At 38.4% G+C, this 72089-nt stretch overlaps 3 protein-coding genes across 3 annotated transcripts in view; 1 reads left to right on the forward strand and 2 right to left on the reverse strand.

Annotated features, from left to right (window-relative positions):
- Positions 1-18702: 18702 nt before the first annotated feature.
- Positions 18703-23216, reverse strand: LOC110777567 (uncharacterized). Its single transcript, XM_056835335.1, has 3 exons — positions 22807-23216; positions 19401-22668; positions 18703-19305 (listed from the first exon to the last, which is right to left on the reverse strand). Exons 1-3 carry the CDS (start codon positions 23214-23216, stop codon positions 18703-18705), a joined length of 4281 nt encoding a protein of 1426 aa, XP_056691313.1.
- Positions 23215-27849, forward strand: LOC110777566 (protein FAR1-RELATED SEQUENCE 5-like). Its single transcript, XM_021982167.2, has 6 exons — positions 23215-23430; positions 23999-24144; positions 25087-25148; positions 25258-25371; positions 26222-27326; positions 27525-27849. The coding sequence occupies exons 1-6, from the start codon at positions 23215-23217 to the stop codon at positions 27847-27849; spliced, it is 1968 nt and encodes a 655-aa protein (XP_021837859.2).
- A 15615-nt stretch (positions 27850-43464) lies between these two features.
- Positions 43465-72089, reverse strand: part of LOC110779361 (uncharacterized) — a 59795-nt gene continuing 31170 nt past the window's right edge. Inside the window, exons 2-17 of the mRNA XM_056835336.1 lie at positions 50566-50625; positions 50194-50253; positions 49064-49141; positions 48912-48968; positions 48720-48812; positions 48564-48626; positions 47430-48307; positions 47225-47341; positions 47026-47133; positions 46380-46483; positions 46127-46184; positions 45916-46041; positions 45389-45830; positions 44420-44771; positions 44156-44329; positions 43465-43704 (exon numbers count right to left, since the gene is read on the reverse strand). Of these exons, the coding sequence (XP_056691314.1) occupies positions 43465-43704; positions 44156-44329; positions 44420-44771; positions 45389-45830; positions 45916-46041; positions 46127-46184; positions 46380-46483; positions 47026-47133; positions 47225-47341; positions 47430-48307; positions 48564-48626; positions 48720-48812; positions 48912-48968; positions 49064-49141; positions 50194-50253; positions 50566-50625 (3010 nt within the window). The remainder of the gene's footprint in view (positions 43705-44155; positions 44330-44419; positions 44772-45388; positions 45831-45915; positions 46042-46126; positions 46185-46379; positions 46484-47025; positions 47134-47224; positions 47342-47429; positions 48308-48563; positions 48627-48719; positions 48813-48911; positions 48969-49063; positions 49142-50193; positions 50254-50565; positions 50626-72089) is intronic.

The following is a 72089-nucleotide window of genomic DNA, read 5'->3' on the forward strand; positions in this document are numbered from 1 at the left end:
CCGTACGAGATATTGGAAAGGATAGGTGAAGTAGCGTATCGGCTAGCTTTACCAACCGACTTGGAAAAGGTGCATAATGTGTTCCACGTGTCAATGTTAAGAAAATATGTTCCTGACCCAAGTCATGTGATCACGCACGAACCCTTGTTATTGCGTAACGATCTTACATATGAGGAAAAACCAATTGAAATTCTTGAACGAAGAGAAAAGCGACTTAGAAGCAAAGTAATTCCAATGGTTAAAGTCTTGTGGGCCAATCACTTGACATCTGAAGCTACATGGGAAGTCGAAGCGCAAATGCGATCGAAATATCCCCAATTATTCGTCTAGAAATGATAAGACGTATGAATCTTTATTATGTTATATGAATGATTGTGTTATAATAATTGCATAACGTATAGAACGATTAAATATGACATGTATGATTTCTAAGAATGGCAAGTTCAACTGAGCTCCAGTTTCGAGGACGAAACTTTTTCTAAGAGGGTGAGGATGTAATGCCCCGGAATTTCAAAGCTCGATTAATTAAGTTCAATTATTTTTACTCTCTTAAAATCCGTTTTAAGTTGTAATTCCATATTTAATTTACAAAAGTTTTATTTATGACTTTTAATATTATTTCACAGATTATAAAATTTAATCTCGTATTTTCAAGAATAATTACGTTTTAAATATTTCGTAACTTATAAAAGATTTTAAAATAACATTTTCGTTAACGACTTATTCGGAAACTAAATTATTTGCACTTTATAAATATTATTTTCAGAAATTAATTTAGTCAAAATTGTTATTTTAATTTTGGTTAGTAGTAATTAAATTCTGAAAATTAGCCAAAATTACTAAATTACCCTTATTAGCACCCAAATGAAACAAAGTCAGTTTTCTTTCTTCTTCCTCACGTCACTTTGGCCATGGAAGTCAAAACCTTCACTTTCTACTTGTCACCACCACAAGGCAACTCAACCTACTTGTCACCACCATAATGCAACTCAAACCTTACTCATCAAACCTATTTGAATATCTGGAAATCTAAACTAGGATAGCTCATCTTAATCATCACTTTCATTGATTCAATTTCTTCCACTTGTCAATGCAATCAAGCTGAGTTGTTGCATTCATGGAGCCCCATGACAACTATAAATAGCTGCTCAATCATCCCAAATGAAACACAACTCAGATTATCAATCTCAATTTCAATTTCAACAATTGCAAATTCAATTTTAATTTCAAATTTGGCACTCACCACCACCACCTACTGTCGCCACCACCACCACCACCACTTGCTGCCACCACCACGACGACAACCCACCACCACCCAGACCTCCCAAAACCACCACGACCACCGCACACCCTTCGCCACCCGGCCTTTCCCCGTGCCCAACCTCCCTTCCCCTCCGCGCCCAGTCCCTGTCTTCCCTCCTCCGCGCCAACCGCGCAGCCTCCACAACCACCACCGTTCAGCCGCCCTTCTTACGCACCTAGCCACACCACTCTTCTTCGTCGCCGATCAAGCCGCCACCCCTTCCTCCTTCCTCTGTTTCGTCGTTCCTGCTCCCTGCTCTCCTCTCTGTTTTTTTTTTCTTGCGTGGGATTTAGGAACTTTGTTCCTACTTGGTTTTATTCCACAATTCAAGTAAGCCCAAACTCCTATCTTGGCCCAATTTTCTCTACTAAGTTATTTTACTTATTCTAATATTGTTAATATGTTTTACTTATTTATTCTAATTTGTTAATATATTTTACTTAATATATATATTATTCAAGTAAAATTAATATGTTTTACTTATACAAATAAATTTTGTTTCTTTTATTATAAATATACGCACTCACGTAAAACTTAAATTTAATTATAAGTTTTATTTAATTATTTCATATTTACTTGATTTATGAATTTATCAACTAAATATATTATTTGGAAAATATTAATCGTTTCAATATTAATTTTACAATATTTATCATTTTATATATTAATTCAATAGTGTGATCTTTTCAAAGAATTCGGACTCGGAGCTCAGAAAGAACGAACCAAGGACAAAGTTTAATGTATCGCGAAATTAAGGTAACGGCTATTGCTAGTACCCGCAATTCCCTTATAAATGTGTTTATGAAAATACAATGTTATGATTTATTTATGAATTGAATGCTTTGACATGTTTTATGAATTGCGGGAAATGGAATGTGATTTGATTGAATTATTTATTATAATATGATTGATTGAAATTCTTATAAAACGATCTTTATAAGAAACCATGAATGAAATGATGTCTCTATGATGCCAGGAAAGAAATGATATTTTATGGATCCCAGGATCTAAATGATGTTTTATCATGATCTCATGATCTAAAGGAATTATGTTACTTCTACTGAAGTAAAAAGGCTAAAATGTAAAATTAAACGAAACATGATAAATGAAAGTGAAATTCCTAGTCCGTTTGGCAGTATATGTTCACAGGTTACGATTCTCGGTCATGCATGTACCTATGGGGCATTCGCCCATTGAGCCAAGGCTCTCATGTTTTCGGGCCAAGGCCCCATGTTTATGGACAGCGGTCCATCGTGGAAGACGTTCCACCATGTCATACTTGCCACGACTAGCATGTACACCCTAAAGTTGAAAATGAATTAAATAAAGGACTTTATAAATTGTTTTACATTATTCTATTCTCCCTGTGTTATTAAATAAAATGAATTGAAATGAATTTACGTTGCTAGAATAGTTCGTTACTGAGTCTTCGGCTCACCGTTATTTTGTTTTCGGTTTTAGGTACCGTTGGGATCGATGGAGACGAGTAGTGGCGAGGAATTTCACCTGAATAATATTCACTTAGTCTATGCGTAATGTTTTAATAGTTTAATTAAAGACTCTTAGTAAGTTATGTATTTTTATAATATAAGGAATTATTATAATAACTTTTGAGATTTAATAGCTTATGATTGATGGCTGCCTTGTAATTCCCAAGAGGGAGTTACAGCGGTAATTTCCCGACCGAATTAGGTTAATTCCGCTGCTAATTATGCTTAATAATTGAATTAAAGGTCGGGGCGTTACAGAAATGCATGGCCGTGCTCGGATGAATCATAGGTTATGATTATCTGTTTATTTGATCAGTTGAACTCTGAAACCGAGAAACACCTCTGGACATAATAAGGATGACAACTCTTACCTTATGTTCAAGAGCAAGCATCGAGAGACAAAGGAATTAGGTAAATGCACACTTGTCTCTAAGGACAAGTGGGAGACTGAAGGAAATAGTGCCCTTGGTCCAAGTATGCATTCAATGTTAAGTCTAATAAATGCGGTTCAGTATTAATTAACAAGTTAATAATTCAGTGAGATCAAGTGAGCTGAATGCCTAGCTAGAGGCCGCTTCAGTTCAAGTGGAATTAATGATATTAATCCACAGCTTACTCTTGACTGAACCCGTAGGGTCACACAAATAGTACGTAAACGGATCAAGTATTTAATGGCATTAAATACTCCATCTATGGATATTCGAAATCGACGGATCTTGGTTTCAGTGGGAGCTGAGATCGTCACAAGCAAGAAATGAATACTCCGGAAACGATGATATTGCCGGAAACGGAAATATGTATCGTATCGGAAATATAAATATTATCCAAGTCGTAGATGTTGCCGGAAACGGAAACATGGTACGTATCGGAAAATATTAACGGAAATGGAAATATTGCCGGAATCGGAAATATTGCCGGAAACGGAAATATTGTCAGAATCGGAAATATTATCGGAATCGGAAAATAATTCCGGAAACGGAAATATTAAATATTTGTTCGAAACGGAAATTAATTCCGGAATCGGAAATATTAAATATTGTTCGTATCGGAAATGAATTTCGGAACCGGGAATTTAATCGGAAGCGTATCGTACGAATAAGCATCGGACGAGGCCTGCCGGACGAAGGCCCAGCACGAAGCCGGGCCATCGCCCAGCAAGCCAAACGCGCGCCACACGCCAAGCCAAGGCAGCGCCTAGGCCCACCGCAAGGCAGGCCCAGCGCGCGCCAAGGCCATGGCTGCGTTGCGGGCCTCGTGGCGTGGGCTGAGCGCGCGCGCGCATGGGCGCCCCTCGTGGGCTACCGTGCGTGTGTGTGTTTGTGTTCATGCACGATTCCTAAAGCTATTAGGATTTGGTATATGATTAAATTCCTAATCCTAAAAGGATAAATTAATTAATTAGATTTCTTATAGGATTCTAGTTTAATTAATTCGTATCCTAGTAGGATTCCAATTCTCTTTCCATACCTCTATAAATAAAAGCCTAGGGTTATAATTTATAGATACAATTGAAGTATTCAAAGGGTAAGTTTTTGAAAGAAAATTCAGCCATACACTTGCACTAACCTAGCCGAAAATCCTAGCACCTTAAGGGCGATTCTAGTTGGTCAATCTTGAGGCGGATCCGGACGTACTGTGGACTATCTACGGAGGGACGACACTTGGAGTCCTAAAGACTTGTTCTTGTTCGGTTCGGGCGCAGCTAGGGAGGGCACGCAACAAAGTGTATGCACCTAAACTATGCTAAATGATTATGTGTAAATAATATGCTTTCCTGGCTTTATGGTTTTTCCGCATGATTTATGTTTTGTCATATGAACCATAACCTAACAAGAAGTGTCTTGTTCTTTGAATACCTCTATTGCTAAGTTGCCTCATTCCAGTTCTAGAAATCTTTCAAATAATGCACTTGGCTTGAAAGGATTTGCAGGCGATGATGATCTTGGAGATGCAGTTGATGCTAGTCCAAAAGTTGGAACAAGAGGTTCGGTACTCGATGGCACCGGGTTTGGTGCCCCTGATTGGTGAAGTTGTAAGTTTTCTCTTCCCCTCAGTTTGGTTTTACTGTCGTGTTTTGTGCAATGGGGACACTGCATCATTCTAGCTTGGGGGAGGGAGATTCTATTCTTTATTGATTTCTTAGTGTAATTTTATCGCTTTTGTAGGTGTTGTACGCTTTGTACCATCCATTAGGGGTGGGAGTTTACGTGCAGCGAAAAAAAATGTATTGCTTTCCTAGTATTATTGATTAGTTTAGTTGTTTTTCTTTACTTGCATTGCATTCATATTTCCTTATACCCTGCATAGTGAATTTGACTTTCAAACCATGTTCGGACTTTATTTGACTCTCTGGAGCTTCTCTTGAACTTAGCTATGATTCTGAAATTCAGTCGGTTGTGCTATACATTGATAACTGCTTGGCATTGTGTGAACCAATTGAATGGTATGCGGTAAGATGTTGGTCTCGTGTCAAGAATAGCTAGCCAATTACCTTGTAGGTCACCTTACTATGTGTTTGTGTGATTGATGTGACTTGTTATCGTATGATTCTGGCTTGAGATTCATTAGTAGTTTAGTTGTAACTCACGCATGCCGCGTATGACAGAGGTCATTCTCTTAGGAAGCCTTCAGACGAATTTAGAAACATCAGTTCCTGCCTTTCATACCCATGTTGTAGCCTTGTCCGTTTATTGTTTTAACTCCGCAAAATTGAGCCCTATTAGCCCCGTTGGTTACTTGTCCCGAGTCTAGCTTGGGGGAGCTTCGGTGTTCGTAATGGCTTCATTAATGTTGATTGATTGGCACACTAAGCCAATAGATCGTGGTTCGAGGCTATGTTTGGATTTGTGGTTCGAAAATAGTGTATATTATTGTTGGCACCCAAGCTTGTAACAGTTAGCATTAGATTTATTTATATACTTTCGATTTGTTATTTTGTTTCATTTCAAAAAAAAAAAAAAAAAAAAAAAGAAAAAAAAGAGAAAAAAATTTAGAAAAAAAAATAGAAAAATCAAAAAAATATGTTTTTCGTTTTTGTATGTAGTTTGAAAGCTGGGAAAGGGGAATGAAGAGAGATCATTGACATTATATTATGTTTTCCCCCTTGGTTATAACTTGGTTGATTGTTCGGGTTTCATGGTTCGATGGAGTTGGATTTTCGGCATTATCACGCCAACACATATAGTTCACCTTTGCTCCCCAAGTTGGACCTTACTCTCACTTTTTCCCAAGTTATACCCTACCCTTTCTTTTTACCTAGCCCCATTACAAGCTTATTATAAAGACCTCTTGATCGGCATGTTTGTTTTGTGATTGAATGAAAAATTTTTCTTGCTATTGTCATCTTACCCCATGTTGCATCATATATTTATATTCTACAAGGTATGCGGCGACGACTAGCTTGATTGAGAATAGTTTGTGGCTAAGCTTGGTTATTTCAATTGTGGATCATGATGCTTTGTGGTTCTATTTGTATCCGAGCTCGATTTCTGTCTCAATAACTCTGTTTGATTGTTTGATCGAGAGTTGGGTTGTCCTACCATGGTTTTATGAAAGTCATGTGCGTCTCGTTTCTCTATCTTTAGTTTAGTGTTGCTTGGGGACAAGCAACAGTCTAGCTTGGGGGAATTTGATGAGTCATATTTTTATAGGGTGTTTTAGGCACATTTAGATTGCATTATTAGGCATTTATATCATTTTAGTTGCATTTAGGGTCACATTTGCATAAGTTATCGTTGTCGTACTCTATTACGCCTCGTTGATGTTTTCTTTGATGTTTCAGGTGCTTTTACGGTTATTTGGATGCTTTCGGAGTCTTATGAGTTGATTTGGATGATGAACGGATGGGATGTTGACTCGAGAATCATTACATGTCTCTAGGGATAATTTTGAGTCAACACCGAAGCTGAACGCTATTTTTCTAAGCATCAAAACGGACAAGCGTTCACGCTTTTGATGATATCTCAAGTTCTACATATCAGAATGAGACGATTTTGATTAGGCTAGAAAGTAGGCTTAAAGAGATTTCCAACGATAGGTCACACGTCCATACGGGCATTGTAGAACGAGAGTTATGACATAAACAAAACGCTCAAACATCCAGCGAGGGATGGTTCGACAGCCAGCGAGAGATCTCTCGCCATCCCTTGCACGCAAAGCTTCTGCCTCGCCCGCTGGCAATCCAGCGTAGGCGCTGGAGTTGCTTCCCACCATGCTTCGTGTTAGGTTATGATTCATATGACAAAACATAAATCATGCGGAAAAACCATAAAGCCAGGAAAGCATATTATTTACACATAATCATTTAGCATAGTTTAGATGCATACACTTTGTTGCGTGCCCTCCCTAGCTGCGCCCGAACCGAACAAGAACAAGTCTTTAGGACTCCAAGTGTCGTCCCTCCGTAGATAGTCCACAGTACGTCCGGATCCGCCTCAAGATTGACCAACTAGAATCGCCCTTAAGGTGCTAGGATTTTCGGCTAGGTTAGTGCAAGTGTATGGCTGAATTTTCTTTCAAAAACTTACCCTTTGAATACTTCAATTGTATCTATAAATTATGACCCTAGGCTTTTATTTATAGAGGTATGGAAAGGGAATTGGAATCCTACTAAGATACGAATTAATTAAACTAGAATCCTATAAGAACTCTAATTAATTAATTTATCCTTTTAGGATTAGGAATTTAATCATATACCAAATCCTAATAGCTTTAGGAATCGTGCATGAACACAAACACACACACGCACGGCAGCCCACGAGGAGCGCCCATGCGCGCGCGCTCAACCCACGCCACGAGGCCCGCAATGCAGCCATGGCCTTGGCGCGCGCTGGGCCTGGGCGCTGCCTTGGCTTGGCGTGTGGCGCGCGTTTGGCTTGCTGGGCGATGGCCCGGCTTCGTGCTGGGCCTTCGTCCGGCAGGCCTCGTCCGATGCTTATTCGTACGATACGCTTCCGATTAAATTCCCGGTTCCGGAATTCATTTCTGATACGAACAATATTTAATATTTCCGATTCCGGAATTAATTTCCGTTTCGAACAAATATTTAATATTTCTGTTTCCGGAATTATTTTCCGATTCCGATAATATTTCCGATTCTGACAATATTTCCGTTTCCGGCAATATTTCCGATTCCGGCAATATTTCCATTTCCGTTAATATTTTCCGATACGTACCATGTTTCCGTTTCCGGCAACATCTACGACTTGGATAATATTTATATTTCCGATACGATACATATTTCCGTTTCCGGCAATATCATCGTTTCCGGAGTATTCATTTCTTGCTTGTGACGATCTCAGCTCCCACTGAAACCAAGATCCGTCGATTTCGAATATCCATAGATGGAGTATTTAATGCCATTAAATACTTGATCCGTTTACGTAATATTTGTGTGACCCTAAGGGTTCAGTCAAAAGTAAGATGTGGATTAATATCATTAATTCCACTTGAACTGAAGCGGCCTCTAGCTAGGCATTCAGCTCACTTGATCTCACTGAATTATTAACTTGTTAATTAATACTGAACCGCATTTATTAGACTTAACATTGAATGCATACTTGGACCAAGGGCACTATTTCCTTCAGTCTCCCACTTGTCCTTAGGGACAAGTGTGCATTTACCTAATTCCTTTGTCTCTCGATGCTTGCTCTTGAACATACGGTAAGAGTTGTCATCCTTATTATGTCCAGAGGTGTTTCTCGGTTTCAGAGTTCAACTGATCAAATAAACAGATAATCATAACCTATGATTCATCCGAGCACGGCCATGCATTTCACAGTTTCTAGCTCTCCGAGTGGCCTTGTACAACTTTTAAGCATCTCATCCCGATTTATGGGAGGACAATCCCAATCTTGTGATCTTGAGATTAGACTTCGTTTGATAAGTGATTACCTGAGCGTTGCCTTTATAGCCTCCTTTTACGGTGCGACGGTTGGTCAACGTCAAAGTAACCAGTTCTCAAACAAGTAATCTCAAATCACTCAGGTATTGAGGATTTAGTGTCTAATAATTTTAATGAAATTTACTTATGACAGATTTTCATCTCTTACAGTAAAGTTTCATAGGTCTGTCCGATACTAGTCTTCCCAAAGTAAGTATCTATGCAAATGATTATGACATTGCCATGTCCACATAGTTCAAGAAACAGAACTACTAGTCATCTTGCATTCTAGTCGTCTAACGGTTTCTATGCGTCCAATTTTATAGAAAACTCCGACCAGGGACCATTTTCAACCTTTGACATTCAAGTTCACTTGATAGACATTTCTTAGTCACAGGACTGGTCCTGACAGTCTATCTTGAATATATCATCAAATTGAAGGGACTCATCATTTAATAAACCACAAATTAAATGGAAAAATGAATTCTATTCATTTATTGTGAATGATTAACCAATAATGTTTTACAAAGAATTAAACTCTAAAACATTAAATAAGGACATCAAAGCCATTCTCCAACATGCTTGATTCCCATAGCTGCAGTGTGCGAGTTGTGCTTCGCCTGCGGCAGAGGTTTAGTCAATGGATCTGATATGTTGTCATCAGTTCCAATCTTGCTTATCTCGACTTCTTTTCTTTCAACGAACTCTCGTAGAAGGTGAAATCTACGAAGTATATGCTTGACTCTTTGGTGATGTCTAGGCTCATTTGCCTGTGCAATAGCTCCGTTATTATCACAATACAGGGCTCTTGGTCCTTTAATGGAGAGGACTACACCAAGTTCACCTATGAACTTCCTTAGCCATATAGCTTCCTTTGCTGCTTCATGTGCAGCAATGTACTCCGCTTCAGTTGTAGAATCCGCAATGGTGCTTTGCTTAGCACTTTTCCAGCTTACTGCACCTCCGTTGAGGCAGAAGACAAACCCAAACTGTGATCTGAAATCATCTTTGTCGGTTTGGAAACTTGCGTCCGTATAGCCTTTAACAATTAATTCATCATCTCCACCATAGACCAGGAAGTCATCTTTGTGCCTGAAGTATGTTCTTGGCAGCAGTCCAATGTGCCTCTCCTGGGTTTGACTGGTATCTGCTCGTAGCACTGAGTGTGTACCTAACATCCAGGCGTGTACATATCATAGCGTACATAATTGAACCAATCAATGATGCATATGGAATCCCATTCATTCGTCTACACTCATCAAGTGTTTTTGGGCACTGAGTCTTGCTTAGAGTTATTCCATGAGACATGGGTAGGTAGCCTCGCTTGGAGTCTGCCATCTTGAACCTATCAAGCACCTTATTGATATAAGTGCTTTGACTAAGTCCAATCATCTTTTTAGATCTATCTCTGTAAATCTTGATGTCCAATATGTACTGTGCTTCTCCTAGATCCTTCATCGAAAAACATTTCCCAAGCCAAATCTTGACAGAGTTCAACATAGGAATGTCATTTCCGATAAGTAATATGTCATCGACATATAATACTAGGAAAGCAACTTTGCTCCCACTGACCTTCTTGTATGCACAAGATTCGTCTGCGTTCTTGATGAAACCAAAGTCACTGGCTGCTTCATCAAAACGTATATTCCAGCTCCTGGATGCCTGCTTCAATCTGTAGATTGATTTCTTTAGCTTGCATACCCTTTTAGCATTCTTTGGATCCTCAAAACCTTCAGGTTGTGTCATAAACACAGTTTCTGTTGAAACGCCGTTTAAGAAAGCGGTTTTGACATCCATCTGCCATATTTCGTAATCGTAATATGCAGCGATTGATAACATTATCCGAATAGACTTTAGCATTGCAACTGGTGAAAAGGTTTCATCGTAATCCACACCGTGGACTTGCCTGTAACCTTTTGCAACCAATCTAGCTTTGAAAACTTCAAGTTTCCCATCCTTGTCCTTTTTTCAGTTTGAAAACCCATTTGCTTCCAATGGCTTGGTAGCCATGTGGCAAATCGACCAAATCCCATACTTGGTTTTCTGACATGGAGTCTAATTCAGATTGCATGACTTCTTGCCATTGCTTGGAGCTAGGGCTCGTCATAGCTTGTTTGTTTGTAAGTCGCAGCTGTATTTAGTGCATGTCCCCAAAATTCTATTGGAAGTTCGGCCTGACCCATCATTGACCTAACCATGTCTAGCAAGGTTCTGTTCCTCCGTTCCGATACACCGTTCCATTGTGGTGTTCCAGGAGGAGTCAATTCTGATAGAATTCCATATTCTTTCAAATGGTCATCACATTCATAGCTCAGATATTCACCGCCTCTATCAGACCGTAGTGCCTTAATCTTCTTGCCTAATTGATTCTCTACTTCACTCTGAAATTCCTTGAATTTATCAAAGGATTCAGACTTATGCTTCATTAGGTAGACATAACCATATCTACTGAAGTCATTAGTGAAAGTGATAAAGTAGCTGAAACCACCTCTAGCATTTGTACTCATTGGTCCACATACATCTGTATGGATTAAACCCAATAGTTCAGTTGCTCTTTCTCCAACTTTAGAGAAAGGTTGCTTTGTCATTTTGCCAAGTAAACATGATTCGCACTTACCATAATCCTCTAAGTCAAATGGTTCTAGAATTCCTTCTTTTTGAAGTCTTTCCATGCGTTTCAAGTTAATATGGCCTAATCGACAATGCCACAGATAGGTGAGATCTGAATCATCCTTTTTGGCCTTTTTGGTATTTATGTTATAAACTTGTTTGTCGTGATCTAATAAATAAATTCCATTGACTAATCTAGCAGATCCATAAAACATCTCTTTAAAATAAAACGAACAACTATTGTCTTTTATTAAAAAGGAAAATCCCTTAGCATCTAAGCAAGAAACTGAAATGATGTTTTTAGTAACACTTAGAACATGGAAACACTCTTCCAGTTCCAAAACTAGCCCAGAGGGCAACGATAAATAATAAGTTCCTACAGCTAATGCAGCAATCCGTGCTCCATTTCCCACTCGTAGGTCGACTTCACCCTTGCTTAACTTTCTACTTCTTCTTAGTCCCTGAGAATTGGAACATAAGTGTGAGCCACAACCTGTATCTAATACCCAAGAAGTTGAATTAACAAGTGTACAGTCTATAACGAAAATACCTGAAGATGGAACGACTGTTCCGTTCTTCTGATCTTCCTTTAGCTTCAAGCAATCTCTCTTCCAATGCCCCTTCTTCTTGCAATAGAAGCATTCGGATTCAGAAGTGGGTTGACTGACCTTCCTCTTTACAGACTTGGCGCCAATTTGCTTAGTTGGGCTGGCCTTGTTGCCACCTTACTTAGCATTCCTCTTCTTTCCAGATTTCTTGAACTTGCTCCCACGCACCATAAGCACATCTTGCTTATCACTTTTGAGCGTCTTTTCAGCGGTCTTCAGCATACCATGAAGCTCGGTGAGCGTTTTGTCCAGACTATTCATACTGTAGTTCACAAACAATAACATACTCCCTCTGTATTTATTTAAGAGATACACTTGATTTTTCCAGCCGTATTTATTTAAGAGATACACTTGTTATTTTTAGTAACTTATCAACCCCACCATCTAATTAAATAATATATCTACACCCCACCCCCACCCCCCACTCCCTAAAATATTGATATGGTCCCCACTTATTTTTCTTATTAAAATATCTACTCAACCCCACTAGTTTTATTACTTTGTTTCATTCAATTCTTTTTCTTAATACGCGTGCCCGACCAAGTGTATCTCTTAAATAAATACGAAAGGAGTACTAGCTAACACATCAAATGATACTCGACTATTAACAAACTACTAAACCGAGTTTTATTATCAATTAATTACTTGGTACTCCACAAGTCATTCTAAGCACAAAACAATATAAGCCAGAAAATAGTAATCAATACTGGCAAATTTGCCAAATACAACCTAATAAAGTTTACTATTTGCCAATTACAACTTCAAATTTCTAATTTTGTCAATTATAACCTTAAACTTTTACATCTATTTGAAATTACAACCCGAAATCATTTTCCGGCAAAAATCATCGGAAGATGATGTCATAACGTTATTAAAAAAACTTACGAAGTACATAATATCTATATAAAAAAAAATCAATTATTTATTTTTTTGTTTTAATTCTTGTTTATCGATTTAATTTTTTTTATAGAAATTATGTAATTTTTTTTAATAACATTATGACATCATTTTTCAACGATTTTTTCCGGAAAATAAGTTCAAGTTGTAATTTAAAATGGATGTATAAGTTTAAGGTTGTAATTGACAAAATTACAAATTTAAGGTTGTAATTGATAAATAGAGAACTTTATGAGGTTGTATTTGGCAAATTTTCCCTATATTGTTGAAGCCACCTTATACACTAGTACACTTGCTGATACATAAGCACACTGCACACCTAAGCATACAACTGAGTCGCCAAAAGTGAGTCGATAGCGATTTGGGTGTTTCTGCCGGAGAAACTGTGAATGTAATAACTCGGGAATCAACTTAACCGATGACGTATTTGACCGTGATTTCCTTATATTCGACCACCTGTGTTACCGTTTTTTAGATAGTCCCTAAATGTATCCGAGGAACCTTCGTATTAAAATTAGATAAGTTGTCGTTAAGTGAGAAGAACTAGAGAGAGAGAGAGTGACTTTTTTGCTTTTTTAGGTAATGATCAGATTGCCTTTTTTAATGATTACAGTAGAGTATTTATATGATTACACGGGGGTAATTATGTAATTATGTCTACTTCTAATGAACAGCTGTCCTCCTTGATTCCCAAGACTTAAGGGCATTTTCGTCTTTTTTTACTGAGTTGGGCTGACCATGTATATGGGCCCAAACAATTAGCCCCACGCTTGACGTAGGAGATGGCATCATCGGCGTGTCGTATGTTGAGCGGAGTTCAATATCAGTCATTGTTTATCGTCATTCTTAGTTTGTTTGGTCGAGGAACTCAATGAACCCGGTCGAGGAGCGGCTCTTCTGTGGGTGGACCTCACGTTGCGTTGTCGAGGAGCATCCTGGGTTCACATAATAGTGCTCGGTCAAGGGCCTCATGTTTCGAGCCTTTCATTTGGTCGAGGAACTTACTTGCCTCCGAGCTTTCGTTGGACCTAAGCCCCAAAGGTTTTGACGCTTGCAGGACGTCGAGGAACCTCCCGTGTTTTGGGCGTTAATGGGGTTTGGTCGAGGGACGCATCATTCATATGGCTACCCCCGAACCGCGCCCTGTCGAGGGACTTTCTTTATGCTCATGTGGCACTGGTTCGGTCGAGGAGCTTCCATTTGTCGAGGAACTCCCTTGTATGCTCGCCCGAACCTCACATTATTTTGGGGGCTGGATGGGCTCGGTCGAGGAGCGTTCCGAGGGAGGGCATGATGTTGGGCTGCACTTTGTCGAGGAACGCACCCTTCGACATGGTCGTTGCCAAGCGTCGAGGAGCGCCACCCTCTTGTTTCTCATTTAACTCGACCGAAAGACTCTTCCGTTTGTCGAGGAACCCCCCTAAATTCTTGTTCGATGCCGTTTGGTTGAGGAGCATGCTCTCCATGATATCCTCGGGTGTTTGTTTGGTTGAGGAACCTATTGGGCCTTAGTTGATAGGTTTGATGTAATCCCACGTAACTTTCGGTCGAGGAACTGACTTGCCTCCAAGCTTTCGTCGGACTTAAGCCCCAAAGGTCCTTGGTCGAGGGACTTGTTGCGATCTCATGCATTAACGAAGGGTTCTTTGGTCGAGGAACCTCACACAATTTCGGGTGCTAGATGGGTTTGGTCGAGGAACTTGTTGAGGGGGGGGCCTGCTACTAGGTCGTGTCTTGTCGAGGAGCTTCTCCTTCGGCGTGGTTGTTGCCTTGGTCGGGGAGATCGTTATATCCCCTTTTGAATGTTACTGCAGATACCTCGATTTGGTCGAGGGATTGATGAGCCTTATGAGCTAGGTCTGAGGCGTGTGGTAAAGTCCGACCTCGATGGGAGAAGGGTGCCTTTGGATGAAGGTCTTTTAAATACTTTGAACGATATGCTCAAGTACACCTTTGTAGAAGGTCTTTATGCACTTAATTTAGTTTTAAGTGGTTCCCTTCTTGAGTTTAGGACCCCGAAGAGGGCTAATGAGCCCTGCCAATCTCGGGGTAGGCCCAAACATGAAGGGATAACATATGTGTCGATGAATTAACTGTCCGTGGGTACGTGACGTACCGTCGACCGATATGCGGCTCGCGGTTTTGAGTAGGGAGCGTATTGGGCTTTACATTGGGCTTTTCTTCACTTTGGCCCTTCCTCCCAGCAGCCGCCGCCCCCTTCCTTCTTGTTTGACCTAATTTTTGCGGTTTTAGTATAAAAAAGGGGGGTGACATGCTCTTTTTCACTCACTACTTTATTATTCCTCAACAAAGTGTCCCCAAAACTCCAATAGTGCCGTGGGGGTAAACATCCGGCTGTAGGCACGCACGGCCGAGGAACTGTTCGACGGTCCGCTGAGTGTTTGGTGGGTACAACAATCCGACGACCTTTTCCCACTTCGTCGTCGCCCCAGTTCCACTTCGTCCACGAACCGTTTCCCCTTCGTCGTCCGCTACAAACGCGCAAGGTGGAGTACCTCGGTTTTGGTTGGGCGACTGAACGTCGACGTCCCACTTGAAAGGTTGACGGTCTTCTAATTTTTCCGGTGACAAGAGTTGTTGGCGAAGTATCATTAAGGGGGTGCTCGGCGACGCTCTTTTTGTTCGTGGCTCTTTTGTTCTTTTGGTCAACGGAGGCACGCTTCAAGAGGTATGTCGTTGTGTTCCTCTTTAAGTGTAGTTTTATTTTTCTATGAATAGGGGTTGTTTCTCAGGCCGAATACCGTTGTACTATGAATTAACGAGGTATTCGGTCCGAGCCGATCACCCCACCTACCTCCCCCGAGAAATTTGACTTGTCTCGGGAAATAAGAGTGGAGGGGGTTGTAGTAGTCAATGTTGTATCATCATGCTTAGATCCCTCGGCGATACCCGATGCCATACCCCTTCCCACTTCATCAGATGAGTCGATTTCAGCGGGGGAGGAGGAACATTGTCCTTATCCGTGGGAGGTTTCAATTGCCTTTCCACCTGTACACAATAGTTACTTAGATATTTATTTGAACAGTGGTTCCGTCCAAATAATGTCCGAGGGAGAGGAACAAACGTCTTCTAGTTTCGATGATTATCCTGCGCCTGATCCGGCCGGGGGTCCGGCTAATTTTTATCTCAAGCCTAAGTGGAGGAAAACCTTGAAAGGACATGTCGATCACCTGAATAAGAAATATTCGCTCAAGGGTGAGTATATTTTGTATAGGCCGGGGGTGTTACACACTATCTTGACTCCGTCTCCGGGTTGTACGGCCGTGTATAAGTCGGGTCTTCAGCTAGGTCTTCGATTTCCCTTACATCCCTTTATTGTTGAATTGCTTAGTGCCTATAACTTGTCCATTTGCCAGTTGATGCCCAATTCATGGGCTTCTATAAATTCGGTGTTGGCCATTTGTGATCTTTTGAGGGTTCGATGCACTTTGACGTTGTGGCGATCGGTGATGAAGTTGGTGGAAGTATCAGCTTACGAGTATGGTCCCGGTTGGTGGTCATTTCAATGTCGAGGAGGTTTTAAGGTCATTGACACCGTCCCTTCAAATCATAGGGGGTTCCGTCATGAGTTTGTTTTCGTGTATTATGGTGGAGAATGGGATATCCCGTTGGTTCCCGGGTTCGAGGGTCCGAACTTTTCTCTCAATCGAAAAGTGCCGAAGATGACAGTAAAGGAGGCGGCAGTTGCTATATATCTCCAGAAAGTGGAGAAGTGGGTAAAGGGTCAGCGATTCATGGTTGCCCCATTTTGGTTGCCGAGTTCACGGGAGTTGAGTGACGAGCACTTCTTGTCATCATTTGGTTTGAGTCCGGCTTATCCTAAGGGTAGGCGCCGAGGGATCTTTACTTCGCTTTCCTAACTTTTTATTCTCCCTTGTGAATTTTGTTGATTGCTTGTTGGTTTACAGATATTGCCCGGTTGAAGTTGGACGAGGAAATGGCAGGGAGGATTAGTGCTAGCGCTCTCCTTGCTGCACAGATAAGGAAGGACCTGGCCGCTGGATCAATGAAGGCTCCTGAACCTCCGAAGGTATGTTGGGTTTTACTTTCTGATGAATAAGCATTATTCTTCGCTTTCGTGCTAATTCTTCCTTGGACAGGATCCCAAAAAACTGAAGAGGAAGAGGGCGCCTACTGATCCGGTTCCGACCGTTGCCGTGACTGGACCTGCGCCGAGGAAGGTTTCTCGCGCCGTGTCGACGACTGCTGCTTCGGGTTCCAAGGGAACCAAAGCCGCCAAGAGGGTGGTTCCTGCCCCTCTCTGTGTTTGTCCTGGCGAAGAGGAGAGGCACCATGCCCCATTGTCCGAGGATGGTCATGAACTGTCTTCTGAGTATCTCGCCGAGGAGGCTCCTTTGGCTCGGGGGTCGTTGATGTGTCTTTCGACCGACGATGGGAGTTTGAGGCCTTTTGCAGAGCTTCCCGCCAATCTGAAGAATCGGCGCGTGAGCAAGGCGATGGATGAGTTATATACTCCTGCCGATGATGCTCATTTGTCCTCCTCTTGGAAAGCATGAGATCGACGCCCTCCATGAGAGTTGGGCCGAGGTGAGTCTCTTGATATAGTTTCCTCTTTATTTCTGTTTTGTGTTTTATGATTTTCTTCTCTCTTTCTAACTAGGCTTTATTTTTCAGTTTTCCATCCGGATGACAGCTTACACACGCCGATGCTACAATGGAGCTTCGGATGAGGTAGAGAAGTTGAGGGATGAGATCGGGAAGCTCCATGAGAAAGAGAAGATGCACTTTTCGGAGGTTAGTCTGAGTTAGACCGTGCTAAGAGAAGCATTAAGAATGACGAGGGGGAGCTCCAACAGGCCAGGGTTGATCTTGCCAAAGCTAAGGAAGATTCGACGATTCTCACGAGCCAGCGTGATTCCGTTAACCGGATGTTGAAGGATGTGAAAGCTGAGTTAGAGGTTGTCAAGGGTCGGCTTAATACCTCCGATGCTAGGATTGGTGATCTTTTGAGTTCGCAGAACCGTCTAAAGGAGAAGATCGTCGAAGAGTGGAAGAATTCCGAGGAGGGTGAAGCTTATAATTTTGAGATAGGCCTTGAGGCGACTTCTGTTGTTACTTCAGATACATTGCGTCGAGTTCAGCTTGCTTTGGCTGAGTTTGCGCCTAGCATCGGTTGGGATGAGATACAGGGAAGGTATGATTCTATTTTGGCCAAGGAGCGGGAGGATCTCAGGGCTCAGCTAGTTGCTCAGGACAAGGTTGGGGGAGGCGAGGGTGATTCGTCTGGCTCTGATTCTGCTAGTACTTCGGGTTCTGATTCGAGCAGCAGTGGTGATGATGATGCTGGTAGCCATGTTGATGTCGTCGACCCTTAGGCGGATGGTTGTTATCTTCTTATGTTGCTTTTGTAGCTTTCTTTTCGTACTTAGTATGATGTAATCTTTGAAGATTTGATCTTTCGTAGAGGAACATTAATATTGAACTAAATTTGATCCTTCGTAGAGGAACTTAGTTAAGAAACTAAGTCTAAGTACTTACAATTGATTTTGGCTCAAAACTTTATTTCGTTTCATTCAATCATACCCTTACACTTTATTTATTACAATGATGAAATTACTTATCATTTGGCGACAGTGCCCCTATTATGCCCCTATTACATCATTGATACTTAAATACATACCGGACACTTTAGATGTAGAATTTCTTAAGGTTGTCGGCATTCCATGGTCGAGGGAGTTGCTTGCCCTTGGTATCGACGAGGTTGTAGGTGCCAGGTCGGATAACTTTTGCGATCTTGTAAGGACCCTCCCAGTTAGGTCCCATTTTTCCGAGGGTGCTTCTTCGGCCGGTTGCCTCAATTTTCCTCAGTACCCAATCTCCTTCGTGCAATGGCCGAGGACGAACTCTTTTGTTGAAGTACCGAGCAATCTTCTACTTATAGGCAATGGACTTGAGCAGAGTGTTTCCTCTTGTTTCGGGGAGCAAGTCGAGATTAACCCTTTTTTCGGCTTCATTTTTCTCGTAATCATAGTAAGTGACTCGGGGTGAGGGAATGCCAACTTCGACGGGAAGGACGGCGTCACTTCCATAGACAAGTGAGAAAGGAGTTTGCCCAGTAGATTCTTTGACAGTGGTTCGAGCCGACCATAAGACACCAGGTAGGTCATCGACCCAAGAACCACTAGATCCCTCGATCATAGTCTTGAGTCCATTCAAGATAATCTTGTTAGCAGATTCTGCCTGGCCGTTGCTTTGGGGCCTTGAAACCGACGTGAATCGAGTTTGTATGCCGAAGCGATCACAGTATCCCTTGGTGGCTTTACTGTCAAACTGTCGACCATTGTCTGATATGAGTGTCCGAGGGACTCCAAATCTTGTGATGATATTCCTCCAGATGAATTGTTGCACTTGCTTGTCACTTATCTTTGCCAGAGGTTCTGCCTCGATCCATTTAGTGAAGTAGTCGACAGCCACAATTAAGAATTTTCTCTGACCGGAGGCTACTGGGAATGGGCCGAGGATGTCATCCCCCACCTGTCGAAGGGTAGAACAGCTTGAACGGTTGTTAGGTCATTGGCTGGCATCCGAGTGAGATTAGCGAACTCCTGACATCGACCACATCTTTTTACCAAGTCTGTTGCATCCTTCCTTAAAGTTGGCCAATAGAAGCCCGACCGGAGTGCTTTTCCTGCAATGGTTCTTGCCCCTTGGTGGCTCCCGCACGCCCCTTGATGTATTTCCCGGAGTATGTAATTTCCTTCCTCTGGGGTAACACATTTGAGCAAGGGGTGGGTGTATGAAATCTTGTAGAGAGTCTCGTCGTGCCAGAGGAACCAATCTGCTTGTTTCTTAATCGATGCCGCCTCTTTTTCACTGTCAGGGAGCACATTATCTCTTTTGAACTTTATGATTTTCTCCATCCAATCTGGACCTCTGTCTAGGCTCATGAGTGCCTCGACATTTATGTTAGGCTCTTGGAGCACCTCCCAAATGATCGTCCTAGGCTCCATCCCCTCTGCGGAACTTGCTAGCCTTGAAAGGGCATCGGCTTGTTGGTTTTCTGATCGGGGAATATGTTGGATGGTGAAATCATGCAGTTGGTCGATGACTTTCCTTGCCTTTGTAAGGTACATTTTCATGCTGTCTTCCTTAGCCTCGAAATCTCCTTGAATTTGTCCGGCGATGAGTTGTGAGTCTGACTTGGCATGCACAGAGATGGCTCCCGCGGCCTGACACATTTGAATTCCGAGAATAAGTGCCTCATATTCTGATTCATTATTGGAGGCTAAGAATGAGAACTTAACCGCATATTCGAGCCGATCACCGTTGGGCGTTTTGATCAATATGCCTGCTCCACACCCTGTCCTCGTGGCCGACCCGTCAACATAAAGTTCCCACGACTTTTGGCTTGCCGTATCTTTTTCGGGTGGCCGATTAATGCATTCGACGATGAAGTCGGCGAGGGCTTGTGCCTTGATAGCCCTCCTCGGCTCGTATTCCAGGCCAAAATCCGAGAGCTGGTTTGCCCATTCGGTCATGCGATTTGAATGGTTTCGACTCTCAATCACCTTTCTCAGAGGTTGGCTTGTCAGGACCTTGATTGGATGTGCCTGGAAGTATGGTTTGAGTTTTCGACTGGCCATCACTAGAGCATATACCATTTTCTCAATGAGTGGATACTTGGCTCTTGCTCCTCGGAATGCGTGGCTGATGAAGTATATTGGGTGTTGCTGTTTCTCTCTTTCGGCGACAAGGACCGCGCTAATTGCGTACTCAGTGATGCCCAAGTAAAGGTATAAAGTTTCTCCTGCCAACGGCGAGACTAACTTGGGAATGGTCGAGAGATGTTCCTTCAGTTGTTGGAAAGCGGCCTCGGCTTCGGCATTCCAATTAAACCCTTTTCCATTCAGTACTTTGAAGAAAGCAAGACTTTTATCAGCTGATCGGGACAAGAACCTGCCTAGGGTTGCTATGCATCCAGTGAGTCTTTGGACTTCCTTGACTGACCGGGGGGATTTCATGTCGAGGAGCGCCTGTATTTTGTCAGGATTTGCTTCGATTCTCCTTTCGTCCACAAGGAATCCGAGGCATTTCCCACCTTTGACTCCAAACACGCATGTCTTTGGATTGAGCTTCATGTTGTGTAGACGTAGGGTCTTGAGTGTTTCTTCGAGGTCGGAAGAGTGCTCTTTAGGAAGTTTTCTCTTGACGATCATGTCGTCGACATACACTTCGATGTTCCTCCCAATCTGTTCTCCAAAGATTTTGTTAACTAGCCTCTGGTAAGTTGCCCCTGCATTTTTTAGCCCGAAGGGCATCACTTTGTAGCAATATACTCCTTGGTTGGTGATGAAGGCAGTGTGGGCTTGGTCTTTTTCGGACATGGGAATCTGATGATAGCCTACATTGGCATCCATGAAGCTGAACAGGCCGTGTCCAGCCGTCGAGTCGACGAGCCTGTCAATTTTTGGCAGAGGATACTCATCTTTGGGGCAAGCTTTATTTAGATATGTGAAGTCGACGCACATTCGCCAGGTTCCGTTTGGCTTCTTTACCAAGACCACATTAGAGAGCCACTCTGAGTATTGACACTCCCGGATGAACCCTGCCTTCAACAATTTGTGGATTTCCTCAGCAGCAGCCTGGTTGCGCTCTTGGCCTTGATGTCGCAACTTCTGTTTGATTGGTCGATGACCTTCTTTGATGTTCAGTTCGTGCACCATAGTTTGTCGGTCGATGCCTGGCATTTCCGTGACTGAGAAAGCAAACACATCCCTGTATTCTCGCAAAATAGCAATGATTTTGCCTCGCAATTCTTCACCTAGGTTCTTTCCAACCCGGACAGTATGAAGTGGATCTTTGTCAAGTACTATCTCCTCATCTTCCTCGGCTGGTCTAGGGCGGGCATAATATTTTGGATCTTCACTAAGGAATACACCTAGATCGTCAGCCAGAGACTCTTTTTCCTCTACACATGTCTTCTTCATAGGGGGTTCTGTGTTAGGGATTGAATTTTTCTCCTTCTTGAAACTGTTGTTGTAACATTGCCGAGCATACCACTGATCTCCATAGAGTTTCCCGACTACCCCGCTGTCCGTTTCATATTGGAGGAGGAGTTGGTAGGTTGAGATGGCAGCCTTGATTTTGTTTAGCAGAGGCCTCCCCGCTATTATGTTGTAAGGCAAGGGTGTGTCGACGACCATGAAATCTATGAGAAGGTTTCTTCCTTTTCCTTTTTCTCCGATACGGACGGGGAGCTTGATCATGCCGACGGGGTATACTGATTGACCACCGAACCCTACGAGAGGTTGGCTGATGTCGACGAGGTCACTTTTCTTGTAACGTAGCCTCTCGAGGAATTCAAGGGTTAGGATGTCCGCCGAGCTTCCACTATCAATCAACACTCTTTTAACTGTTCGGTTGGCTACCTTAATCTCAACAACCAGGGGATCATCATGTGGACCACGGATAATCCGAGAGGGGTCCTCTTGGAATGTTATTGTGGGACATTTGAGGTTCGATGAAGGTGCTTCGACATCGAGGATCTGATGGGTTAGTGCGTGTAAGTGTCTTTTTCTGGCGTTGCCGGTTAGGCCACCAGATGCGAGACTCCCTGCTATCACCCCAACATATCCCTCGGTGTGATCACTATGGACATCTGATCCCTTGTTATCTTCCTTCTTGTCAGAGGAGGAGCCCTTCAAATATTTGTTCAACTTTCCCTCGTCGGCCAGTCTGTCCAAGGCCCTTTTCAATTCTCGACAATCCTTGGTAGTGTGTCCGCACTCTTTGTGGAACTCACACCAGAGGCTCTTGTCTCTTTTGGACGCGGGGGTCCTGATCGGGGTTGGACTTGGCAGCAATGACTTTTCCTTGATGTCAAGGTATATCTCCCTCCTGTTACTGTTGTACCGAGGGTCGTTTCCGTTATCAGTCTCTTTGGGCTTCTTTTATTTTTCTCGTCCAACGACCTCTTTTTTCCTCTTAAGGTCAGTTTCGGCCGACGGATTGCATATTTCCACGGACTGGATGTACCTCTGTGCCCGGACCATTGCTTGGGGCAGGGTAGATATTTGCTCGTCGGCCAAGACCCAACGAAATCGGCTTCCTGCCTTTAGCCCGGTCATGAGTGCGGTGAAGGCAACGGAATCTTGCAAGTTCGGTATGTTCAAGGACTCGTCATTGAATCTCTTAATGTGTTCCTTGAGGCTTTCGTTGGGTTGTTGTCGGACGGACATGAGATGCATGCTGGTTTTCTTGTATACTTGTCCGGCAATGAACTGCGACTTAAATAGAGCTTCGAGCACTGAGAATCTTGTGATGACACCAGCCGATAGCCCAGAGAACCATGAGAGGGCCATCCCTTTGAGAGTGGCCGGGAAAAACCTGCACCATGCCGCTTCATCTCCTGTTTGGACAGTCATTCGGGCCTTGTAGGCATCCATGTGGTCGTTCGGATCAGAGGTGCCATCATATGGGTCGATGGAAGGCACCTTGACTTTGTTCGGGGTCGGTGCTTCGATGATCTGTCTGCTAAAAGGATTTAGGAAGCTGAGGTTGCCGAGCTACACCTCGTCCCGAGGGGGGGTTGGTTCTCGTCTCCCAGTCCGAGGAGGTTCTCTCTCCGTTTGGGTGTGTCTATCAGCCCCTCTTCCAGATGTAATTGAATTTTCTTCTTGATCTCGTTCTCGAGAGGATCCGTGCCGAGATCTCGGAGTTTCCACTGGGGTGAGGGAGTGTCGAGGATGATCAAGGGGTCTTCTCGAACTCTCATGTTGAGAGCGAGCAGAAATCCCCTCGGCATCTCCCTGTCTCCCCTCGGTTCTTCGAGAGTTGATGATTTCGCGGGCGTCGAGCTCACCTCTCCTTAGTCTTCGTTGGACAATCACATTTCGAGCATCGCCTCGGCCGTGCCTCTGGGGTGGCGGGGGGAGGCTTCTCGATGTCCGATGTTCCCCTGTGTGTCGAGGAAGATTCAGTAGTAGTTCATGGTGTCTTTCGGACCGAGGAGGGCCTCTCGTAGAGAGTGTGCTTCTGGGGGGCCGGAGGCGTGATCTTGTCTCCCGCTGGGCTAGGACCTCCTCCGACGACCTTGGTTGCCCTCTAGGTCGAGATGGGCCTTCATTACCATCCCGGAGGTTCAACACGGCGGCCCTGAGGCTGCGTTCCAAGGTGTCGTTGAACTATTCCGCCAGTCTCCTTAGGTCTTCCTGTGTGACGGGCAAAGGTCCTTCGACTTCTCCATGAGGTCGCGGGTCGCTGGCATGGATCGACTCGAGCACGTGATCGTGTCGAGAAGACAGCACTGGACCATGACGCGACTGATCGTCCACATGTCTGGAGGCCGAGGACCTTCCTTGAGAGGGTGACTGGGTAGGTGAGGGATGTCGAATGGGTGACGGTCGTCGACCACGTCTGGTGTTCACCATGGCTTTTTGTTAAGCGATCCCCACAGACGGCGCCAAACTGTTTCTGCCGGAGAAACTGTGAATGTAATAACTCGGGAATCAACTTAACCGATGACGTATTTGACCGTGATTTCCTTATATTCGACCACCTGTGTTACCGTTTTTTAGATAGTCCCTAAATGTATCCGAGGAACCTTCGTATTAAAATTAGATAAGTTGTCGTTAAGTGAGAAGAACTAGAGAGAGAGAGTGACTTTTTTGCTTTTTTAGGTAATGATCAGATTGCCTTTTTTAATGATTACAGTAGAGTATTTATATGATTACACCGGGGTAATTATGTAATTATGTCTACGTCTAATGAACAGCTGTCCTCCTTGATTTCCAAGACTTAAGGGCATTTTCGTCTTTTTGTACTGAGTTGGGCTGACCATGTATATGGGCCCAAACATTGGGTGATTTGGAAGTGTATCCGCAAAGAATAAAGATTGAGCTCGGAGTTTGGCAGTACACGTAATATATATGGTTAATTTGAACATTAGGAAACCCACTTACTATAATGCATGTATTAATGTCATAATGTGTGATCTGTACAGTAGTACTCCAGTTGATAACAACAACGACGTCATGTACTATAATCTTTATTTTATTGTTTCAGAAGAATATATGCTTAATAAGATTGCAAAGCTTTGCTTTATACGAAGTAGATGATTAGATTAAATGATTAATGATAAACCGGTGCTCTGATCATAACTAGAGCTGGTAAAAATTGACCCAACCCACCAACCCAATCCGAATCCAACTCAATAATAAAGGGTTGGGTCAAGATTTTTGTTAGAAATTGATTTTCCTTGATTATATTTCTGTCACAATGTTGTTATCGCAATTTTTTGGCTGCCCTCGGGTACAGCCAAGCTGGCTGTACCCCTAACCAAACGACGTCGTGTGATGCGGGTACAGCCAGCGCTGGCTGTACCCCCGAAAACGACGTCGTTCAGCATCTTTTTCCTAAGTTTCCTAAGTTTCCTAACTTTCTTTTTTTTGTTACTTCTTCTTCAAGTTGCGCAATTTTTGTTCTTAGGGTTTATTTCGATTTTTTCTCTCTCCTCTGTTTCGATGGAGCTCGCAGTTATGGATAATTCTGAAGCTCTTTTCGAATCTAATTCTGGAATTTTAAGTACATTGATGTCAGAATGTAAGTTTACATTTTTATTATTTTTATTTATTTGTTTTGATTTCAATGTTTTTGGTTTTGATTGTGTTCGATTTTATATTTTGATTTTGGATAAAATGTGTTTAGAATTTTGTTATTTTTCGTGTTTTCGCTGGATATTTCGATTTTGATTTGTATCTTTGTTTTGGTTTTCTGCAGAATTTCTTATTTTTTTGCAATTGTACGTTAGTTTTTTGTTCGATTTTTATTCATAATTTTATTTATTATCAATGTATATAATGTTAATGAATTTTTAGCTCAGATCTTATGAACATTATATATTTTGATAAAATACATATTATGTTATGAATTTTTGAATTGTTCTGTCCTAAAAGAAAAAATTGTTCATTGTTTAGTTATGACATTCTTAACAAATTATGAATATTCAGTTCAAGGAAATTGAATATTGTCTACAATAATAATGAACATTTTATTTAATGACTTTGAATGTTACGTATATTAGTAATGAACATTGCATTGAAATGTATTGTGTCTTTTTTATTTAGATAATGAACATTCTATTGTATTATATTGAACTTTCTATTAAGATTTATTGATCATTATCTATTTTACAATGAACATTTTATTTAATATTTTTAATAATACCTATGTTCGTAATGAACATTTTACTTAAGTACATTGAACAACATCTATTTAAACATGGACATTCTATTTTAATATTTTTAACATTATTATTTTAATATTGAACATTTTATTTAAGGATATTGAACATTTAAAATTTCAAAATGTTAGCTATTATTGAAATTGATCATTCACAATATTAACATTGGACAATCACTAATTTAACATTGAACATTTCTTCCATTCGCAGTGAATAAGGAAGTAAGTCTTTTTGTTGAAGGGTCAGAATCTATGTTAATGATGAAGGAAGCTAAAAATGAAGACGAAGCTTATGATTTGTATAATGAATATGCTTTTAGTAAAGGTTTTGGTATTAGGGTTGGGAAAGGTCGGAAACGTCAAAACAGTGAACTTTATACTATGAAACGGTTATTGTGTAGCTGCGAAGGGGTTAAAGATGAAAAAAGGAAGAGAACAAGGTCTTATGCTAGATTGGATACACGTACTGGGTGTACTGCTTTTGTTCAGTTTTCTATTGGTAAGGATGGTGTGTGGACCGTTGTGAATCATAATATGATTCATAATCATGCTATGGTTCCTCTAAATAAGAGGCATTTGATAAGATCACAAAGGAAGGTTAGTAAGGAGGCTCTTTACTTTATGTCTACTTTAAAATCTAGTGGTGTTAAAGTGTCTGATACCTTGAGGGTTTTGAGGAAAGAAGTAGGCGGATCTCCTATGGTTGGTTTTACAGCTAGTGATGCTTATAATGCTTTATCACGTGCAAAAGCTAATAAACTTGAAGGTCATGACTGTCATAAGTTAATCAAGTATTTTGCTCAGAGAAATTCCAGTGAAGAAGGTTTTTATTATGACTTTGAGCTTAGTGAAGAAGATGGACTTTTAAGTTTCTTTTGGCGTGATGGTAGGATGAAGAGAGATTATGATTATTTTGGGGATTTATTGGTTTTTGATACTACTTATAGGACCAATAAATATGATATGATTTGTGCTCCTTTTGTTGGTATGAACCATCATGCTAATAATGTTATGTTTGGAATGGGTTTTGTTATCAATGAAAAAACAGAATCTTTTAATTGGCTTTTTCAAACTTTCCTTACATCAATGGGTGAAAATCCTCCAATAACCATTATGACAGACCAAGCTCCATCAATTGCTGCTGGGATAAAGAATGTTTTTCCAGATACTAGACATAGATTATGTACGTGGCATATTGGGGAGAATTCAAAGAAGCATATTGGGCAGTATAGAGCTTTAGATGGTTTTTCTAACATATTCAATTATCTTCTGAAGTATTGTGAAACTGCTGCTGGATTTGAATATCATTGGCCAAGGTAATTAATTTGTATTATTTATTTACTTCAAATTAATAAATAATATGTACTTGTAATCTTATGAGTATTTACTTATAAAGAAATGAACATTTTATTATTTCATGTTATTACCAAGTTATATGCTTTTTCTGACTCTGAACAAATAGGTATATTCTGATGAACAAATTTGATTTTTATATTGAACATTTTGTTTTTCAGAATGTTGACTCACTATAAATGCGTTGAAAATCCATGGTTGAAGAATTTATATACAATCAGAGAGATGTGGTGTCCTGCTTATTCTAAGAACTATTGGTCTAGTGGTGTGTTATCATCACAGTGTTGTGAAACTACCAACAATTCAGTTTTCCATCGACTTGATAAGACACAAGGCTTATGTGATTTTTATCATGTTTTTTTGGATGTTATTTCTGAGTGGAGGAGCAAAGAGAATGGTCATGACTACAGAAATTGGAAAGGTAGACCAGAAGTTGCAGCTGCAAATTGCGGAATTCTTCTTCATGCGAGAAAGATTACACTATAGAAGCATATGTTTTGTTTGAAGAACAATTTCTTAAAGGTATGGCATGTTCTCAAGAAGAAAAACGTGGAAACACGGCTACAGAGAAAAGTTATTATGTGTGGAGGCCTAAAAAAGACTTGATTAAACATGAAGTTCAGTTTAACCAAGAGACTTTTGCAGTGGATTGTACTTGTCAGTATTTTACTGAAATGGGTTTTTTATGTTCTCATGTGCTTCGTGTTTATCATGTGCATTGTGTCCCAGAGATTCCCAATCTCTATATATTGAAGAGGTGGACAAAAGCGGCTATGTGCAGTCATTTGGTTGAAGATGATGGTGAAAAGTCCAATATAGTTGCGGCTTCTGTTTGGAGGGCACAAACCCTTAGGAATTTTGTTAAGCTTGTTATGTCTAGTCAAGATTCTCTTCAAGCTAGGGCTGAGGTTGATTCTGCCTTTGGTCTTTTAAAAGAAAAAGTGGAGAGTATTAGGGGTACAATTGATTTTTCTGATCCTAAAGAGGGTGAAGATATCTTTGTGCCCTTAGTAAAAAACCCACAGAATTTAAGGAAAAAATGTGAGAGGAATGACAGATTGAAGAGTACAGTTGAGAAAATCTACAATAAAGCTAAAGGGAATTGGAGGAAGAGAAAAGCAATATTTACAGATGCAACAAGGTTTAAGGCTCAATCTGCAGTCATGGTAAATATTTATTAATATTGAACATATATGTTTTATAAATTGATCATTTGCACATAACTAATAGAACATTCTTTTTTTTGTTTTTTTTTTGCTTGGTTTTTGCAGGAGTTGGATGAAGTTGGTGCTCCTGTGATTTTCTCTAATTCTCTTAATGACTCATCTGATCTAGTTGTACTAGATCCTTCACTATTTCAGGTTGTTATCCTTGCAAAGTTTGATCATTTAGTTATAAATATATTAACATTATTATCTGATAAATGATCACTATTAATTTTTCAGGTTGATGCTGAAGGAAATAATGCCCTTGGTCCAAGTATGCATTCTATGATAAGTCTAATAAATGCGGTTCAGTATTAATTAACAAGTTAATAATTCAGTGAGATCAAGTGAGCTGAATGCCTAGCTAGAGGCCGCTTCAGTTCAAGTGGAATTAATGATATTAATCCACAGCTTACTCTTGACTGAACCCGTAGGGTCACACAAATAGTACGTAAACGGATCAAGTATTTAATGGCATTAAATACTCCATCTATGAATATTCGGAATCGACGGATCTTGGTTTCAGTGGGAGCTGAGATCGTCACAGGCAAGAAATGAATACTCCGGAAACGATGATATTACCGGAAACGGAAATATGGATCGTATCGGAAAAATAAATATTATCCAAGTCGTAGATGTTGCCGGAAACGGAAACATGGTACGTATCGGAAAATATTATCGGAAATGGAAATATTGCCAGAATCGGAAATATTGCCGGAAACGGAAATATTGTCAGAATCGGAAATATTATCGGAATCGGAAAATAATTCCGGAAACGGAAATATTAAATATTTGTTCGAAACGGAAATTAATTCCGGAATCGGAAATATTAAATATTGTTCGTATCGGAAATGAATTCCGGAATCGGAAATTTAATCGGAAGCGTATCGTACGAATAAGCATCGGACGAGGCCTGCCGGACGAGGGCCCAGCACGAAGCCAGGCCATCGCCCAGCAAGCCAAGCGCGCCACACGAACAGCCAAGGCCACGCCAGGCCCAGCGCAAGGCCAGGCCCAGCAGGCCGTGGCAGCGCGCACAGCGCGCGCAGCGCGCGCAGGAGCTACGTGGGCTTGTAGCTCGCGTAGGCCTCGCTGCGTGGGCTGCTGCTCGCACGCACGCGCATGGGCGGCCCATCGTGGCTGCCGTGTGTGTGTGCGTAAGTGTTTGTGTTCATGCACGATTCCTAAAACATGCAGAATTCGGTTAATGATTAAATTCCTAATTCTATTTGATAAATTAATTAATTAGAGTTCTTGTAGGATTCTAGGTTTAATTAATTTGTATCTGAATAGGATTCCAATTCCCTTTCCATACCCCTATAAATATGTGGCCTGGGTTCACAATTTATAATGAGTTTCAAAGTATTCAAAGTGAGTTTTTGAGAGAAAAATTCAATCACACATCTTGCTCAAAAGTGCCGAAAATTCTAGTACCTTGAGGGCGATTCTAGTTGGTCAATCTTAAGGCGGATCCGGACGTGCTGTGGACTATCTACGGAGGGACGACACTTGGAGTCCTAAAGACTTGTTCTTGTTCGGTTCGGGCGCAGCTAGGGAAGGCACGCAACAAAGAGTATGCATCTAAATTATGCTATATGATTATGTGTAAATAATATGTATTCCTGGGTTAATTGTTGTTTCCGCATGATTTATGTAATATCATATGTATCATAACCTAACAGATGCTTCTTTTCCGAAGCCACCTCCAAAATATTTTAGAAGAGGTGCTGCTGTTGATAAAAATGTAGAATCGTCGGACAAGGTAGATAGTAATATTTAATTCTTTAAAATGAATATTTAAATTTCTGTTTTTGAATGTCTTTTCATTTTGTGTCAATTTTAGGAAAACAATTCAACAAATATATGTTTAACAAGTTTGAATGCCTAGCCTTGTTAATTATGCAATCTAATTTGTAATTATGATTAATTTGTTGAAAATTAGAATAATTTAGAATTAATTTGATTTTCATAATTAATTATAATTTAATTAGAAACCTATGATTAAAAACCACCATAAAAATTGTAAATTTATGATAAATTTTAAATTTTTATGACCTAGACTTGAATCCATGTAAATCGGAAATCAATTGAATAATAAAATTTCGATTTTTCGCCCTAAAATTATGAAATTAATATTATTTATTAATTTGTCATTAATTTTAAATATAAATTTTAAATTTTTATGCGATTCGTTCATATAACTTGCACGCACAAAGCAATGGACGCTTCGTGTTACCCTTAAGGGGTGTTGTATAGTGCGGGCATGCGACGACGAGCAAGGGAGCTCGTCGCCCGTGCGGCACGAATGCAATGAGTAAGGGCGTAGTGCACGAGCACAAGGCAGCAGCCCTGCCTTGTGTCGTGGGCCACGAGCTATGAACAAATGGGCATGGGCGAAAGGCAAGCCAAGGCAGTCGCGTGTGGGCAGCAAGCGAGCTGCGCCACAACGCGCACTGCCTCGCGCAGCCTCGCGCAAGAGGGCGCAGCGCTCGTGGCACGCGAGCTTGCTCACGCGTACAGCGAGCGATGTCGCGCGCCCAGCGAGCGATGTCGCGCGCCCAGCGAGCGATGTCGCGCGCCCAGCAAGCGATGTCGCGCGCCCAGCGAGCGATGTCGCGCGCCGAGCGAGCGATGGCTCGCGCGCACAGCGAGCAATGGCTCGCGCGCACAGCGAGCTATGGCGCGCGCGCACAGCGAGCAATGGCTCGCGCGCACAGCGAGCTATGGCGCGCGCGCGCGCAGCACCACAGCGTGCGATGGCTTGCGATTGGTAGAGCAGCAGCTATGCGACGATCGCATGGGCTGCGCGCATATGGCCAGCAATGGCTGTATGCGTGCGGCCCATGGGCGTGCAATGCGTAGGGTGTTTGCGTTACGATTAGATCGTTTTGAATGTTTAATTTGAAAATTTCAGTTCACGTAATTTTAATTAATTTTAAAATTAATAATTTAAATTATTTTCTTGGATTTTAATTTTGAATATTGTAATTATAATAAATATTATTTATTCTAATTATTTTACTAAAATTAAAATCATGAATTAATTTAAATATCAACTGAAATTAAATTAAACTTTTTGGATTCAATCATAAATTTATATGAGCTTTAAATTTTAATTAAATTTGTATGTTTCCGGTTAGACTAGAAATACATTTTTATGTTTAAAATTAGTAAAGCATATGAATTTATTGGTTTAAGTGGGAGCGCTTTTTAGTCATAAACTCTTGATTAGGTCTACAAATCCTTAAGGTTAAAACAACTTGATTAGAATTAATAAGGACTGAATAATTGGTAGATTATTGATGCCCTTGATTAATTGCTGCAAATGTTTATGTGATGCATAATGTGTTTTACTAACCAGCTATGTGGGCCATTCAAGATAATGAATGGGTGAATGGTATATATTGTATATGTACTGTTTTGCAGGTTATGAAGTGACTAGTATGGCCCAAATAGGATAGAAAATATGGTCTGCGTACCATTAATTTGAATGTAATTGGTCTAAAGTACCAAAGTTATTTTTCAATTCAAATATGGTCTGCGAACCATCAAATAGTTGTAATTAGTTATAGCTTATCCTATTTGAAGAAAATGGTGCCTCCCACGGAGATTTTCAAGACGGACTTTGAAGTCAAAGCTTCAAGATGAAGTCGGGCCATACTAGATCACATTTAATCTTATGCATGTTTTAAGTTATTTATTGCTTTTAAATATGTCTTAAAATGCATGAGATCAAAAGCTTGATTATGTTGCATGATTAAGGATTTTAGTTCACTTGAAATCTAACCAACATAGTAAGAGCCTTAAGTTCCAAACTTAAAAATTGAGTTAAAAGGTGCCATGCCAAAATATACACTTGCTTGGATATCCTTTACATCAATCTAGTAATAGTTTTCGCTCAGCGAGGTGTTACTTATTGGTCCTAAAGGGGCAAGGTACACAAATAATTGTGAGTACATGTTAGTTTTGGTGAAACTCAACGATATAAGTAAGGAGTCCTTTTATGTCGTGGCAAAATCGATAGGTTTACCTAATAAGTTCTTAGACGTACCTATCAACCAAGAATAGTTTCTAGACTATTAGCAAAAGGGTTTTGCTTACCTAAGATGTTTTAGGATTAAGTCGACAAACTGTGCTTAGTTCTTCAATGATTTTAGGGTCTTGGAATCATTTTATTCACACCTGCCGGAACAATAAATTCGAATAAAATGCTAATAACTTGTTGAAATTGCATGATTGCTTTAATTTTCAAGTTATTACTCATGATAGATGTTTAGACTTTGCATGCTTCAATGTATGTTTTAATTATTGTTTATAATTAAATATCTTGCACTGCAGTAAATCCTTTTAGAAAGGTAACTGTAAATTTCCTCGATTGGTAGTGAATCCAAGAACGATTCACGGAAATGAGAGAAAGTGAGCAATTTAAAATGTACGTTTCTTATAGCGACTTTTATGGTTGTTTTCGAACATCAAAATCGAATGGCAAACCAATTGGTGCTTGTGAATTCAAAATACACTGTAGTTTTGAGCTCATAAAGCATTGAGTCTAATACGCTCAGCTTTACCAATGGTTAACAACCTAAATCTTTGTCCATTTAATTCTCGAATGAGTCTAGTCCCTAGACATTCGAATAGATCGATGCTTAGAGAACTTTAGAAGCTTCTTGTAAGATCATCTAGTTGAAACAGAATATTCAACGTAAATTAAAATGGTGAAAACCTTGTTGGGGTGACATTGGACATGTCTAACAAAGTATAAAAGTCAACACTAAAGAATTCAATTCTTAAGACTATAAGAAAGGGTACAAGAAATAGGAAAACAAGGAACAAATGAAAGGAATTTACGATTCCGTTTCTACCTATAAGTTTATGTTTAAAGAGAAGTGACCTAGCAATCAAACTTCCTTGGTATCATATACCGCTTGAGGTTCTTACTTCGATAATAACTCAAACAATGGAAGCTAGGATACACTAATGACCTACAAGTGGGAAATGAAGCATGGCAATGCTACATTAGTTGTAGGGTCATCTAGTTTGTTTTAAGTCCTTTAAAAGGCTGGAACTTAATGGCTATTTTGTTCCATAATCAACATACCTAAATTTCTGTTTTCAAACACAGAAAGACTCACATTCAAGAAAAACAAAAAACAATGTTTGTTTGTTTATTTGAATGAAATGGTCAATTACAGGTTGAGTCAATATGCTTGATTAAAACAAACAACTCTTTAAAGAACTTTACTAGGTTCAAATCAAACCCTTGATTTGAGTTCCACTAATCTTTGGCATTGTTACTTAGACCATGTCAACAAGTTAACATTCACAAGCTCTATTTTAATGGACTTTTGAAAGTTGGTTGATTTATAGATCAACTTAAGACAAGCTAGTCTTACTTGTTGAAAGTAACAAAGAATATGAACTATTGTTAGAACGCCTAGACGATAGAGTTCAAAGCTAAATAAAGGTTTTATGACTTTATTATTTCACATGGATTTGAGTGAATATAGGTTGAATCTGTTTGGCTAGTTCAAAGATTCAGAAGTATAAAATCCACTTGGCAAGAAATCATAAAGATCTAGGTTAGATCATGTTGATGATTACTTGAGACCAAATATGATCATCAAGGATTATGTGTTGTAATTTCACAATCTAGGTCCATAAGATATGGCATATCTTAGTTGGAATAATCGAAGTCAATTAGTACTTGATTCGATCAATGATGGATCATAAAGACTTTTCCTATAATTTCTAAAACAAAATGCTCAACTACCACCAAACTAAACCAAATTCGTCAAAGCTATTGAAAAGTAATTTCAAAATATCTTTTCATAATATATCTAAAGAGTTCCTAAACTCAGTGGGAGCTTAGTGTTTGTTATTCGACAAACTAAGGCCCAAGTATAGATATATGTTTCATTGTGATTTATTCAAATGAGACACAAGGGTATTGTTTCTACCACGAATTCTTGAGAACATAATGTTTGTTTGCTCGAAATGATGTCCTTTTGGAGATTCGTTTCCAAAATGACAAGTGGGAGAAAATAGACCTCGAAAGTATTCGAGGCGAACAACAAACATAAACGGACATTCCGGAGGCTTTTCGAAGTGCTTCAGAAAATCCGAACTTATTCTTTAGAAGTGGCTTTAAAGAATAGACATCTCTTAGAAGACTTTACAAGTGCTTCAAGGAGAACAGAATATTCAAAGGACTTTCAAGTGGCTATTGATATTCTATTTGTTTGATGTTCTATACCCAAGTAGGCATAGAGTTCAAGTCACTGAAACTATGAGATTCTTCTATTAAATAGTGAAGAATCATGGAGTTCAGGTCACTGAAGCTATGCGATTCTTCTATTAGATAGTGAAGAAACCTACAACTTGCAGTCAAACTATTATCATATAGATTAATGAGTTTGTGACTTGTAAGAAAGCTATGACGAAACCCAGATTCCCTAAAATGGTTAGAGGCCATATATAGACTCAAATGTTTTAAATGGTTAGAGGCCATAAAACGTACTCAATGTTTTGATGACAAAATTGAAATTTTGTTGATTTGCAAGAATAGTTTCACACCTATTGGTTGCAAGTTTGTTTTAAGGATAAAAACCATCAAACATGGAATTGTGTTCACACACAAAGCTAGATTAGTTGCTAAAGGTTACAAGAAAATTTATGGCATGGATTGTGTTGAAACCTCATGCATAATCGTGATGCTCAAGTCTATAACTCAAGCAATGATTGCATATTGGTACATATGACAATTGGATGACAAAACGTATTCCTCAATCAAATGTTGGAAGAAAACTATGTACATGGCATGTCATAGGATTTGTGGATCCAAATAAATGCTTGAAAAGGAATGCTAACTTATGAAATCTAAGTACAGATTTAAGCAAGCAATTGGGAATTGGAACTGTATTTTAGTGAAGCTAATAAGCATTTTAGTTTCATAAAATATACATGATTCTTATAGATATATAAGAAGTTTAGTGGGAGTACGTAAAACTTATTTGGTCCTATGTGTATCACACATATCTCTCTATTGTGAAATAACATTCAAATGCTAATGACTTAGGTTTGAAATTATTCATCAATGATGGACCAAGGCGAAACTTAGTACATACTGGGTATTAATATCTATTTACAAAGATCTTATGATATTGTTTAGTAATGGCATTTACTAAATCAAACACGAAAGACTCCATTGGAGATATTCGATCCATATGAATAAATCTAAGTAATGAATGTTTGAACTATGTATAAGAATTTACTAAGTTAAACATCAAAGAATCTAATGAGATTCTTCACCTATATTATATGTCAAAGAATTTAGCTGGATTTAGTATCTACTGAAACTAGATAAGCTAAATTTACATGAATAGAATTCAATTGGGAATTATTCTGCAAAAGAATTTATCATGTATGATATAATATGAGGATCGCCAAAAACGTATCGTATGACTTTAGCCATGACGAACATATACCAATCTCTAATGATCTAAGTAAAGATCAACTAGATTGAGATCAAGAATACTTATGGTACTTGAAAAGGTACATAGGAATAGTTCTTGATTCAAGGAAATAAAGATATGCTAAATATTGATGCTACACGCATAACACTGGCAAAGGATCAAGCAAGACCCTTTGGAGTTAACCATTGACAAGGACGAGCTAAAGAGCATCGTGTTTCGAAATGGCAACATGGATTGGAGACCATGCGTTGTTACGTGGGAAATTAAAATATTAATTTCTATGTTCTAAGATACAGCTGGAAAGTCTTCCACATATCTGTGAACTGCTTGGATAAGCAAATCCAAACAAAGCACCACTAGCAACCTAAACAGTTGAAGTAAAAGTACTTATTGCCTAAGAAGCAATAAAACAGGGTTGTTTAAAGTTCTTCACTGAACTTGGGTAGATCACCTATCTGCTGGCTTGATGGTTCTTCATTGAAAAATGCGTAGAACCACTCTTGAAGCAAGAAAAACGTCTGCTAACTTGATGGTTACGTTCTTCATTGCAAAATGAGTAAAACCACCATCGAAGTAAGAAAGACTAGATCACATAATAAACAAACTCGAAAAGATCTTATCATCATATCTCGAAGAACATTCGATGAAAAGGATATTAAGATTGGCAAAGCATGATAACTAAACCTATGCAACAAGTGAGAAACAACACTCACATTGTAGCACTGGAAATCAAGCATAGCTTTGAATTCCATGAACTGTTTTAAAGATGGGTTTGAGGCCCATGGTTGTAAAACAATGGGGTTGAACATTTATCATATATGAAATGTATTTTCATATTCCATTTAATCTTGGTTTAGTATTAAATGATGAGTCCCTTCAATTTGACGATATATTCAAGATAGACTGTCAGGACCAGTCCTGTGACTAAGAAATGTCTATCAAGTGAACTTGAATGTCAAAGGTTGAAAATGGTCCCTAGTCGGAGTTTTCTATAAAATTGGACGCATAGAAAACGTTAGACGATTAGAATGCAAGATGACTAGTAGTTCTGTTCCTTGAACTATGTGGACATGGCAATGTCATAATCATTTGCATAGATACTTACTTTGGGAAGACTAGTATCGGACAAGACCTATGAAACTTTACTGTAAGAGATGAAAATCTGTCATAAGTAAATTTCATTAAATTATTAGACACTAAATCCTCAATACCTGAGTGATTTGAGATTACTTGTTTGAGAACTGGTTGCTTTGACGTTGACCAACCGTCGCACCGTAAAAGGAGGCTATAAAGGCAACTCTCAGGTAATCACCTATCAAACGAAGTCTAATCTCAAGATCGCAAGATTGGGATTGTCCTCCCATAAATCGGGATGAGATGCTTAAAAGTTGTACAAGGCCACTCGGAGAGCTAGAAACTGTGAAATGCATGGCCGTGCTCGGATGAATCATAGGTTATGATTATCTGTTTATTTGATCAGTTGAACTCTGAAACCGAGGAACACCTCTGGACATAATAAGGATGACAACTCTTACCTTATGTTCAAGAGCAAGCATCGAGTGACAAAGGAATTAGGAAATGCACACTTGTCCCTAAGGACAAGTGGGAGACTGAAGGAAATAATGCCCTTGGTCCAAGTATGCATTCTATGATAAGTCTAATAAATGCGGTTCAGTATTAATTAACAAGTTAATAATTCAGTGAGATCAAGTGAGCTGAATGCCTAGCTAGAGGCCGCTTCAGTTCAAGTGGAATTAATGATATTAATCCACAGCTTACTCTTGACTGAACCCGTAGGGTCACACAAATAGTACGTAAACGGATCAAGTATTTAATGGCATTAAATACTCCATCTATGAATATTCGGAATCGACGGATTTTGGTTTCAGTGGGAGCTGAGATCGTCACAGGCAAGAAATGAATACTCCGGAAACGATGATATTACCGGAAACGGAAATATGGATCGTATCGGAAATATAAATATTATCCAAGTCGTAGATGTTGCCGGAAACGGAAACATGGTACGTATCGGAAAATATTATCGGAAATGGAAATATTGCCAGAGTCGGAAATATTGCCGGAAACGGAAATATTGTCAGAATCGGAAATATTATCGGAATCGGAAAATAATTCCGGAAACGGAAATATTAAATATTTGTTCGAAACGGAAATTAATTCCGGAATCGGAAATATTAAATATTGTTCGTATCGGAAATGAATTCCGGAATCGGAAATTTAATCGGAAGCGTATCGTACGAATAAGCATCGGACGAGGCCTGCCGGACGAGGGCCCAGCACGAAGCCAGGCCATCGCCCAGCAAGCCAAGCGCGCCACACGAACAGCCAAGGCCACGCCAGGCCCAGCGCAAGGCAAGGCCCAGCAGGCCGTGGCAGCGCGCACAGCGCGCGCAGCGCGCGCAGGAGCTACGTGGGCTTGTAGCTCGCGTAGGCCTCGCTGCGTGGGCTGCTGCTCGCACGCACGCGCATGGGCGGCCCATCGTGGCTGCCGTGTGTGTGTGCGTAAGTGTTTGTGTTCATGCACGATTCCTAAAACATGCAGAGTTCGGTTAATGATTAAATTCCTAATTCTATTTGATAAATTAATTAATTAGAGTTCTTGTAGGATTCTAGGTTTAATTAATTTGTATCTGAATAGGATTCCAATTCCCTTTCCATACCCCTATAAATATGTGGCCTGGGTTCACAATTTATAATGAGTTTCAAAGTATTCAAAGTGAGTTTTTGAGAGAAAAATTCAATCACACATCTTGCTCAAAAGTGCCGAAAATTCTAGTACCTTGAGGGCGATTCTAGTTGGTCAATCTTAAGGCGGATCCGGACGTGCTGTGGACTATCTACGGAGGGACGACACTTGGAGTCCTAAAGACTTGTTCTTGTTCGGTTCGGGCGCAGCTAGGGAAGGCACGCAACAAAGAGTATGCATCTAAATTATGCTATATGATTATGTGTAAATAATATGTATTCCTGGGTTAATGGTTGTTTCCGCATGATTTATGTAATATCATATGTATCATAACCTAACAGATGCTTCTTTTCCGAAGCCACCTCCAAAATATTTTAGAAGAGGTGCTGCTGTTGATAAAAATGTAGAATCGTCGGACAAGGTAGATAGTAATATTTAATTCTTTAAAATGAATATTTAAATTTCTGTTTTTGAATGTCTTTTCATTTTGTGTCAATTTTAGGAAAACAATTCAACAAATGAAACCTCAAATGATTCATATGTTCATGGAAGTACTAAAACCGATGCATGTACAAAAGTTAAAGCATTATTGGCTACTAAAGCACCATCGGCTACTAAAGCACCATCGGCTACTAAAGCACCATTGGTTAATAAAGCACTATTGGCTACTAAAGGAACATCAGCTACTAAAGCAAAAAAGGATCAGCAGAGATTTGAGTATGATATCAAGAGTGCATTTGACTTGGGACTTTCACCATCACCAATGGTTACTAAAGTTTCATCTGTTACTAAAGCTCCATCTGTTACTGAAGGTAAAGTTCAAGGACCTGTTCATGCTTCAGAAATTATTCAAGTAGTACCTAAAGTTCAAGGATCTATTCAGGCTGAAAAAATTACTCAAGTTGGATCTAAGGTTCAAGGACCTAAAGTTTCATTGGTTACTAAACCTCCGTTGGGTACTAAAGGATCTCATCAATCTGCTAATGATCAAGCTTATTTGAAATTTAAGTATGATGCTTTTTTAGCTCTTTTTGATGAATCAATGGCTACTGAAAAAGCCATTAAAAGTCAAGGATTTAGTAACTATTGATTATTGAGTTGAAAATTTATACGTGCATTTATTTGTAGTGAACATTTAGTTTAAATAGAATGATCATTGAGGTCAAATGTTTTGATCATTTATTTTAAATAGAATGAACATTTAGGTAAGGTAGTACGTGCTCTTATTGTGTTTGAACATTTAGTTTTAATAGAATGAATATTGAGGTTAAACATTTTGATCATCACTATTTTTCATAATATTTTATGTTTGAATTTATTTTATGTTTTTTTAAGACATCCTTCTGAAGTTTATGAACATTTTAGTCAAATATATTCAACATTATCTACTTTTGATTTTGAACAATACACATTTGTCAATGTGTTTCTATTTAAAGATTTTGAACAATACGAATTTCAAAGTGAATATTCTATATGAAAATTTTGAGCATTAAGTATTTCTAAAATGAACATTTTATTGAAATACAATGAATATTAGTAATTTTAAAATTGAACATTATATTGAAATACAATGAATATTAGTAATTTTCATAAAATCAAGCAGTTAATAAATATTTATATATAATTTTCATAAAATCAAGCAGTTAATAAATATTTATATTGTATGCATTATTGAGTTGCAAATTTTGTTGTGCATTTGATTCAATACTGCAAAGGAAACTGAATATTAAACATAAAAGAAATGAACACTAAGTCATATGTTTTTGAACAAACCACCAAAATACCCAAATATTTACTTTACATTGTACTAAAAATCTATCTTTGTTTGTTAACCTTCTTACTATCTGCTTAATTTTTCATTAACTCCTCCATGCTTTATTTATGTTTGACTCATGCTTTTCATTTTGCTTTGAAAGCATTAGGAGACCACAGAAAGTGACACGAAGCTTCCTTATTTGATTTGTCTGTATATCAAAAATTTTTAAAAAAAATTAAAAATGTTTTATGAAATCCAAATATTAAATTATAAAATTAGGAATATAAAAGAAATTCAACAGACAGAACACTAAAACAGAAAAGACAAAAACAATAAAAATAATGAACAAAATACGAAAGAAGAATGAACAAAATTAAACTTACATCATTTGCCTTCAAGTCACAGATCCATTCATGTCTTGGATCACCAGTATAGGTCTCCATGTGCTTCATGACATACACACCGCAGTTTGTATAGTCCTTCGTGCTTCTCCATTTCATCTTGAGCAAATTCATTTCATACTTTTGCATTGGTTCTACGTCATAACCAAATGTGCCCATATATTTTGCAAAAGCATCCAACTGGAATTTTGGTTCAAAAATGTAAGATAATTATCTTTTGATGTTTCAAATATACATTTATGAAGGATTTATTTCTTACCACAACTTCTGGGTGTCCCTCGTATTTATCTTCAAATTTTACATTTCTTGGTAGAGGCCTGTTGTCAATTACATCCACAGTTGCATTGTAATGGTTGATGACTAGGAGATAGAAGTGTTTTGCAGCAAGAACGGGAATGAATATCTGAAAAAGAGGTAATTATTTAAGTTAAAAACAATGAATAATAATATACACTAAAATGAACATTAAAGTTTTAGGAATGGGTTAGATGTTATATAGGTTTACCTGTTTAAATTGATGAATGTTTTTGAAATTATAGTTATTCAGTTCATCGTTCATCCTGCTTTGAAAATCATCAAGCCTTTTTTCGTAGGAGGATCCTGCTGGACATACCTTGTTTGTGCACATAATATGCTGCATTTAAAGATAATCAACATTCAATTAAAAAGATATTTAAAATTATTTACAATGATAATGAACATTTCAATTTAATCATTCGTACTTTTTATCTTAATTTTGTTGAACATTAATTATTTCAATAATGAATATTCCATTTCAAACTTTTGAACATTATGTGTTGTAATTATGAACATTCTATTTAAATATATTAAACATTACTTGTTTTTATATAAACAACATGAACATTTTAAATAACATCAATTATTATACTTACATATGGAACTGTTGAAAGAAAGAGTTTATCTTTATGGTCCTTTGCATTTAGATACTTCGACCATGAATCAATCACACAGTCAACCACTTCCACTTCATCAACCAGTGTTTTCATGTCTTCTCTATTGATGTAGTTATATCCATCAAAATAAAGAAGCTCACTACAAAAAGGAAGTAAATTAGGAGGAAGTATTCGAATTTAAATTTTAAATTACTTTTACGTGAAATTAAAGAAAATACCTGTTGTCCTGACCACTTAACACATAATCTGCTAGGCTTTGATGCATTGTGTCCAGATTTTTGAACAAGTCTCGATACTTGACCAAATATGGAGAAGAGAAGGCAGCCGGTAGTTTGTGAATCCTCTGAGGTCTTTTTCCTTTGTCACCTTTCTCATTTCTGTATATACAAAAAATTTAACAAAAAATCGACTTAATTATAAAAAGAACATATAAGATTAAGAGTATGAACATATAAGATTAAGAGTACGAACATATAAGATAAATAAAGAGAAAGAATATAAAATTCCAGAAGAAGAACCAAGAAGTTAACAGGTTTGAACAAGAAAGAACAAATAATTTTAAAGTATGAACATATAAAGTAAAAGAATGAACAAAAAGTACAAAAAGAAAGAACATAACATTCCAGAAGAATGATCCAAGAATTTAACAAGTATGAACAAAAACTAGAAGAGTATGAACATATTAAACAAGTTTGATCAAAACTTATAAAAAGAATGAATATTAACGAAAAACAAAAAGATTAAAAAGTTAAATCATGACATTTTAAATAACCAAAACATTATTATGTCTTTAAAATAGTTTTCATAATATAACCAAAGTTTCACAAATACAAATTCAGTATGAATACAGTTAAAATTTACCCTTCTCCTTCATCTTCTTTTTCCTCTTTGTCTTCAAAAATTTCGTCCAATTTCAAATCTGTTTTTGTGCTTGAAATTAATGTTGATATTGAGACTTCATTCAGTGGAGTTTTTGGTGAAGGAAGAGAAGATTGTCCTGCACCAACAGATTGTTCAGCTTCCACTGCTATTTTCACCTGCGATTGTGTAGGAGTATGAGGTTCTGCTGGCTCCTCAGCCATTTGTGTTGCAACCTTGTTCTCAAGAACTTGTGGTTCAGCATTTTCATTTGTCTTTTTTGTTGCAGGCTGCTCCTCAACCCCATCTGGTGTAACCTTCTTCTTAATCACTTGTGGTGCAGGATCCTTTTCATTTCTTACTTCTGGTGCAGGCTTCTCTTGAATTACATTAGTTACAGGCATCATTTCTGATACATGCAACTCAGGCTCCACTGTAGCTGCATCCAAGCTCACAGTCTTCTCTTCTTGTACAATAATGTTCTCCACTGTTGTTTTTGGTTCTTCTGAAGCTGGTTCACTCACTTGTGATTCTGCTTGGATCATTTTCTTAGCTTTTGCATTTTCATTTTCTTTTTTCTCTTCCTCCCTTCTTTGTTTTAGATTCAGCATAGCAGAAGCCAAAGATTCATCTATTTCTTCCAGTGACAAACTTGGTGTAGAGGTGGATGTACCAGCTTTCTGACCTTTCAACTTGTCATCATCTACCATCGGTGATGGTGTAAGTCCCAAGTCGAAAGCTTTCTTGATATTATACTCATATCTCTTATTATCCTTTTTTGCTTTCTTTTTCTACAGATCAATTGCATCCAACAACTCTTTTTCTTTCTCCAATAGAGCCTTAATGAAGTCATCAGACCACTCATCTTGGCTTAATGATGGTTCTTTTGCCATTTTTGACAAGAACTCTTCCACTTTAGATACCAACTCATTTCCTGGGAAGAATTCTTGCGCCTTCTTCAGTGAATCAGAAAGCTTTGACAAATTGTCACCAACAGCTTGAATTATACCCACAAACTCATCCATAAACTCCTGTGTTTTAAAACCCATTGACATACATTAGGGAATAGTAAACTTTTACGTGTTTCAGTTTGAACATTTATAATTAAAATTATGAACAACTATATATACTGAATGACACTTGTTCACATACACAATATATAATTAAAGAGGCTTAAACACTTATTTTTATCATTTATTGATACAGTTTGAATAAATAACCAAAGAGGTTTGAACATTTTATTACTTTCGGTATATAATGCACTAATTCTTCATTATGTTATCATATGGCTTAGAGAGGTATGAACATTATATGCAAAAATAAAGAAATTTTAAGCAAAGGGTTATGAACATTTATTTATATATGTTCTTAAAGTATTTTTTAACATATTAAAGGAAGGAACATAAAATTAATATTACACATATTTATATTTTGCAGAATTATTAACTTTAATCTATTAGAATGTGATGTATTTAGGAATACCTTGCGAGTTTGTTTTTCTTCAATATTGATTTTGGGTAACACCTTCCCCAATCCAAAGCCACTTTTCTCCAATTCATTCCGTTTTTGTCCTATTTCCTTTGTATAGCAGGACACAAGTGGAATTCGTCTTGGAGGAAAAAAGTTCATTCTTTGAACTCTGTCAAAATAGAAAATCTGACATAAAAAGTATAAATGTTAGAAAAACCCTATGATTGATCAAGTAGATTAAAATCATAAATTTAGAAGGTGTAAATGATGTTATACCGTCAACAACGGCAATGGTCCTGTGAAAAATGTTGCTCTGTCCTTTAGTTTCAGGTTTTTTTTATACTGTGCAGTAGTTGAGAGCAGTGCCTCCCACACATACTTGCACCAGTTCAAGTTCTGGATCTGCTCATGATCCATCATTGAGAACAAAAATTTGAAGTATGCTTGGTTTGACAATGTGCTTTTGATCAATGTGTTGACAGTCACCACCAAGAAGCTTGTAATGAAATTTGCATCCGGTCCAGCCTCAATTTGATCTTCTCGACTGTAGTACTTCAAAATTTTCTGAACTGATGGGACCTTATTCCCAAGAGGATTCCACTTTGAATCTATAAAGATCTTTTTCCAACTGTTTTTTTAATGAACAAAATCTAATTAAGATAAACATTCCCAAATAGAAAGGACAAACAATATAAAAAGAAAGAACAAACGCAACAAGAACTATGAACAATTATGAACAGTTATATGAATCAGGGTTATAAAAAAAGAACAACCATATACATATGAACAAAATTTAATTAAGAAAAACAAATTTTCATTAAATATGAACAAAATTTAATTAGGATTTCACTTTTCATGTATTAATGTCTTCTTCAATCTGTTTTTTGAACATATGACTGAAAACTTTGAACATAAAGGAAACAAACTTTGAACATATTGGAGAAAAGCTTTGAACATATTGGAGAAGCTTTAAACATAATAGGGAATTGTTTTGAACATAATTGATAAAAACTTTGAACATAAGGAGGAAAAACTATGAATAATTGTATGAGATAAACGCAGAAAAAACTTTTTCTCATTATAATTGTATGAGATAAACTTTCAAATTCTGAATGTATATTAAGCCATACACAATTGAACAAATAACTTTAAGTAAAAGAACATTTATAGTACATGCATAATGCAGTTAGATTTTTGAACTCTATAACATATTAAAAATAAAAGTATAGACTTAAGATCATTTACCTTGCCATGAATGCAGAAAATTCTTCACTAGCCTTGTCAGACTTTGCCTCAACTATCTCTACTTCACCTCTAGGAAGGCCATATATCTTTTTCACGTCCTCAAATTCTATCAGAATTTTCTCATTCCTTGGCAGATAAAGATTTTGGTTGTTTTCCTCAAAGTTGTTACACAGCCATGTAACAAATTGTTGGGATGAAGTAGGTAGCTGGAAATCTTGCAATGCTCCTAGACCAATATTTCGAACGGCCTCCTTCTTCTGTTCATTCATCATGGAAATGAATGTGATGAATTTTCCGTGTCCTCCTCTAACACCGGTTTTTTCTTCCTCTTCTTCTTCTACTTTCTCCTTGTAAACAGCGATTGATTTCATTGGTTTCTTTCTTGCAGGAACTTCTTTGGTAATCATCGCCAAAGGGGAAGCCTCCCGTTCCACAACTAAATCTGATTAACAAAGCCAAAAATTAATGCAGGAATAATAAGAATAAAAATAAATTACATAGATTCATTCAAGTATTTTTATTTTTACCTTTTTCTGATTTGTGAATATCATCATTTTCATTCTCTTCCTTCCCTTCCCAATCCTTATCAGCTATTTTCCTCTTTCGTTTCTTTTCAGCAGGTAGGTTTGCTTTTGGTGTTGTTCTTTTTGATGCTGGAAAAGGAACACATATAAGTGAGTTTTAATAACAATCCTAGAATATTTTATCTTATGGAAAACAAATAAATTTTAATCTTACCTATTTCTTGTCTTTGTTTTTCGAACATAAGCAACCTATCCTTCACCGGTACTGTTTGCTCTGTTAGAGAAGAACATAGAATTAAGAAGTTTTGATAAATATGTAATACAATGTTTAACATTTTATTATACTAAATATATATATATATACCTTTTTTCATCTTTTTTTGTTGTTTCACTTCTTCTTCTTCCCATTCTTCGTCTTCCTCATCTTCCTTATCTTCTTCCTCTTCTTCCTCTTCTTCCTCATCAACTTCCTCTTCTTCCTCTTCTTCTTGAACCTCTTCTTCTTGTTCCTTTCTTTTCTTCAAAGTTTCTTTCATTTTCCTTTTCCCTTTAGCTATGACTTCTGCAAGTCCTGTCAATAGAACAAAATTGAAAAATTATTTGAACATATGACCAAAAAACTTTGAATAATTGTAAATTTTAACATATGTCCAAAAACTTTGAACATATGATAAAAAACTTCAAACATAATATAGAAAACTTTTGAATATGATGGAGAAAAACTTTGAACATATAACCAAAAACTTTGAATAACTGTATGAGATAAAAACAGAGATGATTTTTATCCAAACAAAAATAACATTTTATGATAAATAAATGAACATTGCATGAAAAAAAATTGAACAATGTTAAATTTTATTAAGTTAAAAGTTATTTAATCATATGTTCAAAGTTTTTTGAACATATGATAAAAAACTTGGAACATAATTCAGAAAACTTGAACTTAATATAGAAATATTTTGAACATAATGGAAAAAAACTTTGAACATATAACCAAAAACTTTGAATAACTGAGATAAAAACAGAAAGAATTTTTATGCAAACAAAAATAACATTTTTGATAACCAAATTAACATTCCATGAAAAAACTTTGAACAATGTTAAATGTAAAACCTGTTTTCTGTTCATCTTTCACTTCTTCAGTATCCTTTTTCTTGTTTCTTTTTGTTGCAGCCCTAAGAGGAAGAATTATTCCTTTAACAGATGATTTTTTCTCAACTCCTGTAAAAAATATAATAATGTATTTAATATATTAACATTTTATCAAATAACTTATATTATTGCTTAACATTTTTTTTGTATGTATATTTACCTTTTTGCTTTTTTGTTTTTGTGATCTCAACATCCAAAGGCTCATCCTCAACTTCTTTCTCAGCCACTTTCCTTTTCTTTGGAGTATTTGTTACTTTGGAAGTAACTTCAGAAACATCTACATTAATAACAAATACTAAGTACAACTTACATAATAATATATTTGATCATTTATTGAAATAAGATTGAACAATGTAAATATTTACCTTTTCCATCAAATTCTTCTCTGGTAACTATTTCAGCACAAACATTTTCTTGCACTTTCACCATTAATCTTGTACTTCTTCTCGGATTGTATGAATCTGATATGTTGTGCAACTTCTTTTGTAGTGCTTCATCAATATATATACTTCGAATGGCTTTCTTCTTGTTAGCAGTTGTCTTCCTTCCTTTTCTTGTTCCATTACCACCATTGGTTGGATCTGCACTCTCTGAAGCATTTACATTTTCAACCACCTTGGCAATTGCTTTTGTGGCATCATCATCTTCTTTTTTCTTTCTCTCAGCTTCTCTTTCCTTTCTCTCAGCTTCTTTCCTTTCCGCTTCCTCTATCAACTCTTTGTTGTTTTTAGCAATAAGCTGACTCATTTTATCTTCATATTCTTTCTTTCTTTCCTCAATATCCTTCTTCTTTGCTTCAGCTTCAGCTTTATCTTCTTCTTCCTTTTTCTTATTAGCCTCCATCCTCTTGTTTTCAGCTTCTTTCTTCCCAGCTTCTCTTTCGACATCAGCTGTAGATGCCTTTTCCTCAGCCAATCTTCGGGCTTCTGCGTCAGCTGCAGATGCCTTTTCCTCAGCCACTCTTTTGGCTTCTGCATCAGCTGCAGATGCCTTCTCCTCAGCCAGTCTTTTGGCTTCTTTCTCAGCTGTAGATGCCTTTTCCTCGGCGACTCTTTTGGCTTCTGCATCAGCAGCAGGTGCCCTTTTCTCAGCTCCTATTTGTGCAGCTACAGCAGGTGTAGCTATCCTTTCCTCAGCTTCTTTGCTGGCTTTTGCAGCAGCTGCAGCTACCATTGCTGCAGCCTTTTTTTTGTTGTTCTGCTTTATGCTCTTTGCTAAAAGTTGTTTCACTAACATGTTGCCCCTAATATGATAAACAAAGTACAAAAAAATTCTATAAATTAAACCAAAAAAAGTGTGATCATATATATGAAAACGTATGAACAATATCATTTAAATATAAACTTACAAATAAACAAGAAAGAAAGAGTTGTTCAATAATAAAGAATAACCCATAAAAAATAAAGAACAAACAATTCCAAATGAATGAACAAACAATGAAACAATTATGAACAAATATGCAGAAGAAAATGAATTGTTAAAAAAAAGTAAAATTGTACCTATTTTTTGTAGCAATCTTTTTTTGTACCATAGATTTTGAAGGATCTTCTTGATCTACTTCACTGTTTTTTGAATAAGATATTGTTAATATACATGCTATTTTATATAAAATTAAGAACGATTCAACTAAATTGAAAATTCATATTATTTTTTACCTTGATGTTTTTTGAACTTCAGACTGGGATTTTGATGAAGATTTCTCAGTAACTTCAGGCTGGGATTTTGATGAAGATTTGTCTTCTTCTTCTCTGTAATTTGAATAGTAAGGTGTAAACGTACAAATCATTTTATATAAAATTAATAAAAAAAAATCATTCAAAAAGATAAAAATAGACATTATATTATACCTCAATGATTTTTGAACTTCTGTCTCAGAAGTTGTAGATGCCTTCCCATCTCCTTCACTGTATTTTTTATTAATATGATGTTAATGGACACATTATATTATATAATATTAAAAATTATTCAAATTTAAAACAAAATTGATATTATCTTATACCTTAATACTTTCTGAACCTCTGGCTGGGATTTAGTTGGTCTTCGCTTAAATTTGAGTATTAACCTTTGTGGTTGTTCTCTAGATTTTATAAATGTATAACTAATGAGTGTCCAGAGCAAAATACAGTTTGAAGAAATGAATATTTTATGAAAATAAAATGATCATTTAACATAAAAACAGTTATCATGAGTTTTAATATTAAAAAGGACTGAAGAAATGAACAAAAGTTCAAACATTGAAATTATGAATATAGCAGTTGAAATAATTGAACATTTTCTAAACCAAACTTAGTATATCAGAGTAAACGAACATTTTATAAAAAGGAATTGAACATTTTACCAAAATGAATTGAATATTTTACCAAAATGAGTGTAGTTTTAAAATTTTACGATAGAAAAATTGAATATTAGTACAAAGAACATTTCCATTATGAATATAATTCTAGAAATAATTCATAGTATATTCAAAAACAAAACTCAGTAACAAAATATATTCCAGAAAAAAAATTGAACATTTTTGAAAAAAGAAAATGAATATTTTATAAAAATATATTGAACATTTTATAAAAAGAAAAATGAATATTTTATTAAAGTATTTTGAACATTTTGCAGACAGACAGTTATCAAGAGTTCTGGACTTAGTTTTTTGGACATAGGAATGAACAAATGTTCAAATCATATTAATTATATATATAACATTCGAAATAATTCAGTATTCCTAGAGAAAACTCAGTAGACCAAAAAGGATATCCAGTTTGGAATATATGAACATTTTTCAAAAAGATATTGAATATTCTGCTATAATCAATTGAACATTTTGCCTAAGATAGTTATCATGAGTTCTCGAGTTAATTTATTTTACAGAGGAATGAACAAAACTCAGTAGACCAAAATGAATATTTAGCTTAAACAATATGAACATTTACACATAAATTGAACATCTAACATAAGGATAGAAAAACTCAACAAAAGTTCATCACATTTACATTATTATAATAATATTTGAAATAATTGACATTCCCTATCCAAATTTTAATCATCAATAAGATTATTCTTAAATCTCTATGAATATGAACGGCACATTCGTAATTTAAATAGAAATTGATATTCAAAAACATAAAAATTACTTACTGGACTTTGTCTATTTGCTTTTCGGTTTCAATTTCATTCTCAATTTGGTATTGTCCAGTTCTGTGACCAAAAAACCAATAGTTAGGGTTTGGTAAAATCACTTCGCAACGAAAATGAACATTAACATAAAATTGATTGATCATTAACATAAAATTGATTGAACATATGTAAATTAAAATGAATTTTATCTACGAAAACTTAAAATAACATACTCCGTCATGTCTGTGACCAAAAAACCAATAGTTAGGATTTGGTAAAACACTTCGCAACGAAAATGAACATTACATAAAATTGATTGAACATTAACATAAAATTGATTGAACATATGTAAATTAAAATCAATTTTATCTACGAAAACTTAAAATAACTTACTCTGTCATATCTGATTGCTTTTCAGTGCCGATTTTTGGCTCTTCACTAGATCTTCCAGTACTATAGCAAAAAAATCAGAAGTTAGGGTTTGTTAACATCATAAACCAAAAAAAATGACCATTATAATGAAATTATTTGATCATTATAATGAAAAATACTGAAAATAACTAAATTAAACAGATATTTAACTATTTAAACAGTTGCATGTACGAAATCTGAAATTAAATTACATACGTTTCTTTTTTTTCTTTCGGCATCTTCGTTTTTCTGAAATAGAACGAAAATAAACAAAATTAGATTTCATATTTAGTTCGAAAATAAAATCGAAATATCAGAATCATTTCTAATTACTTATTTTTTGCTTTTCGTTGGATTTTGTAGCTTGTTCATGTCAATTTCATCTCGAACATCCATTTTTCTCCTTTTCTTTCACCAAAAAGAAGGCACAGATTTCTTCTCTTGATATTTTCTGCAAATTCAGCTTAAATAATGAAGATTAGTAGCGGTTTGAAGAGAGAGAAAGTAAATTGAGGTGGTTGCAGGAAGTTTAATGGCGGTTTTAGGAGAGAGAAAGCAATCAACGTAGATGAGTGGGCGGAGGAGAGAGAAAATTTTTTGCGTGCTGAGAATTTGAACGGTTTTCGAAATGATTTTTTTTTTTTTTTTTTGTATTTATAGGCCATTCCTGCGCGAAATTATTACCCTCACGTACCATTTTTTTTTCAAAATTAACTACCCGTGCGTGGGATTCACGCGCCTAACAATGGTAGGGGGTACAGCCAACTTGGCTGTACCTGGGTAGTTTATGAAAAACGACGCTGCGCGTCGTTTTGGGCAGCGGATACAGCCAAGATGGTTGTACATGGGTATAGCAATTAGGGGTATTGTTGTTATTTATACAACCTAGTTTATGGGCTTACATACATATATAACCTAATTACAATTGGGCTTAACACCCCCCCCCCCCTCAAGTTGGAGCATGCAAATCACAAATGCCCAACTTGTCAAGTAAATACAAAAACTGTCGCTTGCCCAATGCTTTGGTTAATATGTCGGCGAGTTGATCGTCTGTGCGTACATGACAAGTGCGAATAACGCCCTCCTGAATAGCATCTCTTACGTAATGGCAATCCACCTCTATATGTTTAGTGCGCTCGTGAAACACCGGATTCTGAGCAATATGTAAGGCGGACTGACTGTCACAATATAGACTCATTTCTCGTGGATGACTGACGCCCAAGCTTTCAAGGAGAGCCTTCAACCATTTCAATTCGGCTGTAAGGGCAGCCATAGAACGATACTCGGCCTCTGCCGACGAGCGAGACACCGTGTGTTGCTTCTTGGTCTTCCAGGAAATAGGAGAGTTACCGAGAAACACTAACCATCCACTGATAGAACGTCTCGTCAACGGGCAGCTAGCCCAGTCAGAGTCACACCACCCTGACAACTTGAAGGAAATAGTGCCCTTGGTCCAAGTATGCATTCTATGTTAAGTCTAATAAATGCGGTTCAGTATTAATTAACAAGTTAATAATTCAGTGAGATCAAGTGAGCTGAATGCCTAGCTAGAGGCCGCTTCAGTTCAAGTGGAATTAATGATATTAATCCACAACTTACTCTTGACTGAACCCGTAGGGTCACACAAATAGTACGTAAACGGATCAAGTATTTAATGGCATTAAATACTCCATCTATGGATATTCGGAATCGACGGATCTTGGTTTCAGTGGGAGCTGAGATCGTCACAAGGCAAGAAATGAATACTCCGGAAACGATGATATTGCCGGAAACGGAAATATGGATCGTATCGGAAATATAAATATTATCCAAGTCGTAGATGTTGCCGGAAACAGAAACATGGTACGTATCGAAAAATATTATCGGAAATGGAAATATTGCCGGAATCGGAAATATTGCCGGAAACGGAAATATTGTCAGAATCGGAAATATTATCGGAATCGGAAAATAATTCCGGAAACGGAAATATTAAATATTTGTTCGAAACGGAAATTAATTCCGGAATCGGAAATATTAAATATTGTTCGTATCGGAAATGAATTCCGGAATCGGGAAATTAATCGGAAGCGTATCGTACGAATTAGCATCGGACGAGGCCTGCCAGACGAAGGCCCAGCACGAAGTCGGGCCATCGCCCAGCAAGCCAGCGCGCCACAACGCACCAGCCAAGGCTGCGCCAGGCCCACCGCAAGGCAGGCCCAGCGCGCGCCAAGGCTGCGGCAGCGTGTGGGCCTCGTGGCAATGGGCTGCGAGCTCGCGGGCTGCGCGCGCGCGCATGGCGCCCCTCGTGGGCTGTTGTGCGTGCGTGTGTGTGTTTGTGTGCTATACGAATCCTAAAGCTATCAGGTTTCAACATATGATTAAATTCCTAAACCTAAAAGGATGAATTAATTAAATAAGAATTCTATTAGGATTCTAGTTTAATTAATTCGTATCCTAATAGGATTCCAGTTCCTTTTCCATACCTCTATAAATAGGTGCCTAGGGTCATAATTTATAGATACAATTCAAGTATTCAAAGTGATTTTTGAGAGCAAAAATTCAGTCATACAACTGCCTACAATAGCTGAAAATTCTAAGTACCTTAAGGGCGATCCTAGTTGGTCAAGCTTAAGGCGGATCCGGACGTGCTGTGGACTATCTACGGAGGGACGACATTTGGAGTCCTACAGACTTGTTCTTGTTCGGTTCGGGCGCAGCTAGGGAAGGCACGCAACAAAGTGTATGCATCCAAACTATGCTAAATGATTATGTGTAAATAATATGCTTTCCTGGCTTTATGGTTTTTCCGCATGATTTATGTTTTGTCATATGAATCATAACCTTACAGTGGTATCAGAGCCTCTTATTATTTTCATAATCTAAATTGCATGAACATGGTTAAATATTACAAATTTGCAAGAATTAAAAGGGGTGATTAATTTTCGTAATTGTTAATTAATTGTAAATTGCGTTTATTTAATTATACGTACGCAGTTTTTCGGCAGTTTTTTCGTTACTCATCCAAATCGAGTGATTTTTGTGTCAATTCCGCATGTAAAAGACATTCTAAAATTTTGACAAAAAGATATTTTTCGGCCGAACCCAGAATTCTCAAATTCGAAGCCTAACTATGACTTTTCGGAGGTTTTAGTTTTTCGAATACAAAATTTCGTAAATTTAAGATGTTAAATTAAATATTTGCGATTCTTGTTGATAAATCTTGAATTTTTTATTGACCTACTGTATATATTTAACAAGTTTGAATGCCTAGCCTTGTTAATTATGCAATCTAATTTGTAATTATGATTAATTTGTTGAAAATTGGAATAATTTAGAATTAATTTGATTTTCATAATTAGTTATAATTTAATTAGATACCTATGATTAAAAACCACCATAAAAATTGTAAATTTATGTTAAATTTTTTATTTTTATGACCTAGACTTGAATCCATGTTAATCGGAAATCAATTAAATAATAAATTTTCGATTTTTCGCCCTAAAATTATGAAATTAATATTATTTATTAATTTGTCATTAATTTTGAATATAAATTTTTAATTTTTATACGACTCGCTCATATAACTTGCACGCACAAAGCAATGGACGCTACGTGTAACCCTTAAGGGGTGTTGTATAGTACGGGCATGCGACGACGAGCAAGGGAGCTCGTCGCCCATGCGGTACGAATGCAGCGAGCAAGGGCATGGTGCACGAGCACAAGGCAGCAGCCCTGCCTTGTGTCGTGGGCTATGAGCAATGGGCGTGTGGGCAGGGGCGAAAGCAAGGCACAGCAGTCGCGTGTCGGCAGCAAGCGTGCTGCGCCACAGCGCGCACTGCCTCGCGCAAGCATGCGGAGCCTCGCGCGCAGCGAGCGCAAGCTCGCGTGCCACGAGCGCTACGCACAACGTCGATGCCTCGCGCGCAGCGAGCGCCAGCTCGCATACTGCTGCCTCGTGCGATGAGCGCAAGCTCGCGTGCGGGAAAGGCAGGCGCGCAGCGAGCGATGGCTCGCATGGATCGAGCGCTGGCGAGCGAGCGCAGCGAGCGATGGCTCGCGTGCATCGAGCGCTGGCGCGCAGCGAGCACCAGCTCGCGTGATGCCTTGCGATGGTGAGCAGCAGCGATGCGACGCAGCGCATGGGCTGCGCGCACATGGCCAGCGATGGTTGTGTGCGTGTGGCCCATGGGCGTGCGTTGCGTGGGATTGTTGCGTTGCGATTAGATCGTTTTGAAATTTTAAATTGAAATTTTCAGTTTACGTAATTTTAATTAATTTTAAAATTAATAATTTAAATTATTTTCTTGGATTTTAATTTTGAATATTGTAATTATAATAAATTTTATTTATTCTAATTATTTTACTAAAATTAAAATCATGAATTAATTTAAATACGACTGAAATTAAATTAAACTTTTTGGATTCAATTATAAATTTATATGAGCTTTAAATTTTAATTAAATTTGTATGTTTCCGGTTAGACTAGAAATACATTTTTATGTTTAAAATTAGTAAAGCATATGAATTTATTGGTTTAAGTGGGAGCCCTTTTTAGTCATATACTCTTGATTAGGTCTACAAATCCTTAAGGTTAAAACAACTTGATTAGAATTAATAAGGACTGAATAATTTGTAGATTATTGGTGCCCTTGATTAATTGCTGCAAATGTTTATGTGATGCATAATGTGTTTTACTAACCAGCTATGTGGGCCATTCATGATAATGAATGGGTGAATGGTATATATTGTATATGTACTGTTTTGCAGGTTATGAAGTGACTAGTATGGCCCAAATAGGATAGAAAATATGGTCTGTGTACCACTAATTTGAATGTAATTGGTCTAACGTACCAAAGTTGTTTTTCAATTCAAATATGGTCTGCGTACCATCAAATAGTTGTAATTAGTTTTAATTATAGCTTATCCTATTTGAAGAAAATGGTTCCTCTCACGGAGATTTTCAAGACGGACTTTGAAGTTAAAACTTCAAGATGAAGTCGGGCCATACTAGATCACATTTATCTTATGCATGTTTTAAGTTATTTATTGCTTTTAAATATGTCTTAAAATACATGAGATCAAAAGCTTGATTATGTTGCATGATTAAGGATTTTAGTTCACTTAAAATCTAACCAACATAGTAAGAGCCTTAAGTTCCAAACTTAAAAATTGAGTTAAAAGGTGCCATGCCAAAATATACACTTGCTTGGATATCCTTTACATCAATTTAGTAATAGTTTTCGCTCAGCGAGGTGTTACTTATTGGTCCTAAAGGGGCAAGGTACACAAATTATTGTGAGTACATGTTAGTTTTGGTGAAACTCAACGATATAAGTAAGGAGTCCTTTTATGTCGTGACAAAATCGATAGGTTTACCTAATAAGTTCTTAGACGTACCTATCAACCAAGAATAGTTTCTAGACTATTAGCAAAAGGCTTTTGCTGACCTAAGATGTTTTAGGATTAAGTCGACAAACTGTGCTTAGTTCTTCAATGATTTTAGGATCTTGGAATCATTTTATTCACACCTGCCGGAACACATAACTTGAATAAAATGCTTAATGAACATTGAATTATGCATGTATGCTAGAATTTAAGTTTATTAAGAGAAACTGTGAATGGTTATTTATTTGTTTATTCTTTTCAATTGTAGTTTTAAATATGGCAAACAACAATTCATTCAACATTCGATCAATTCTCGAAAAGGAGAAGTTGAACGGGAAAAACTTCCTTGACTGGCAAAGGAACTTGCAAATAGTTCTTATGCAGGAAGAAAAGGAGTATGTCCTAGAAGAGGCGGTGCCCGAAGCCGCAGGCGACGGGGTCACTCAGGCAGCCCTCAATCGTTGGATTGATGCCAACAAGGATGTGAAATGTCTAATGCTCGCCACCATGAGTGCAGATCTGCAGAAAACGTTCATCAACTCAGATGCTTTCACAATCATCAGTGAGTTGAAGAACATGTTCCAAGATCTAGCTCGAGTCGAAAGATTCGAGACTCATAGGCAAATTCTTGAGACCAAGCTTAAGAAAGGCGAGCCCGTAAGTCCACATGTTCTCAAAATGATTGGACTCAGTGAGAATATGAGTCGGCTGGATCAGCAATTTTCTCAGGAAATGGCTATAGACACCATCCTCCATTCTCTTCATAGCGGGTATGATCAGTTCAAACTGAACTACAGTATGAATAGTCTGGACAAAACGCTCACTGAGCTTCACGGTATGCTGAAGACCGCTGAAAAGACGCTCAAAAGTGATAAGCAGGATGTGCTTATGGTGCGTGGGGGCAAGTTCAAGAAATCTGGAAAGAAGAGGAATGCTAAGAAAGGTGGCAACAAGGCCAGCCCAACTAAGAAAACTGGCGCCAAATCTGTAAAGAAGAAGGTCAGTCAACCCACTTCTGAATCCGAATGCTTCTACTGCAAGAAAAAGGGGCATTGGAAGAGAGATTGCTTGAAGCTAAAGGAAGATCAGAAGAACGGAACAGTCGTTCCATCTTCAGGTATTTTCGTTATAGACTGTATACTTGCTAATTCAACTTCTTGGGTATTAGATACAGGTTGTGGCTCACACTTATGTTCCAATCCACAGGGACTAAGAAGAAGTAGAAAGTTAAGCAAGGGAGAAGTCGACCTACGAGTGGGAAATGGAGCACGGATTGCTGCATTAGCTGTAGGAACTTATTATTTGTCGTTGCCCTCTGGGCTAGTTTTGGAACTGGAAGAGTGTTTCCATGTTCCAAGTCTTACTAAAAACATCATTTCAGTTTCTTGCTTAGATGCTAAGGGATTTTCCTTTTTAATAAAAGACAATAGTTGTTCGTTTTATTTTAAAGAGATGTTTTATGGATCTGCTAGATTAGTCAATGGACTTTATTTATTAGATCACGACAAACAAGTTTATAACATAAATACCAAAATGGCCAAAAAGGATGATTCAGATCTCACCTATCTGTGGCATTGTCGATTAGGCCATATAAACTTGAAACGCTTAGAAAGACTTCAAAAGGAAGGAATTCTAGAACCATTTGACTTAGAGGATTATGGTAAATGCGAATCATGTTTACTTGGCAAAATGACAAAGCAACCTTTCTCTAAAGTTGGAGAAAGAGCAAATGAACTATTGGGTTTAATCCATACAGATGTATGTGGACCAATGAGTACAAATGCTAGAGGTGGTTTCAGCTACTTTATCACTTTCACTGATGACTTCAGTAGATATGGTTATGTCTACCTAATGAAGCATAAGTCTGAATCCTTTGACAAATTCAAGGAATTTCAGAGTGAAGTAGAGAATCAATTAGGCAAGAAGATTAAGGCACTGCGGTCTGACAGAGGCGGTGAATATCTGAGCTATGAATTTGATGACCATCTGAAAGAATGTGGAATTCTATCAGAATTGACTCCTCCTGGAACACCACAATGGAACGGTGTGTCGGAACGGAGGAACAGAACCTTGCTAGACATGGTCAGGTCAATGATGGGTCAGGCCAAACTTCCATTAGAATTTTGGGGACATGCACTAAATACAGCTGCACTCACTATAAATAGAGCTCCGTCTAAAGCTGTCGAAAAGACTCCATATGAGTTATGGTTTGGAAAGCCTCCAAATGTGTCTTTTCTTAAGATTTGGGGATGTGAAGTATACGTCAAACGATTAATTTCAGACAAACTTCATCCAAAATCTGACAAATGTATCCTTGTGGGCTATCCAAAGGAAACAAAGGGGTATTACTTCTACAATACATCTGAGAACAAGGTGTTTGTTGCTCGAGATGGTGTCTTTTTGGAGAAAGATCACATTTCCAAAATGACAAGTGGGAGAAAAGTAGACCTCGAAGAAATTCGAGTCGAACAACAAACTCTAGAGAATGCTCAAGATGACGTTCTGGATGAAACTCAGAGATCTTTAGAAGAATCTGGTGAGAATCATGGTCAATCTAGAAATGTTACCCCGCGTAGATCGCAAAGATATAGATCTCAACCGGAAAGGTACTTAGGTATTTTGACGAACGAGAGCTATGATGTTCTATTACTTGAAAGTGATGAACCTGCGACTTACAAACAAGCTATGACGAGCCCTAGCTCCAAGCAATGGCAATGCAATCTGAATTAGACTCCATGTCTGAAAACCAAGTATGGGATTTGGTCGATTTGCCAGATGGCTACCAAGCCATTGTAAGCAAATGGGTTTTCAAACTGAAAAAGGACAAGGATGGGAAACTTGAAGTTTTCAAAGCTAGATTGGTTGCAAAAGGTTACAGGCAAGTCCACGGTGTGGATTACGATGAAACCTTTTCACCAGTTGCAATGCTAAAGTCTATTCGGATAATGTTAGCAATCGCTGCATATTACGATTACGAAATATGGTAGATGGATGTCAAAACTGCTTTCTTAAACGGCGTTTTAACAGAAACTGTGTTTATGACATAGCCTGAAGGTTTTGAGGATCCAAAGAATGCTAAAAAGGTATGCAAGCTAAAGAAGTCAATCTACGGATTGAAGCAGGCATCCAGGAGCTGGAATATACGTTTTGATGAAGCAGTCAGTGACTTTGGTTTCATCAAGAACGCAGACGAATCTTGTGTATACAAGAAGGTCATGTTAGGTTATGATACATATGATATTACATAAATCATGCGGAAACAACCATTAACCCAGGAATACATATTATTTACGCATAATCATATAGCATAATTTAGATGCATACTCTTTGTTGCGTGCCTTCCCTAGCTGCGCCCGAACCGAACAAGAACAAGTCTTTAGGACTCCAAGTGTCGTCCCTCCGTAGATAGTCCACAGCACGTCCGGATCCGCCTTAAGATTGACCAACTAGAATCGCCCTCAAGGTACTAGAATTTTCGGCACTTTTGAGCAAGATGTGTGATTGAATTTTTCTCTCAAAAACTCACTTTGAATACTTTGAAACTCGTTATAAATTGTGAACCCAGACCACATATTTATAGGGGTATGGAAAGGGAATTGGAATCCTATTCAGATACAAATTAATTAAACCTAGAATCCTACAAGAACTCTAATTAATTAATTTATCAAATAGAATTAGGAATTTAATCATTAACCGAACTCTGCATGTTTTAGGAATCGTGCATGAACACAAACACTTACGCACACACACACGGCAGCCACGATGGGCCGCCCATGCGCGTGCGTGCGAGCAGCAGCCCACGCAGCGAGGCCTACGCGAGCTACAAGCCCACGTAGCTCCTGCGCGCGCTGCGCGCGCTGTGCTCGCTGCCACGGCCTGCTGGGCCTGGCCTTGTGCTGGGCCTGGCGTGGCCTTGGATGTTCGTGTGGCGCGCTCGGCTTGCTGAGCGATGGCCTAGCTTCGTGCTGGGCCCTCGTCCGGCAGGCCTCGTCCGATGCTTATTCGTACGATACGCTTCCGATTAAATTTCCGATTCCGGAATTCATTTCCGATATAAACAATATTTAATATTTCCGATTCCGGAATTAATTTCCGTTTCGAACAAATATTTAATATTTCCGTTTCCGGAATTATTTTCCGATTCCGATAATATTTCCGATTCTGACAATATTTCCGTTTCCGGCAATATTTCCGATTCTGGCAATATTTCCATTTCCGATAATAATTTCCGATACGTACCATGTTTCCGTTTCCGGAAACATCTACGACTTGGATAATATTTATATTTCCGATCCATATTTCCGTTTCCGGTAATATTATCGTTTCCGGAGTATTCATTTCTTGCCTGTGACGATCTGAGCTCCCACTGAAACCAAGATCCGTCGATTCCGAATATTCATAGATGGAGTATTTAATGCCATTAAATACTTGATCCGTTTACGTACTATTTGTGTGACCCTACGGGTTCAGTCAAGAGTAAGTTGTGGATTAATATCATTAATTCCACTTGAACTGAAGCGGCCTCTATCTAGGCATTCAGCTCACTTGATCTCACTGAATTATTAACTTGTTAATTAATACTGAACCGCATTTATTAGACTTATCATAGAATGCATACTTGGACCAAGGGCATTATTTCCTTCAGTCTCCCACTTGTCCTTAGGGACAAGTGTGCATTTCCTAATTCCTTTGTCACTCGATGCTTGCTCTTGAACATAAGGTAAGAGTTGTCATCCTTATTATGTCCAGAGGTGTTCCTCGGTTTCAGAGTTCAACTGATCAAATAAACAGATAATCATAACCTATAATTCATCCGAGCACGGCCATGCATTTCACAGTTTCTAGCTCTCCGAGTGGCCTTGTACAACTTTTAAGCATCTCATCCCGATTTATGGGAGGACAATCCCAATCTTGCGATCTTGAGATTAGACTTCGTTTGATAGGTGATTACCTGAGCGTTGCCTTTATAGCCTCCTTTTACGGTGCGACGGTTGGTCAACGTCAAAGCAACCAGTTCTCAAACAAGTAATCTTAAATCACTCAGGTATTGAGGATTTAGTGTCTAATAATTTAATGAAATTTACTTATGACAGATTTTCATCTCTTACAGTAAAGTTTCATAGGTCTTGTCCGATACTAGTCTTCCCAAAGTAAGTATCTATGCAAATGATTATGACATTGCCATGTCCACATAGTTCAAGAAACAGAACTACTAGTCATCTTGCATTCTAATCGTCTAACGTTTTCTATGCGTCCAATTTTATAGAAAACTCCGATTAGGGACCATTTTCAACCTTTGACATTCAAGTTCACTTGATAGACATTTCTTAGTCACAGGACTGGTCCTGACAGTCTATCTTGAATATATCGTCAAATTGAAGGGACTCATCATTTAATAAACCACAAATTAAATGGAAAAATGAATTCTTTTCATTTGTTGTGAATGATTAACCAATAATGTTTTACAAAGATTTAAACTCTAAAACTTTAAAACATTAAATAGAGACATCAAAGCCATTCTCGAATATGCTTGATTCCCATAGCTGCGAGTTGTGCTTCGCTTGCGGCAGAGGTTTAGTCAATGGATCTGATATGTTGTCATCAGTTCCAATTTTGCTTATCTCGACTTCTTTTCTTTCAACGAACTCTCGTAGAAGGTGAAATCTACGAAGTACATGCTTGACTCTCTGGTGGTGTCTAGGCTCTTTTGCCTGTGCAATAGCTCCGTTATTGTCACAATACAGGGCTATTGGTCCTTTAATGGAGGGGACTACACCAAGTTCACCTATGAACTTCCTTAGCCATATAGCTTCCTTTGCTGCTTCATGTGCAGCAATGTACTCCGCTTCAGTTGTAGAATCCGCAATGGTGCTTTGCTTAGCACTTTTCCAGCTTACTGCTCCTCCGTTGAGGCAGAAGACAAACCCAGACTGTGATCTGAAATCATCTTTGTCGGTTTGGAAACTTGCGTCCGTATAGCCTTTAACAATTAATTCATCATCTCCACCATAGACCAGGAAGTCATCTTTGTGCCTTTTCAGGTACTTCAAAATATTCTTGGCAGCAGTCCAATGCGCCTCTCCTGGGTCTGACTGGTATCTGCTCGTAGCACTGAGTGCGTACGCAACATCCGGGCGTGTACATATCATAGCATACATTATTGAACCAATCAATGATGCATATGGAATCCCATTCATTCGTCTACGCTCATCAAGTGTTTTTGGGCACTGAGTCTTGCTTAGAGTCATTCCATGAGACATGGGTAGGTAGCCTCGCTTGGAGTCCGCCATCTTGAACCTATCAAGCACCTTATTGATATAAGTGCTTTGACTAAGTCCAATCATCCTTTTAGATCTATCTCTGTAAATCTTGATGCCCAATATGTACTGTGCTTCTCCTAGATCCTTCATCGAAAAACATTTCCCAAGCCAAATCTTGACAGAGTTCAACATAGGAATGTCATTTTCGATAAGTAATATGTCGTCGACATATAATACTAGGAAAGCAATTTTGCTCCCACTGACCTTCTTGTATACACAAGATTCGTCTGCGTTCTTGATGAAACCAAAGTCACTGACTGCTTCATCAAAACGTATATTCCAGCTCCTGGATGCCTGCTTCAATCCGTAGATTGATTTCTTTAGCTTGCATACCTTTTTAGCATTCTTTAGATCCTCAAAACCTTCAGGCTGTGTCATAAACACAGTTTCTGTTAAAACGCCGTTTAAGAAAGCAGTTTTGACATCCATCTGCCATATTTCGTAATCGTAATATGCAGCGATTGCTAACATTATCCGAATAGACTTTAGCATTGTAACTGGTGAAAAGGTTTCATCGTAATCCACACCGTGGACTTGCCTGTAACCTTTTGCAACCAATCTAGCTTTGAAAACTTCAAGTTTCCCATCCTTGTCCTTTTTCAGTTTGAAAACCCATTTGCTTCCAATGGCTTGGTAGCCATCTAGCAAATCGACCAAATCCCATACTTGGTTTTCAGACATGGAGTCTAATTCAGATTGCATGGCTTCTTGCCACTGCTTGGAGCTAGGGCTCTTCATAGCTTGTTTGTAAGTCGCAGGTTCATCACTTCCAAGTAATAGAACGTCATAGCTCTCGTTCGTCAAAATACCTAAGTACCTTTCCGGTTGAGATCTATATCTTTGCGATCTACGCGAGGTAACATTTCTAGATTGACCATGATTCTCACCAGATTCTTCTAAAGATCTCTGAGTTTCATCCTGAATGTCATCTTGAGCATTCTCTAGAGTTTGTTGTTCGACTCGAATTTCTTCGAGGTCTACTTTTCTCCCACTTGTCATTTTGGAAATGTGATCTTTCTCCAAAAAGACACCATCTCGAGCAACAAATACCTTGTTCTCAGATGTATTGTAGAAGTAATACCCCTTTGTTTCCTTTGGATAGCCCACAAGGATACATTGTCAGATTTTGGATGAAGTTTGTCTGAAATTAATCGTTTGACGTATACTTCACATCCCCAAATCTTAAGAAAAGACACATTTGGAGGCTTTCCAAACCATAACTCATATGGAGTCTTTTCGACAGCTTTAGACGGAGCTCTATTTATAGTGAGTGCAGCTGTATTTAGTGCATGTCCCCAAAATTCTAATGGAAGTTCGGCCTGACCCATCATTGACCTGACCATGTCTAGCAAGGTTCTGTTCCTCCGTTCCGACACACCGTTCCATTGTGGTGTTCCAGGAGGAGTCAATTCTGATAGAATTCCACATTCTTTCAGATGGTCATCAAATTCATAGCTCAGATATTCACCGCCTCTATCAGACCGCAGTGCCTTAATCTTCTTGCCTAATTGATTCTCTACTTCACTCTGAAATTCCTTGAATTTGTCAAAGGATTCAGACTTATGCTTCATTAGGTAGACATAACCATACCTACTGAAGTCATCAGTGAAAGTGATAAAGTAGCTGAAACCACCTCTAGCATTTGTACTCATTGGTCCACATACATCTGTATGGATTAAACCCAATAGTTCATTTGCTCTTTCTCCAACTTTAGAGAAAGGTTGCTTTGTCATTTTGCCAAGTAAACATGATTCGCATTTACCATAATCCTCTAAGTCAAATGGTTCTAGAATTCCTTCCTTTTGAAGTCTTTCTAAGCGTTTCAAGTTTATATGGCCTAATCGACAATGCCACAGATAGGTGAGATCTGAATCATCCTTTTTGGCCTTTTTGGTATTTATGTTATATACTTGTTTGTCGTGATCTAATAAATAAAGTCCATTGACTAATCTAGCAGATCCATAAAACATCTCTTTAAAATAAAACGAACAACTATTGTCTTTTATTAAAAAGGAAAATCCCTTAGCATCTAAGCAAGAAACTGAAATGATGTTTTTAGTAAGACTTGGAACATGGAAACATTCTTCCAGTTCCAAAACTAGCCCGGAGGGCAACGACAAATAGTAAGTTCCTACAGCTAATGCAGCAATCCGTGCTCCATTTCTCACTCGTAGGTCGACTTCACCCTTGCTTAACTTTCTACTTCTTCTTAGTCCCTGTGGATTGGAACATAAGTGTGAGCCACAACCTGTATCTAATACCCAAGAAGTTGAATTAGCAAGTATACAGTCTATAACGAAAATACCTGAAGATGGAACGACTGTTCCGTTCTTCTGATCTTCCTTTAGCTTCAAGAAATCTCTCTTCCAATGCCCCTTCTTCTTGCAGTAGAAGCATTCGGATTCAGAAGTGGGTTGACTGACCTTCCTCTTTACAGATTTGGCGCCAGTTTGCTTAGTTGGGCTGGCCTTGTTGCCACCTTTCTTAGCATTCCTCTTCTTTCCAGATTTCTTGAACTTGCCCCCACGCACCATAAGCACATCCTGCTTATCACTTTTGAGCGTCTTTTCAGCGGTCTTCAGCATACCGTGAAGCTCAGTGAGCGTTTTGTCCAGACTATTCATACTGTAGTTCAGTTTGAACTGATCATACCCGCTATGAAGAGAATGGAGGATGGTGTCTATAGCCATTTCCTGAGAAAATTGCTGATCCAGCCGACTCATATTCTCAATGAGTCCAATCATTTTGAGAACATGTGGACTTACGGGCTCGCCTTTCTTAAGCTTGGTCTCAAGAATTTGCCTATGAGTCTCGAATCTTTCGACTCGAACCAGATCTTGGAACATGTTCTTCAACTCACTGATGATTGTGAAAGCATCTGATTTGATGAACGTTTTCTGTAGATCCGCACTCATGGTGGCGAGCATTAGACATTTCACATCCTTGTTGGCATCAATCCAACGATTGAGGGCTGCCTGAGTGACCCCGTCGCCTGCGGCTTCGGGCATCGCCTCATCTAGGACATACTCCTTTTCTTCCTGCATAAGAACTATTTGCAAGTTCCTTTGCCAGTCAAGGAAGTTTTTCCCGTTCAACTTCTCCTTTTCGAGAATTGATCGAATGTTGAATGAATTGTTGTTTGCCATATTAAAAACTACAATTGAAAAGAATAAACAAATAAATAACCATTCATAGTTTCTCTTAATAAACTTAAATTCTAGCATACATGCATAATTCAATGTTTATTAAGCATTTTATTCAAGTTATGTGTTCCGGCAGGTGTGAATAAAATGATTCCAAGATCCTAAAATCATTGAAGAACTAAGCACAGTTTGTCGACTTAATCCTAGAACATCTTAGGTAAGCAAAAGCCTTTTGCTAATAGTCTAGAAACTATTCTTGGTTGATAGGTACGTCTAAGAACTTATTAGGTAAACCTATCGATTTTGCCACGACATAAAAGGACTCCTTACTTATATCGTTGAGTTTCACCAAAACTAACATGTACTCACAATTATTTGTGTACCTTGCCCCTTTAGGACCAATAAGTAACACCTCGCTGAGCGAAAACTATTACTAGATTGATGTAAAGGATATCGAAGCAAGTGTATATTTTGGCATGGCACCTTATAACTCAATTTTTAAGTTTGGAACTTAAGGCTCTTACTATTAATCAAGGGCACCTTATATCATGAATGGCCCACATAGCTGGTTAGTAAAACACATTATGCATCACGTAAACATTTGCAGCAATTAATCAAGGGCACCAATAATCTACCAATTATTCAGTCCTTATTAATTCTAATCAAGTTGTTTTAACCTTAAGGATTTGTAGACCTAATCAAGAGTTTATGACTAAAAAGCGCTCCCACTTAAACCAATAAATTCATATGCTTTACTAATTTTAAACATAAAATTGTATTTCTAGTTTAACCGGAAACATACAAATTTAATTAAAATTTAAAGCTCATATAAATTTATAATTGAATCCAAAAATTTAATTTAATTTCAGTCGCATTTAAATTAATTCATGATTTTAATTTTAGTAAAATAATTAGAATAAATTCCATTTATTATAATTATAATATTCAAAATTAAAATCCAAGAAATTAATTCAAATTATTAATTTTAAAATTAATTAAAATTACGTGAACTGAAATTTTCAAATTAAACATTCAAAACGATCTAATCGTAACGCAAACACCCTACGCGTTGCACGCCCATGGGCCGTACGCACACAGCCATTGCTGGCCATGTGCGCGCAGCCCATGCGCTCGTCGCATAGCTGCTGCTGTCCTATCGCAAGCCTCCGCACAGCGCCCCATCGCACGCGAGCTATCGCTCGCAGTGCGCGCGCGCGAGATCGCTCGCTGGGCGCGCGACATCGCTCGCTGGGCGCGCTGGCTCGCTCGCTGTGCGCGCGAGCCATCGCTCGCTGGGGCGCGACATCGCTCGCTGGGCGAGCGACATCGCGCGCTGTGCGCTCGAGTAGTGCTGGGCGCTGCGCTCGTGGCACGTGAGCTTGCGCTCGCTGCGCGCGAGGCTGCGCGCACTTGTGCGAGGCAGCGCGCGTTGTGGCGCAGCTCGCTTGCTGCCCACACGCGACTGCCTTGGCTCGCCCCTCGCCCATGCCCATTCGTTCATTGCTCGTGGCACACGACACAAGGCAGGGCTGCTGCCTTGTGCTCGTGCACTACGCCCTTGCTCATTGCATTCGTGCCGCACGGGCGACGAGCTCCCTTGCTCGTCGTCGCATGCCCGCATTATACAACACCCCTTAAGGGTAACACGAAGCGTCCATTGCTTCGTGCGTGCAAGTTATTTGAACGAATCGCATAAAAATTTAAAATTTATATTTAAAATTAATGACAAATTAATAAATAATATTAATTTCATAATTTTAGGGCGAAAAAATCGAAAATTTATTATCCAATTGATTTCCGATTGATATGGATTCAAGTCTAGGTCATAAAAATTTAAAATTTATCGTAAATTTACAATTTTTATGGTGGTTTTTAATCATAGGTTTCTAATTAAATTACAATTAATTATGAAAATCAAATTAATTCTAAATTATTCTAATTTTCAACAAATTAATCATAATTACAAATTAGATTGCATAATTAACAAGACTAGGCATTCAAACTTGTTAAACATATGCAGTAGGTCAATCAAAAATTCAATATCAACAAGAATCGCAAATATTTAATTTAACATCTTAAATTTACGAAATTTTGCATTCGAAAAACTAAAACCTTCGAAAAGTCATAGTTAGGCTTCGAATTTGAGAATTCTGGGTTCGGCAGAAAAATACTATTTTTGTCAAAATTTTAGAATGCCTTTTACATGCGGAATTGACACAAAAATCACTCAATTCGGATGAGTAATGAAGAAACTGCCGAAAAACTGCGTACGTATAATTAAATAAACGCAATTTGCAATTAATTAACAATTACGAAAATTAATCACCCCTTTTAATTCTTGCAAATTTGTAATATTTAACCATGTTCATGCAATTTAGATTATGAAAATAATAAGGGGCTCGTGATACCACTGTTAGGTTATGATTCATATGACAGTTCATAAATCATGCGGAAAAACCATAAAGCCAGGAAACATATTATTTACACATAATCATTTAGCATAGTTTAGATGCATACTCTTTGTTGCGTGCCTTCCCTAGCTGCGCCCGAACCGAACAAGAACAAGTCTTTAGGACTCCAAGTGTCGTCCCTCCGTAGATAGTCCACAGCACGTCCGGATCCGCCTTAAGATTGACCAACTAGAATCGCCCTTAAGGTTCTAATATTTTCGGTTGGGTAGGCAAGAATATTGGCTGATTTTTCTGCTTAAAAATCTTAGTTTTGAATACTTAAAAACTTGTGTATAAATAATGACCCCTAGGCCTTTATTTATAGAGTTATGGAAAAGGAATCGCAATCCTAGTAGGATACGAATTAATTGAAATTAGAATCCTACATGAATTCTATTTAATTAATTTATCTAATTAGGAATAGGAATTTAATCACACACTAACTCTTGCAGTTTTAGGAATCACGCATGAGCACAAACTCACACACACACACGGCAGCCACAAGGGCTGCCCATGCGCATGCGAGCAGCAGCCCATGCAGCGCGGCCCACGCATCCGTGGCCTTGGTGCGCGCTGGGCTTGTGGCGTGCGTGCTTGCTGGGCGATGGCCCGGCTTCGTGCTGGGCCTTCGTCCGGCAGGCCTCGTCCGATGCTAATTCGTACGATACGCTTCCGATTAAATTTCCATTTCCGGAATCTATTTCCGATACGAACAATATTTAATATTTCCGATTCCGGAATTAATTTCCGTTTCGAACAAATATTTAATATTTCCGTTTCCGGAATTATTTTCCGATTCCGGTAATATTTCCGATTCTGACAATATTTCCGTTTCCGGCAATATTTCCGATTCTGGTAATATTTCCATTTCCAATAATATTTTCCGATACGTACCATGTTTCCGTTTCCGGCAACATCTACGACTTGGATAATATTCATATTTCCGATACGATCCATATTTCCGTTTCCGGCAATATCATCGTTTCCGGAGTATTCATTTCTTGCCTGTGACGATCTTAGCTCCCACTGAAACCAAGATCCGTCGGTTCCGAATATTCATAGATGGAGTATTTAATGCCATTAAATACTTGATCCGTTTACGTACTATTTGTGTGACCCTACGGGTTCAGTCAAGAGTAAGCTGTGGATTAATATCATTAATTCCACTTGAACTGAAGCGGCCTCTAGCTAGGCATTCAGCTCACTTGATCTCACTGAATTATTAACTTGTTAATTAATACTGAACCGCATTTATTAGACTTAACATAGAATGCATACTTGGACCAAGGGCATTATTTCCTTCAGTCTCCCACTTGTCCTTAGGGACAAGTGTGCATTTCCTAATTCCTTTGTCGCTCGATGCTTGCTCTTGAACATAAGGTAAGAGTTGTCATCCTTATTATGTCCAGAGGTGTTCCTCGGTTTCAGAGTTCAACTGATCAAATAAACAGATAATCATAGCCTATGATTCATCCGAGCACGGCCATGCATTTCACAGTTTCTAGCTCTCCGAGTGGCCTTGTACAACTTTTAAGCATCTCTTCCCGATTTATGGGAGGACAATCCCAATCTTGCGATCTTGAGATTAGACTTCGTTTGATAGGTGATTACCTGAGCGTTGCCTTTATAGCCTCCTTTTACGGTGCGACGGTTGGTCAACGTCAAGGCAACCAGTTCTCAAACAAGTAATCTCAAATCACTCAGGTATTGAGGATTTAGTGTCTAATAATTTAATGAAATTTACTTATGACAGACTTTCATCTCTTACAGTAAAGTTTCATAGGTCTTGTCCGATACTAGTCTTCCCAAAGTAAGTATCTATGCAAATGATTATGACATTGCCATGTCCACATAGTTCAAGAAACAGAACTACTAGTCATCTTGCATTCTAATCGTCTAACGTTTTCTATGCGTCCAATTTTATAGAAAACTCCGATTAGGGACCATTTTCAACCTTTGACATTCAAGTTCACTTGATAGACATTTCTTAGTCACAGGACTGGTCCTGACAGTCTATCTTGAATATATCGTCAAGTTGAAGGGACTCATCATTTAATAAACCACAAATTAAATGGAAAAATGAATTTCTTTCATTTATTGTGAATGATTAACCAATAATGTTTTACAAAGATTTAAACTCTAAAACTTTAAAACATTAAACAGAGACATCAAAGCCATTCTCCAATATGCTTGATTCCCATAGCTGCAGTGTGCGAGTTGTGCTTCGCTTGCGGCAGAGGTTTAGTTAATGGATCTGATATGTTGTCATCAGTTCCAATTTTGCTTATCTCGACTTCTTTTCTTTCAACGAACTCTCGTAGAAGGTGAAATCTACGAAGTACATGCTTGACTCTCTGGTGGTGTCTAGGCTCTTTTGCCTGTGCAATAGCTCCGTTATTATCACAATACAGGGCTATTGGTCCTTTAATGGAGGGGACTACACCAAGTTCTCCTATGAACTTCCTTAGCCATATAGCTTCCTTTGCTGCTTCATGTGCAGCAATGTACTCCGCTTCAGTTGTAGAATCCGCAATGGTGCTTTGCTTAGCACTTTTCCAGCTTACTGCTCCTCCGTTGAGGCAGAAGACAAACCCAGACTGTGATCTGAAATCATCTTTGTCGGTTTGGAAACTTGCGTCCGTATAGCCTTTAACAATTAATTCATCATCTCCACCATAGACCAGGAAGTCATCTTTGTGCCTTTTCAGGTACTTCAGAATGTTCTTGGCAGCAGTCCAATGCGCCTCTCCTGGGTCTGACTGGTATCTGCTCGTAGCACTGAGTGCGTACGCAACATCCGGGCGTGTACATATCATAGCATACATTATTGAACCAATCAATGATGCATATGGAATCCCATTCATTCGTCTACGCTCATCAAGTGTTTTTGGGCACTGAGTCTTGCTTAGAGTCATTCCATGAGACATGGGTAGGTAGCCTCGCTTGGAGTCCGCCATCTTGAACCTATCAAGCACCTTATTGATATAAGTGCTTTGACTAAGTCCAATCATCTTTTTAGATCTATCTCTGTAAATCTTGATGCCCAATATGTACTGTGCTTCTCCTAGATCCTTCATCGAAAAACATTTCCCAAGCCAAATCTTGACAGAGTTCAACATAGGAATGTCATTTCCGATAAGCAATATGTCGTCGACATATAATACTAGGAAAGCAATTTTGCTCCCACTGACCTTCTTGTATACACAAGATTCGTCCGCGTTTTTGATGAAACCAAAGTCACTGACTGCTTCATCAAAACGTATATTCCAGCTCCTGGATGCCTGCTTCAATCCATAGATTGACTTCTTTAGCTTGCATACCTTTTTAGCATTCTTTGGATCCTCAAAACCTTCAGGTTGTGTCATAAACACAGTTTCTGTTAAAACGCCGTTTAAGAAAGCAGTTTTGACATCCATCTGCCATATTTCGTAATCGTAATATGCAGCGATTGCTAACATTATTCGAATAGACTTTAGCATTGCAACTGGTGAAAAGGTTTCATCGTAATCCACACCGTGGACTTGCCTGTAACCTTTTGCAACCAATCTAGCTTTGAAAACTTCAAGTTTCCCATCCTTGTCCTTTTTCAGTTTGAAAACCCATTTGCTTCCAATGGCTTGGTAGCCATCTGGCAAATCGACCAAATCCCATACTTGGTTTTCAGACATGGAGTCTAATTCAGATTGCATGGCTTCTTGCCATTGCTTGGAGCTAGGGCTCGTCATAGCTTGCTTGTAAGTCGCAGGTTCATCACTTTCAAGTAATAGAACGTCATAGCTCTCGTTCATCAAAATACCCAAGTACCTTTCCGGTTGAGATCTATATCTTTGCGATCTACGCGGGGTAACATTTCTAGATTGACCATGATTCTCACCAGATTCTTCTAAAGATCTCTGAGTTTCATCCTGAATGTCATCTTGAGCATTCTCTAGAGTTTGTTGTTCGACTCGAATTTCTTCGAGGTCTACTTTTCTCCCACTTGTCATTTTGGAAATATGATCCTTCTCCAAAAAGACACCATCTCGAGCAACAAACACTTTGTTCTCAGATGTATTGTAGAAGTAATACCCCTTTGTTTCCTTTGGATAGCCCACAAGGATACATTTGTCAGATTTTGGATGAAGTTTGTCTGAAATTAATCGTTTGACGTATACTTCACATCCCCAAATCTTAAGAAAAGACACATTTGGAGGCTTTCCAAACCATAATTCGTATGGAGTCTTTTC

This window comes from Spinacia oleracea, chromosome 2, assembly GCF_020520425.1.
Source record: "Spinacia oleracea cultivar Varoflay chromosome 2, BTI_SOV_V1, whole genome shotgun sequence".
Taxonomy (NCBI): domain Eukaryota; kingdom Viridiplantae; phylum Streptophyta; class Magnoliopsida; order Caryophyllales; family Amaranthaceae; genus Spinacia; species Spinacia oleracea.

Excerpts from the sequence above, each read along its gene's own strand:
- LOC110777566 (XM_021982167.2), top strand. The coding sequence starts at position 23,215 with ATGTGGTCGTTCGGATCAGAGGTGCCATCATATGGGTCGATGGAAGGC. Across the intron at positions 24,145-25,086 it reads TTCCTTGAGAGGGTGACTGG|CCAAGCTGGCTGTACCCCTA; the intron begins GTAGGTGAGGGA and ends CCTCGGGTACAG. Across the intron at positions 25,372-26,221 it reads AAGTACATTGATGTCAGAAT|TGAATAAGGAAGTAAGTCTT; the intron begins GTAAGTTTACAT and ends TTCCATTCGCAG.
- LOC110777567 (XM_056835335.1), bottom strand. The coding sequence starts at position 23,216 with ATGGATGCCTACAAGGCCCGAATGACTGTCCAAACAGGAGATGAAGCG. Across the intron at positions 22,669-22,806 it reads GCAATGGTCCGGGCACAGAG|GAGGGAGATATACCTTGACA; the intron begins GTACATCCAGTC and ends CAACAGTAACAG. Across the intron at positions 19,306-19,400 it reads GGAAGGATGCAACAGACTTG|GTGGGGGATGACATCCTCGG; the intron begins GTAAAAAGATGT and ends ACCCTTCGACAG.